The sequence below is a fragment of the Bidens hawaiensis genome, unplaced genomic scaffold, assembly GCF_021521415.1.
Source record: "Bidens hawaiensis isolate Kalapana, Puna unplaced genomic scaffold, B.hawaiensis_p1.1 tig00004595_1, whole genome shotgun sequence".
Taxonomy (NCBI): Eukaryota; Viridiplantae; Streptophyta; class Magnoliopsida; order Asterales; family Asteraceae; genus Bidens; species Bidens hawaiensis.
In genome coordinates this window covers 985,307-1,057,395 of record NW_027491279.1, presented here as the reverse complement: position 1 = coordinate 1,057,395, position 72,089 = coordinate 985,307, and the positions used below count along the sequence as shown (strand labels likewise).

General features: G+C 37.4%; 3 protein-coding genes and 2 pseudogenes across 4 annotated transcripts; 4 read left to right on the top strand and 1 right to left on the bottom strand.

Annotated features, from left to right (window-relative positions):
• The first annotated feature begins 1,162 nt into the window (after positions 1–1,162).
• LOC143627058 (uncharacterized) lies at positions 1,163–4,624 on the top strand. Its single transcript, XM_077096957.1, has 3 exons — positions 1,163–1,454; positions 1,564–2,781; positions 2,961–4,624. Exons 1-3 carry the CDS (start codon positions 1,163–1,165, stop codon positions 4,622–4,624), a joined length of 3,174 nt encoding a protein of 1,057 aa, XP_076953072.1.
• Positions 4,625–4,934: 310 nt separating this feature from the next.
• On the top strand, positions 4,935–6,336 carry LOC143627057 (transcription factor bHLH118 pseudogene; annotated as a pseudogene). Its single transcript, XR_013152531.1, has 3 exons — positions 4,935–5,464; positions 5,743–6,096; positions 6,259–6,336. The product of XR_013152531.1 is annotated as a transcription factor bHLH118 pseudogene (transcript).
• A 25,623-nt stretch (positions 6,337–31,959) lies between these two features.
• Positions 31,960–43,153, top strand: LOC143627029 (uncharacterized). Its single transcript, XM_077096933.1, has 7 exons — positions 31,960–32,044; positions 32,145–32,176; positions 35,571–35,668; positions 35,754–35,836; positions 35,932–36,009; positions 36,082–36,180; positions 42,778–43,153. Exons 1-7 carry the CDS (start codon positions 31,961–31,963, stop codon positions 43,015–43,017), a joined length of 714 nt encoding a protein of 237 aa, XP_076953048.1. The 5' UTR covers position 31,960; the 3' UTR covers positions 43,018–43,153.
• A 5,388-nt stretch (positions 43,154–48,541) lies between these two features.
• On the top strand, positions 48,542–48,637 carry LOC143627099 (U6 spliceosomal RNA; annotated as a pseudogene).
• Positions 48,638–51,269: 2,632 nt separating this feature from the next.
• Positions 51,270–53,740, bottom strand: LOC143627056 (uncharacterized). Its single transcript, XM_077096955.1, has 4 exons — positions 53,632–53,740; positions 52,879–53,437; positions 52,013–52,434; positions 51,270–51,857 (listed from the first exon to the last, which is right to left on the bottom strand). Exons 2-4 carry the CDS (start codon positions 53,435–53,437, stop codon positions 51,270–51,272), a joined length of 1,569 nt encoding a protein of 522 aa, XP_076953070.1. The 5' UTR covers positions 53,632–53,740.
• Positions 53,741–72,089: the final 18,349 nt, after the last annotated feature.

Sequence of the window (72,089 nt, the reverse complement as noted above, 5' to 3'; positions counted from 1 at the left end):
TGATCAGAATCTTATATGTGAATTATGCCATGCAAAATTGTGGAAAAATGAGGGTGGAATAGGAAAAAAAAAGAAGGAAAAACAACTTATTTCCTATGTTGTGGTTACGGTAAGGTCGAGCTACCTGAATTTAAAGATGCTCCGCCAGCTTACAAAGATCTATTTAGCAATGTTGGTCCTAAAAGCAAGTTTTTCTTAAAGAACATTAGACGCTACAATTCTATGTTCGCGTTTACATCAATGGGCGGAAAGGTTGATTCCTCCATTAATAGAGGTAACGCTCCATTCGTGTTTAGGATTAGCGGTCAGAATTATCATTCTATTGGAAGTCTTTTGCCAGAGAATGGATCAAAACCAAAGTTTTCGCAACGATACATATATGACACGGAAAATGAAGTCTCAAATAGACAATGCTTATTTAGGTATGTATTAACTCAATTAATTCACTATTTTTACACATTTGACCTTATGTCATTTTTTTAAATAATGACAAACGAATATTCTTATTCCTACCAGTCAATCAAAAAAACAATCTACAAGAGGTTCCAACTTGCTAGATCTTGAGATAATAAAGGATCTACAGCGTATGTTAGATTCTCATAATGAGCTGGTGAAATCTTATAGGATGGCAAGAGATCGTTTTCAAGAAAATCCTCATGCTAACCTTAAGTTGCGTCTTATTGGAAGAAGACAACAAGATGGAAGAACATACAACTTGCCGAGTTCTTCTGAAGTTGCTGCGCTGATTGTTGGTGATATTGGTAATATTGAGCCTCGAGACATTATTGTTGAAACTAAAACGGGAAGTCTAAAGCATATAAGTGAATTGCATCCTTCATACGTTCCTCTTCAATATCCACTTTTCTATATTTATGGTGATGATTGTTACAGGGTTGACATCCCTCATAGAGATTTTAGAAGCTTACAAAAAAGTAAACGGCCAAACTGCACCATGAGAGAATTTTTTGCGTACAGAATTCAAGATAGGCCAAATATTTTCTCATTGCCTCTGAATGGAAGAAGACTTTTTCAACAACAGTTAGTTGATATATACACAATGATTGAAACCGAAAGACTCAACTACATACGTAAAAAACAAAAGGTTCTTAGATGTGAGTCATATGAGAATATTCATAACTTAAAAAACACCAAAAACTAAGACATGTCCCGCGTTGGTCAACGTGTGATATTACCTTCATCTTTTACCGGAGGTTCTCGGTACATGATGCAAAACTACCTAGATGTCATGGCTATTTGTAGGTGGTATGGATATCCAGATTTTTTCATAACTATAACATGCAATCCTAAATGGCCTGAAGTTAAAAGATTCCTGAATAGTACCACCATTAATCCTGAAGACAGGCCTGACATCATGTGTAGATTATTTAAAGTTAAGCTTGATGCAATAATCAAAGACTTAAAAAAAGACGAAATTCTGGGAAAGGTTCAAGCAGGTGATTTACTTTATTATTTACTTAATATAATAGTATTTCTTAAACATAGTCTTCTTTTTAGCAACTTTCAATTTATATCGAACATTAATAATATTCATTTTTTATGTAGTTGTTTATACCGTAGAGTTTCAAAAGCGTGGGTTGCCTCATGCCCATATATGTTTATTCATGCATGCTGATCACAAGCTTCCTATCGTTGATCATATTGACCCGTTTATTTCGGCCGAGATTCCAGACAAGAAGGAAGATCATGAATTATATTCCCTTGTGAGTGAATTCATGATGCATGGTCCTTGTGGTTATGATAACATGAACTGTTCATGCATGATTAATATAAGGTGTTCTAAAAAGTTCCCTAAAAAGTTTACACCTCACAATTCTATTGATTCAAATGGTTATCCTATATACAGAAGAAGAGATTCTGGATGCACAGTTAAAAAGTCTGCTATAGACTTAGACAACAGAAGTGTCGTGACATATAATAAAACGCTTCTGAAAAGATATCAAGCACATATTAACGTTGAGTGGTGTAATCAGGCTGCATCCATAAAGTATTTATTCAAATACATTAACAAAGGTCCTGACAGGGCTACAGTTGCTGTTGTAGACGCTGACAATCAAGATGATCAAGATAAAGCAAGAGATGAAATTAGAGAATATTATGATTGTCGATACCTTTCTGCGTGTGAAGCAGCATGGAGGATATTTGCATTTGAAGTACATTACAACTCGCCTTCAGTAATTAGACTTCCTTTCCATCTCCCTGGTCAACAACAGGTTACGTACGGGCCCGATGATGATATTGATGATGTCCTTAACAAACCATCAGTTTCTTCATCAATGTTTTCAGCTTGGATGTTGTGTAACCAAATTAATGACGAAGCACGAAACCTTACTTATGTTGAATTTCCTACTAAGTTTGTTTGGAAACTTGAACAACGAAAGTGGGAACGACGAAAGCAGGGTTTTTCAATTGGAAGAATTCATCAAGTTTCTCCGTCTCTCGGTGAGGCGTATTTCTTAAGAATTCTTCTAAACAAAGTCAAAGGACCAAAATCTTTTGATGATATTCGAACGGTAGATGGCCAGACATATCCTACATTTAGAGATGCTTGCTATGCACGTGGACTACTCGATGATGACATGGAATATATCGAAGCAATTAAGGAGGCGAGTGCATCCGGTTCTTGTTATTATCTTCGTGCTTTATTTGGATCAATGTTATTGTCCAGCTCTCTTTCTAGACCTGATTTTGTGTGGGAAAAAACATGGGAATATCTATCAGATGGCATTATTTACACACAACAAAGAATATTGAATATTCCAGGTACTCCAATTCGTTATTCAGTACTAAAATATATGAACCATATTATACTTTCAAATGAAGATTAATTATAAATTTTCAATTTTTACCATCCTTAATGAATTTGGTTTTCCGTTTTTATGTTTTGTTCATATACGTACTTCATATAATATTGTTTATATTTTATTAATACAATTTTGCAGATTTATCACTTCCAGAAACTCAAATTAAGAACTTAACTTTGTGTGAGATTGAGAAGTACCTACTTCGAAATAACTCAAGCCTACGTAGATTTCAAACTATGCCGTATCCTGATCACGATTCTATAGCTTCTTCAAACAATCGTTTAATTGTTGACGAACTCTCTTATGACACAATCACTTTACAAAATGAGTCTCACAGCCTTATAAGTTCATTAACAGATGAACAACGAAAAGTGTTTGACGAAATCATGAACGCAGTTGAAGCTAACAAAGGAGGTGTATTTTTTCTTTACGGCTATGGTGGAACAGGAAAGACATTTTTGTGGAAGAAATTATCTGTGGCAATACGATCTAAAGGTCAAATTGTATTGAATGTTGCTTCAAGTGGTATTGCATCATTGCTGTTGTCAGGAGGTAGAACAGCACACTCCAGATTTCATATTCCTATAAATCTTAACGAGGACTCAACTTGCAGCATAAAACCAGGAAGTGATGATGCGCATTTACTAAAGGAAACAAAATTGATTATATGGGATGAAGCCCCAATGATACATAAACATGCATTTGAAGCTCTTGATAGAACAATGACGGACGTATTAACTCCTAATACTTCTATCAATTCGGGAATCCCATTTGGAGGTAAAGTTATTGTTTTTGGTGGTGATTTTAGGCAAGTTCTTCCTGTTATTACAAACGGAAGCAGACAACAGATTGTGAATGCATCTTTATGTTCTTCCTATATTTGGGGTAAATGCAAACTTCTTAGGTTAACAAAAAACATGCGGTTAACCATCGGAGCTCAAGCATCTGATATTGAGCAGACAAACCAGTTTGCTAAATGGCTGTTGGATATAGGCGAGGGAAATGTCGGTGGTTCAAATGATGGTGAAGCAACAATAGACATGCCTCATGATCTTTTGATCAATGACTCGTATGATCCGATTCAAAGTTTAATTGATTTTGTTTATCCTTCAATTCTACAAAATATCAAAAATATTGAATTCTTTCGTGAAAGAGCAATACTTGCACCTACCAATGAAGATGTCCAAGACATTAATGATCTATTGATCTCACTTTTTCCCAGAGATGAAAAGGAGTACCTTAGCTCAGATAGTATCTGTCCAACAAAAGACTTCGTTGATCCATTGCAAGCAAATTTATACTCGCCCGACATGTTAAACGGTCTTAAAATTTCCGGATTGCCAAATCATAGATTGGTCTTAAAGGTGGGTGTTCCTGTTATGTTACTCCAAAACATTGACCATCAAATTGGTTTGTGTAATGGTACTAGGTTGCGAGTCATATCTCTTAAAAAACATGTCGTAGTAGCTGAAATAATATCTGGAGGTAATATTGGTACTTGCACATATATTCACAGAGTAAATATGATACCTACAGATAACAAGATTCCTTTCAAGTTTCAAAGAAGACAATTTCCAATTTCAGTATGTTTTGCAATGACGATTAACAAAAGCCAAGGACAGTCACTATCAAAAGTTGGTTTGTATTTAAAGCATCCGGTTTTCAGCCATGGACAGTTGTATGTGGCACTATCAAGAGTGAAGAGTAGAGACGGAGTCAAATTATTAATATTCGACGCAGATGGCAAACTTACAAATAAGACATCTAATGTTGTTTACAAAGAGATATTTCGAGATTTGTAATTTATGTTTCACTTTGTCAAATTTGATTGTAACTTACTTTCTTCCTTAGTTTCAACAATTTATCAGTTTTTGTGTCTTTTCTCACTTTACATGAATAAATCTATCATTTATGTTACCATTTATATTGTGTCCAACCATATAATATTTAAGATTAATGTGTTAGTAAATTTAACATATGCTTCTACCTTTAATATTTAATACCACATTGTTTCTTCAAATATTTCAAATGTTTTTAGAATTATAAAATAAAATTTCTTAAACCCGTGTTCTACACGGGCAACTAACCTAGTAATAAATACATAAAAGATTACAAGAAATCTTGTTATCCGATCATAGTCCCTACCGTTGAAGATCTCCTAGACAGACATATCCCAATAATCACTATTTAACATATGTATTTTATACTAGTATTAGTATATATCCCCTAGATATAGTGGTTGATCAAATCTTGGTGGGCATAACCTAATATCAACATCCTATATTATGTTCTCTTTCCAGCACACTGATGACCTGGTTTTTCACCAGATTCCCTTAATATCCTTCCAACAACAGGCAACAAATCAACAAGATCTGGTAGTTAAGGTTCATGATCATGTTCCTATGGAGGGTGGTACAAATAATAATATTGATCCAGTCAGTACTAAAGCCAGGAAACTTCAAGGAGGTCAGTCACCCTCTTCTAAACCTAATTCAGCAACTACTGATCAAGGGGTAGAAGATAGTAAAGATGAATATACACAACGGAAACTCGCGCATCGAGAGATCGAAAGACAACGAAGACGCGATATGGCCGAGCTTTATGCTTCACTTAGGGGTCTACTTCCCCTCGAATTCGTTAAGGTGAGTTAATCTTGATAATTAATTAATTAACCACAATGAATTGAAATTGGATGTAGCAGTATTTACTTCCCATATCATTCAGTAAAGGGTAGTGTTTACATCGAAATAGAAGGCAAACGGCCGGGCAACAATCTGCGCTGCTAGCCCTTTCTGAATAAAAAAATTAAGTCGTTTAAAAATTACATTCATAAGTATTCATAGATCTTGGGGTCATAACATTACTAATATTACTAAGTAGAATATCTATTTATTATTTGAGACGTATTTTTTGTGTTTAGGGAAAGCGATCTACATCGGATCATATGCATCAGGCAGTGAATTACATCAAACACATGCAAGAGAATATTAAAATGTTGAGTGCCAAGAGAGATAGTATCAAGAAATTTGTGGAGGCTGGTGTTCCTGGTCCAGTGACAAATACTAAGAAAGAAAACACAACAGATTTGCTTCCTAATACTATCTCAATCAGCTCTTGTGATGGAGGAGTTCAGATTGTGGTCAATAGTTGTTTAATCGAAGACGGTTTCCCTCTTTCAAGAGTTCTAAAAGCGATTTCGGATGAAGGTTATAATGTTATAAGCTGCAGTTGTGCTAAAGTAAAGCAAAGGTTGATTCACTCTATCCAATCTGAGGTAAACTTGTTTGTAACATAATTCCAGTTGTATATACTAACATGTTTATATGAAATCTGACATATTATTACAATATTTATTACTATAGGGTTTTCGATTTTCTGGTTATTACAAACATCATATGATCTAGTGCTCAACCAGAAGATTATTAATGTTTTTCAGGTGACCGATAATAATCCAGTGTCAACCAATCTGTTGGTGTTGCAACAAAGATTATCCGCTGTGGCTAATAACTACTGAATTCAAGATAACTGTTGAACTAATTATCAAGGTAATTTAATTGATTGCATGAGGTCAATATGGAGATGTGTCATTGTGTGCCACCAATATCCATCTTGTTTTCGTGTTCAAACAAAGATCTTTAAGGTGAGCTTTTGTTAAGCTGGTTTTGAGAAGTTAATGTACCATACATTGGTTGTTGACTGCTTGTTTATTGTTTGTTTTAATCCTTTATGTACTATGTAAGTGCAAGTACTTCCTAGATACTTTTTACATTGGTACAATGTTGTTTTGTCCATATATATATTATCATTTTAGCATGCATTCAGTATAAGCTTATTTTCTAGGTGGAGTATATATATGTCTTTCGTTTCTGCTCAGTAAAATATTTATTCTTGTCTTATGACATATATAACTATATGAAAGGTTGATAAATATCATGAAAATTACTATGAATAAATCAAATAGTTCGATCGATCTTTCGAGTGTTAGTTACTGCATAACTAAAACAATAGCCCATGCAAGATTCTGTGCTACTTTGCCCCAAGTGTTTCCTTGTGCATAACACATTCATGTATATATTTTTGGCAAGATTCACACTTGATATTTCATATTTGTGAATGGCTATCAAATGCGTTTGATTGATCATGAAGTGCATTTGAACTATGAATCCAATTGAAGATAATATTTATTTTGGATATCATTGTTCCTTCTTATCATGTGCATTACAATTAATTTCTTACAAAGTAATTAAACTACAATAGCAGATAGATTGATATACATTATACATATGCATGCAATTTATGTGTGGGTGTCTACCATATTTTTCTGATACATAATTGTATATGCATGCTATATATTTCTTATTCAGTACTTCAAACACACTGTTAAATGAACCACACACACACATCCACATCTTATTTTCTATAGAATTTCATCCTTGGAGTATATGCAACTCATACAACTCATTAACTTGATAAGACTTCTCTCATTTTACTGTTTATGTCTTTAGAGCATGTGCAATTAATTGGGGGGGGGGGGGGGGGATTCTTGAGCTTAAGGGTGTATGTCTAGCTTGAGAAGCTTGGAGAGTGATGAGAGAATGTGAAACTTCCTTGCAAATGGGGTCCACCAGCTGAGTAGGCTCCTTCTTGAGCCAAGTGTATTATTGGTGCTCAAAAATTTATATTTTATATTATTATATTATATTATATATTTAAAGTAGTTTACTTATATAATACTAAATTTGACGAAAAATAAACATAATATCAAAAAGTTTATAAACATTGACAAACATAAAATAAAGTTTATAAACATTGACAAACATAAAATAAAGTTTACAAAACTTAAAGAAATTTACAAATTTGAAACATTAAAAGGGTTAACAAATTTCGTTGCATATAACCTTAAGTTTATATATATACAGGGAAAATATTCAAAACAATAATACATTAACGTACAATAGGTATGCGAATTCATTTTTCCACGAAATCACATTCCAACATTTCGGAATTGTCAATATGTATCCAATTAATCGTTGGTTCACCGAAAAAAAACAGTTTGGGATGGTTAATCGATCAATTTTTCACTTTTTTTCACGAAAACCGGTTTTGAGTGTTTTGGGTTTTTGGCTGAACGTTCTAGGGTTTGGTTGAGCGTTTTAATACTTTTGCCTTTGTTTTTTGTCTTTTAGCGCATCGCGTACCTATCATACGTTAAGACATAATTGTACAGTATCTTTACCATATATACATATAACTAAATATATATTTTAAAAAGGAGAAAGTGAATACGGTGTTGTCACACGCCCAAGCATAGACGGAAAACTCCTCAAAACTACGTCGTTTTGATTAAAATCATTAAAAAAACAAACATATCATTTTATTTCGGTATTAAGGACATCAATTCCACCAATTACATTTCATCTTTCTCCAAATCCATTTGCAAGTAACTTTTGTTTGCTATTTCATTTTAACTACCTAAATCTGAAACGAATTCACAAAAAATAAATTAAAAATATTTTTTTATTTGTTTTTATTGTTGGAGGTGAACTTGTGGTAGTTCTGTAAATTTCCCCTTCTTCAGGTATTATCTTTTCATCATCCTTTCATCTACATCTGCAATATCCTCTTCTTTCACTTATTTTTTGTTTTAAATTCGTTTAAGTTTGATTAAATTTAAAGTTCGAAAAACATGTATTTGAGTAAAATTATTTTGTATGTTCTTAGAAATAAGGGGTTAAATATAAAGAAAACAAACTTAAATAAAAAAGTATTTTTGTTTTACACTTTTAGGGCTCTTAAATATAAAGGGATTAATAATACATAAATGAGTAAATCAATTTGCAAGAAGCTGCTACTGTTCAATTGAATCCGTAAAAATCAATTCTGATGTTGCCAATATTATCAGTTGCGTGAAAATGGATTTGTAGAATGATTAATGAATGTAACTTGCAAATTTAATGGAGACGATACCTAATTAAAAGGAAGGATTTATTTGGGCTTTAATTGTATTTAATCAAAACTACGTAGTTTTGAGAAGTTTTCCGTCTAAACTTAAACGTGTGACAGCACCGTATTCACTTTTCCCTTTTAAAAATTCCTAACAAAACATTTCCTGACAAAAAGGAAGTGAGGGTCACACCTACCACTACAATCAGTTGTTCATCTTCACATGGACTGTTCATTGAGAGATCACACATCTTCATTTTTATGTCACTTGGAAGTGGGCTCTCAAGCTATACCATCCTCACACAATGCTTCTTCATAATTGCCATCCTCTCTGTGTCCTCTGAGAAATAGATAACTTTTATCATGTAGTAACTTTTATCACTAGCTCCTTGGTACCTGTACTTGTCCAATGTCCAGTTGTATGCATGGGTTGAGGGTTCTTGATTTTTCTTTTGGGACTTGCTCATTATTTTATGTGTATAGTTTGATCTGGTTTCTACACATATATATATATAGTATGAGTATCATTAGAGAACCCTTAAATTATATATATATATATATATATATATATATATATATATATATATATATATATGTAAGGGTGTTTGGGGTGATTTGGTTACCTCTTCGGTTTGGGTTGGTATCGACGGGTAGCACCTCTATCAAATCTCCAAAGAAATTCTCAAACCCATTTCGGTTTCAAGAACCCGAAGGGGGAGAGAAAATGTGAGGGACCATGCAATGATTGGTGTGTTGTGATTGGTCCAACTTTAATGTTTTACATTAAACAAAAATAAATAATAATTCTTCATAATCTTGATCTCCATACACCCCTAATTTTTAATGCAAGTTACATGACTTTTGCTGCTTGTCTATTGATTGTGTACACGACTTGTTGGTGTTTGTGGAAATACAAGAATGATATGGTTTTCGACAGGTTCAAGAAGTCGGCATAAGGGATGGTTTTTGGTGCAGTCTATTTGTTTTGTACATGTAATCTTCTCAACTCCTTGTTGAGTTATGTTTAGTTTAATCTTTTTTGCTGCAGTCAAAAAGGAAATCGTGTATCATTCTACATAATTTTAAGTGTCAGAACATACTGCATGCAGAATCAAGTGATTTCCAGTACTATTTCTTGATGAGGTGTATTCATCAACTACCTAGTCTATACACATCACCTAACTTGTATACGGGTTTGAAATTTTATAGTGTTGCATGAGAAATGAATGTTTTTAAATGATGCTAGAAATATGTTGTTGTAGCTAATGTGACTGTAATTTGTAGAGGTTTTGCGTTGTGAATCCTCTTATGTGACCACATTTTCGTCTTTCCAAATATAATAATAATAATAACACCCCTTAAGTAACTATGTGAGAAAATTATGAAAGTTGCTTCTCTAGACACATAATAGGAAATTCACATCAATAGTAATTAGGGTAATTACTATGATGTCAGTTCTATAACTGTTTGGCCTAATTGGGCATTTTATATAAATTTTACCTTTTGAAAAAAAAACAACAATAGTAAGAACATACGACTCCTAGTCATTGCGCTATGGTCATATTCACGTCTCTCCCTTTTATTGATGAGATCGATATGTATAATATGTTCATATGATTTTAGGCTTTGTTACTCATTTTCTTCCATCTTCTATCTATTGCTCAAACACAAAGAAATGGATAATCGATGCAAACATATATAGTGTAAAACCTCTTTAATAACTCAACCATTAAATATGAATTAGTTTTATTAGTCATAATGTTAACATTATGTGCAAATTCTTTTAGCAAACTTTTCTTATTTTACATAATACACTATAAACCGAATTCATAACTTAACAACTAGCTAGTTATCCCATTATATGTCACCAAAGTCTTCAGCTCACTTGATAACATAATCGTAAGTTCACTTAATAACGTTATTCCGTTTATAAATTATATAATACACTTATTGTTTATTTGATGGCTTAGCCCGCCCATGGCCATCCAACCAAAGTCTTCCGTTTAGTGTTCCAAGTTCATGTTTCATTAGCAACATTTTTTTTATTCTATATTCGTTAAACATATAAATCAATCTCATAACATACGCGGGGTCCACTTTTTTTACGATGTCATTTGTTAATATGTTCGAAGATAGCAGCTACACATATATAATTCATAAAAACAAGCTTTACATATCATAGAACACAACTTTTTACCGGTGTAAAGTGTAAACCAAGTAGATCGCGTGTATTTACCAGTTTTGTGTTAATTTAGGCCATAATTTAGTTGTATAGAACTGATTTTTAGTTGAAAAAATGACTAAATTTAGGGCTTGTTTATTTCATCATATATTGGCAACCTGCATGTTCTTTTTTTTTCCTTTAAATTTATATTTGAAACCTAGCTTTTTATTTGCTTATATTCTAGTTTTTCACAATGGAATTGACATTACTATTTAATAACAAGTTCCCCGAAATTGTAATATATAAATTAAGCACGTTTTCAAAAAGTCACATGCTTGCTCATTCCACCTGTTACCAATTACTTTTTTTGTTTTTTCTAATGCTAGTAAAATATTATTGAGTTAAACTTCAACTATTAAAGATAAGACTACGAAATAGAATGATTGCTTATTCTAACTTATACACTTAATTTATTTTATTCATAAACCTGATCAATAAAATTATTAAAACCATTAAAAGCTTCTAAAGATATTCTAGGTTGGACGGCGGTCCAGTAGTCCGTGTGAATACAGATAGCTGTTCAAAACTACAGTAATAACGAAATTAAATATTGAAAACCATCAATTAAATAATTAATATTTGCGGTTGGTTTTCTGGTCAAATGACACATGGTGATGGTTATGACTTGAGTCGTGAGATCATAAGGTTCTAAGTTTGAAATCTGATTTAAGTGGGTTTTTCCATACTGATGGGTTTCTCCCTTAATGGTATTCTCGGATAAGTTAAGTATATAACGTCAAAATCAGTACGGACGTTTTACATCCCGTTTAAGAAGACTAGCTCACTCAGGTATTGAGGGTGATAACTAATTAATATTTAATACCCTTGAAAAAAAGGAGAAAAAAAATATTTGGCTGGTGATCATGCTCTTGATTATTAAAATGTTTATCCAAAAAGATATTAATATTATATAAATTTAAAATTAGTTCATTTGAGGAACTTCCAAGAAACCTTGTTTTAATATTGACTAATTATTGTCAGTTCCTACCTTTGAAGATCTCATAAAATCATGCAATACTAACCCTAGGAGACAACAAGACATATCTTTAATTCTTTAAAAGTAGTTGATACGACCAAATACTAAACTTAATCAAATCCAGGTGGGATTATAGTATAAGATTAGCATCATATAATATGATTTCTTTACAACAAAGTGGTGAGTTAATATATCATGAGATTCCTTCTTCAAGTTCACTAAGAAATAATCAACAAGATCTTATAGTGAATCTTCATGATCATGTTAACATGGATGGGATCAATCAAAATCTTGAAGCCAGCAAGGCCTGGAAAAGGCGAAGAGATCGGGCGACAGCTAAGTGTAATCCGGCTGAAGATCTTAAAAGTGAAAATATGGATACAAAAATGGTACATAGAGAGACTGAAAAGAAACGCAGGGAGGATATATCCAAGCTTTATGCTTCACTTGGTGGTCTACTTCCCCACAATGTAGTCAAGGTGGTTTATTAATTCTTTCTTTTTGTTTTAGTTCAAAAGTTACAAATCTATTTCTACCAAGAAGCAAAAAAAACTTTGATTTATGATTATAAATATATTTCTAAAACACTTCTTATATCAAGTATGAATTACATGAAAACCTACATAATTGGAACTTTTTTAGTAGGGGATATATTTAGAGAAATTTAAATTGTTTTTAGGTGAGCAAAAAATTTCTTAGTACATTTAGGTAGACCGCTGCCTCAAGTATATCGAACTTCAACTAACTTTTGTTAAGGTGACAAGTCTGCTTTTTGAAGTAGCGGACTCGAGAGAAGAATGGTCTTTCAGAAATTTATTTGCTTCCCAAGGCACTTCAAACTGATTTTTTTTGTATTCTTTCTTCGATTCCGTTATGTTAATAAGCAGATTTGTCATCTCACCAAAAGTTATTTGAAGTCCGCTACTTGAGGTAACGGAATATATAGATGTACTCGAAAATTTGTTGTCTGCCTAAAGATACTCTAAATTTCTCTAAATCCCCTAAAAAATCTATATAATTGCGTAGATATGATTAAAAGAAAAAATTCTTGATGTTAGTTTGTGTATGAGTTTTTGAGCAAAATGATGGATCATTGGATTGTAAATTGAGGTGCCATTAGGAAAATAACTATATAACTTATAATTGTCTGATTTGGTGTTTTTAAGGTAGACGTTCAATGTCAGATTGCATTGATCAGGCAGTGAATTACAAAAGAGATAAGATCAAGAAAATGAGGGACAAGAGTCATGTTAAAGAAAGCTTATTAAATTTTGTCTCCATTAACTCTAGCAATGGAGGGTCATTTGAGACTCAGATCAATAGTTGCTCCATAGAAGATGGTTTTTCTCTTTCAGAAATACTTAAAGCCCTACTTGATGAAGGACTTGATGTTATAAACTGTACTTCGAAAAAAATAAACAAAAGATTACTCCACTCTATTCAATCTGAGGTAAATTTCTTAAATAAATACTATATTACATAGTAGGGGTGAGCATGGTTCGGTTCGGTTATTGGGTGAAACCCAAACCGAAACCGCAGTTATCGGTTATTTTAGAATGGGAAAAGTTAAGGTACAAATGAAATTAACGTGCTAAACGTGAGAATCAAGTAGAGTAATTATATATACAAATAGAGTAATTATGTAATTACTATATGATAATTACTATATGATTTAATTACATAATTACTCTACTTGTATATATAATTACTCTACTTGAATTTCACGTCTAGCACGTTAATTTCATTTGTATTTGATCCAAACCCTTTTAGAATACCAACCGCTGGTTTTTGGTTATTCGGTTTTCGGTTATTTTTGTTTTTTTTTTAATTGTGAGTAGACATCACCAAAAAAAAATAAAAGAATTCATAAAATAGAGTACCTCATATATATTGAACTCAAAATACAAAAATAGGCATGTGTTACGTAGAACCAAACATATACAAAGTTGTTTGAATAGTAGATTTTAAAATAGTTCTTAATAAAAAATACACTAAAAGTTTAGTCTGAATCTTCATTCATTATCTTATTCATCTTCAAAGTTTAGACTTAATCTTCATCATCTTCATAATCTTCATCACCGTTAATGATAAATTCTTTTGGTGTTTTGTTTCCGGTCATAACATTTAAAAATACATGTAGAAAACATAGGTTTGATTAATCGGTTCGGTTCGGTTTTTTTTTGGATTTTTTAAATGGATTAACCGAACCTAAACCCAAAAATCGGTTTTCCGAAAAACTAAAAAAATTAACCGTAGGTTAATGCTTCGGTTCGGTTTTTTTTGTTCGGTTTTTTCGGTTATTCGGTTTTGGTTCGGTTAATTCAGTTTTCTGCTCACCTATATTACATAGAGAACATTAAATATATAAAGTCTAGCTACACTCTCTGGATTGTTTTTGCAGGCTACTGATACAACATTCACTGATCTCTCCATGATGCAACAAAGATTAACGGCCATAGCTAATAACAGGCGTGGGTTTATCTAAGAAAACTCAAGTGAAGAAGTTTTCAATCATGCATCCTTCGGTTTCAGTTTCGGTTTTTATGTTCAAGCGAAAATCTGAATGCATGATCGATTGGTAGTATATTGTTGTTCTTTCACGTGTGATATTACATGTTACTAGAGAAATAAAAACTATGAACATAAGTTTTTAGTTTATTTTGATGCAACCCATAGTCCACGTAGAGTAATGATTCAAATAAGAAGAGACATGAATATTACTTGTGTTTAAGTCATCGATCTGTGGATGGAAGTTGGATGGAAGTGACGAGATTCATTTTGATCGGCGTCTGAACTAATACTCGAGCTAGGACGCATTCATAAATGTTAGGTGATGTATTAGAAAACGCTACTTGTAAGAAAACAGGCCCTAAAGTTGACTTCTCATTTATGTGATAGATAATTTAACAATTTTACCACTAAGCTTTGTCTTTCAAAAGCCCAAAACACATAATAATAAACATGTTATTAGGATGAGTCACATAAAACACAAATGAAATTTTTTTTTTCTATAAAAATTAGAACACTAATTGTGTAATTGTGGCAACTGATGACCCGTGACCTTTGTTTTCATTGTAGAAAACTATTCATTCAACCAAAGAGTCATTTTATAAACTTATATGTTTTTTTTTAAACTTCACTATAAATAACAACAGCGAACTACGCCCAGAGGCTAAAAGGACCAAAGAGACATTACACCAAATTGAGAAAGAACACCAATCTAACCACAAGACTGATTTTAACCGAGGCCTATTTCTATACCAAAAGAACCCCAAAGCCTTAATGTCACTAACAATATCTACAATCCTTACCGGAATATTAGAGAACACAAGATCGTTTCTAGCTTTCCATAGCCTCCAACAAATCGTTATCACTAAACCTTGAACAGCCTCCTCCTTACCTTGGGGTGAACGTGCCGTCAAATGCAATCTGGAAAGCTCGAACACACTACCGCAAACCCCCGAAGAAACCGAGGTCCATGATTCGAGCCAACTCCCGAAGAAACTGAGGTCCATAATTGGTTACTGTGTGAAATACGGTAAAAAAATTTGTTTACATTGTACGAAATACGCTAAAAAAAATTTAACCGTTACACCTGAGATTTTGGACTAGATCCGCTCCAACACCTTGAAAGGGTTTCTTGTTTCGGGCTTTCCAAATACACCAACAAACGGTAATAGTAATTTTATGAAAAACTTCCTTCTCCCTCTTACCTATACCCACGTGGTTATGGACTTTAAAAAGGAAAAGAACCGAGAAATCAAAGAAAGACGTGGAATTACACCACGCAATCAAAGCATCCCAAATAGCACCCGGTCACCGTGCATCCAGTGTAGATGTGCTCGGCAGATTCTTGTTCATAGTCACAAAGCCCATATATAGAATCCAGGATATGAGAAAAGTAATTTACCAACTTAATATGAGAAAACTAATCAACCACTTATTATTTAAACAGTGAAAAGAAATTTATACTCCAATATGCTATTTCTTTTCCGTTGTATTGTAAGGTTTAGTGTTTTAGGTGCATATCTTGCGAGCCCGTTTGAATGAATTTACCTGTTACAAAAAAATTATACAATGATTAAATTTAGTAAGCAAGTAACATATATCATTGTTATTATTTTAAAAAGTAAAGTACTCATAAAAGTTTTGACAGCCCACCTGACATTTATTGTTGTATACCATATTAGGAAAGTTGCATTAAATAAAAATATAATGTATTAAAACACTACTAATTGTTAACTTTATTCTCATCATACTCTATGTAAGTTCATGAGATGTACTCTAACATATTCTAACTTCACATAACCTCTACATCACTGATTTTTTCTCTTTCACTCCATGTCATCTAAAGAAAATGGTTTAACTCATTTAACTTCATCTCTCTCCTTAATATTTAATTTAAAATCAAACATTTAGTTTAATTACCAAAATAAATAATAACTAAACAGTTAGTAATTAATACATATTTAATGCATATTGTTCATTTTAACCCGTTAGAAGCATAATCCATGGGCCATTTTAACACACTTAATACAAGTGGGGAGTGGTTTAATCCATCTTTAAAGTGCCATGTCATGTTAAACCATGTAGAGGTTAGAGTATACCCCATGGCCTAATAATCACTTTATAAGTCATCACTAATCTGATGGTTGATCAAGAGTTTCACTTTAGATAAAGGGTTTTTTTTGTTTGGCGTCGCGGATTCGAATCTCGCTTATATGCCATATTCTGGGTTTAAGCCTAGGTGAAGTACCGCTATGTGGATTATGCCTCACGACCAGTGGCGAAGCTTGAACTAAGACACGGGGGGGGGGGGGGGTCTCAAAATGTATACCTAATTTCATAAACGGAGGGGGCCGAGCTCAAATTTTCAGCCGAAAACGGCTTAATTTACACTACATATAAAAATTTTCAGATGAAAACGGGTAAATTTACACTACTACGCAAAAAAAACCGGGGAGGGCGGGGCCACCCGACCCTAACTAAGCTTCGCCAGTGCTCACGACATCGGACCCAGCTTATAGCTTTTCAAAGATATAGCTAAGTGTTAGTCGCTCAAGAAAATATATCCTAGTTATAAGTTTAACCTCCCTCTAGATTTAAACCTTAAAACATATTTATGAAAACTATTTAGGTTATCATAAGTAGTATAGTTTTAACAGTCTGACGGGGAGATCTCATTCGTTTCTTAAAAGACAATCAGAAAACTTCATTTAAAATGATGTAAGTTGGTGGTGTACCGATAGATCCAGATACTTGATTAAGTATAGACATGTTTTATATGATCGATGTATGTCATTTGTACATTTGTTGTCGTTATACATTCTCTTGTCTTTACATCGAAATGTTTTCTTTTTACTGTGAGAACCCATTACATGTTAGAGGAGAATTTAAGTGTTTTGGCATTTTAAGAGTTTTTGATAAATGAAGATAAGTGGGAACTTATATAATGAAGATTGATTAACTTAACCTCATAATTAAGCTACATATTTTAATGTCATAAAGAATTATTATGACTAATAATGAGCCACGCTATTGTGAAATATCAATGAATTTAAAATACCTTAAATAATTGATTTCATATTGGATAACACCATGTGCAAAATTCTTTGACCCCACTGCTGAATAAAAAAAGACATGTTTCATCAGGAAAGTTGAAATTATCAACTATTGTTCCAAAAACCTGGTCAAACATTTGCAAGTTTGTGAGCATGTATGCTTTTTAATTTACTCACGTTTCATTCTTTACTGTTTATTTAACTATAAGTTCTTTATAATGAGAAAATTCTTTAAATGATACTTTTAAAAAGAGAAATAAAAAATAACCCACAAATTTTCAATATTTTAGATTTGTCCCGGTGAATTTGGGCGGGACGTCACTTTGAAAAACGTTCCGCCGGGATCTATCCTCCAATAAAAAATTGAAACGTGTAAGTTTTATGACGAAACCGATCAAAAAGAGATCAAATTTGTCGGACCCTTCCTTGTTCCATTCTTAAAGTTTCTGGTCAAAGGCAGTCGACCCCGGATGTTTTTATTTGGTTTCTACCGGTTCCAGCAAAATTCCCAACTTTTCGATATTTGTGTCATATTAAAACCTTCGGGGAAGACGCATTTCAGATCAATTTCGTCATAGGCGACGACTTTCATTTCTTTTCTATCTGAAGATTGGAATATGTCCACACCGGTAGGTTTTAAGGTGAATTCGTCTACACAAACATGTATTAATGTGAATCCGTCTACACCGACAGATTTTAATTTGTATTCGTCTACACTAGTGTCTTTCACCACTAAATATTTAATTTTATTTAATAATTAAATATCCAAACTTCTCAGATTTCTATCCAAATATCCATTACACATGGACTATGATAGCGTTGTAGTGTGTTATGATGATAAATGGTAAAACAATAACGGAAGAAGATGGTTCGAACATAAAAAGTTGATATTTTCAAGTTTTAGATGGTAAATGGTAAAACAATAAAGTTTTAGGTGCCGTTTTAGAATGTTATGTGCATTATAAAAACATAAAAAGTTGATATTTTCATTTGATTGTGTCGATAAAAAAGGTAAGAGCATGTTTGGAATTGAGTTTAGAAAAATGCTTATTAGTTTATTCATGTTTTTAAAAAACCTATAAGTTAAAATGTGTCTGGCAATCTCAAAAATCCATTTTTTATCTCAACTTTTTGAAATGGTTAAAAAGCAGTTTTCTAAAATTCTCAAAATACTAGCTTTTTAAAATGGCTTTTTGAAAATGACAAATAAATTGGTTGTGGCTCAATGGTAGAGCACTCACTTTACAAGTGAGAGATAGGGGGTTCAAACCTCACTATCACCAATTTATATGGTAGATATGAGGGATGACCCTGGCTTGCCAGGGTTCCAGTCCTGATCTCACCCGGTTTTACCGGCCCCTCGTTGTCGTGCCATTTGGCGGGCGTGGGGGTCGGGTTTTATACGGTGAATCCCTCAATAGGTGGACCGCTAGGTGCTCCGTCTGTCCGGACTAGTGGCCGGCTCGAGCTACCTTTAGCCAATGGGGGCCGAAAACGGAGTACCCGGCGTTATTTAGTTAGTCGTTCAAAAAAAAAGAAAATGACAATAAAGATTTTTCAAATTCAACCCCAAACATGCTCTAAAAATATATAATTTTGAAGATAAGTACAAAGGAAATGTCTAAACATGTGTCAAATATTTTAAACATATACCTTCTTTCAAACTCTTTTATTAGAACTCATGTATTACATATTTTAAACTATGTTAGCTACACGGGTTAGAATAAATAAATTTATTTAAATAATAATACAATGTAAAATAAAAAAATATATGTTCAAAAGATATAAATATAAATTATATGATAGAATAAATTACACATTACAAAATATAAAAATAAAAAGTTGTTAGAAATTCATAAATCTTTAAATATTTGTTTGTACACAATACTTGTAGTTTTATTTGTAAGTTTATTTTTTATATAAAAACTTAGTAGTTTTACATCGTTTCTGTTTATAACTCTAAATAATGCAGCACATAACTATCATGAGTTAAAATAAACTGTCTCAAAAACAAACCAACCATCTTTATTGATTGACCTTAGCTTTTATTAATCTTTAATGCAAAACAAAAATAAAGTGAAAATTTCATACTTTGAAATTAATTATTTTATCTAAAGGTATATGATTTTTTCTAAAAATAAAAATGTGTGTTCTAGTATTACTTTCGTATATGATTTCGGCTTCTATAACACGATTATCATATTGTATTTTCACATACAGTTTAGTTTCATTGCATATACCAATTTTCTTGTTAATATTTTAAGCAACATTACTTCAACGTCGACTTTTACGACTAATCTATAACTTGACAACCTTATATTTTAAGGTCCTTTAAAACATAAGGAAACTAATACTTTCTTGTAACATATCATTTTATGACTGATAGAACATGGATAGCGAACACTTGCTAGTTTCTTGAGCGACCTCATTTTTCGGTGCAAGTATAAATCGCTCACCAAAGAAACTGTATTTTTAAAATCTTCAATAATAGAAGAATATACAAAGTCAAATTATCATATGATTAATAGTGTGCTAATGTCTAACATGTGTATTCCAAAGATAAGTTGTTTTATCCACCTGAAAAACCAAAATATGTAGTCTAGTGTATATATTTTTGTGGATTTTAAGATTATGAACTTAACATAAATGATGGGTTGATTAAATAGTTAACTAAACAGAAGTTGTAAATGACTACTTTTTTAAACCAACCCGTGGAACGAAACTCATTTTAATCATAAACTGTTTTGACTTGAACCATGTTTGATATTTTAACCTGTTAAAGAAACCCGCTCGTTTAAGTTAACATAAACACTAAGAATACTTCAATAGTGAATTTGTATTTTCAGGGTTTGAAAGAAAAAGACTTGTAATTTATTAAATAATTATATATATTTAATAAGTTAAAGTTTATTGAAATTTAATTTTAAAATTAATGTTGCCTCTTCATCTAATAATACCATTTCTTATAAAACCTTAGTTAATATAATATATTTAAAACCTTAATTTTTGGAATCAGTATTCAATATCAACGTAAAAATTGGTTACTTAGGGTAAAGTTAAAATACTAAGGACTACAAAAATGAGAAGGGTGAGAAGGAATCCAGTCCATTGATCTTGTATTTGAATGGCTGAGATTATTTTAATAAATAAAAATTGATGGAAAGGGCATGAAGGTAATAACACACCTTTGTTGACTTTCTCTCTCCACATGCCAATTCCTCTATCATTTTAAAATGTCCATAACTTTTTCATACGACATTATTCTTTTAAAAAAAATTCACCATAATAATAAGCGTTTTTTATCTTTAATATGAGTATCATATTGTAATATATAAAAATAAAAAAAAATTAATGGGTTTTTTAATTGTGTTTTTTTGTTGTTCATTGTGTCATTGTGTAATATGTTGTTTTCCATTGTGTTTTACGTTTCAAGTCATTATATTCACCATTGCGTCTTACGCTTTAGGCCATTGTGTTATACGTAGTCACCATTGTGTCTTTCATTTTAGGTCATTGTGTTATACGTATTCATCATTTTTTTTACGTTTTAGGTCATTGTGTTATACGTATTCACCATTGTGTTTTACTTCAAGTTAAAGACACAATGGTGTGCGAAAAGACCCAATGACGAAAAAAGACATAATGATAAGCGAAAAGACACAATGACGAAAAAAGACACAATGGCCAAAAAAAGATACAATGATAAGCGAAAAGACACAATGGTGTGCGAAAAGACACAACGGTGTGCGAAAAGACACAATAACGAAAAAGACACAATGATAAGCGAAAAGACACAATGGTGTGCGAAAAACATAATGACGAAAAAAGACACAATGATAAACGAAAAGACACAATGGTGTGCGAAAAGACACAATGGTTTGCGAAAAGACACAATGACGAAAAAAGACACAAATCCAACTTTCATACAAGACGATTTTATAAAACTAAGTTGACAACCACAAAAACATCCATCTTAAAAAGTTAGAACACTTGATAAGAACACAACAAGAGCATATATAACATCACACTTAAATTATCTTTTATAAAAGAAAAAAAAAACAGTTTTAGGGGTGTTTGAATAACACATCTATCATGAGAGTTTAAACATTGTGATCTTTTATAAAAAGAGTATATAACAAAACAACTGAGTGTGGCGTAATTCGTATACAACTAACCAGGCCCAACAACAACTAGACTGGGCCCAATTGCTGCAGCCCTATTTAGTATTTACATCCAAAAAGAACACTCAAATTTAGGGCTGTTCACGAGCCGAGCCGAGCCGAGCCGAACTGAGAGAAGTCTTGCTCGTTGCTTGGCTCATTAACAATCGAACTGCTGAAATTTGAACCGAGCGAAAACCGAAACGAGCCAAAATCGAATCGAGCATTTTTCGATCGAAAATCGAGCGATTTCGAGCTTTATTTTTGTTTTCACTTTAAAATTTTCTTTAAGAAACAAATTTGAATGTTGTAAATAATATATTTTATAAATTAATTAGCAGTTTTTAGACAAGCGTGCAACCTACAGCGTTAGAAGCATTTGTGATTTATTCTACATTTTCTTCACCCCTCAAATATCAAAGGTATAATCTTGCATTTAACTGTTTCTTGAATTTTACATGAATTTACAAATTTACATTGCCCCGTTTCTTCTTGAAGATCACTTAATTTCAATTGTTAGGATAACTTAACCCTCATTAACGTAATCAAAATTAAAGTTCAATAGTTAATCCTAGTGTTTTCAATACATATGGAAGGAAAACAAACTGTACGGACTTCAAAGTTAGCACGGACGGTGGGCATCCCGTCTCTAAAAGACTCGCCAAGTATCGGTGACAATTCCAAACGTTGTTCAAGAAAAGTATAATCGAGCGTAGAGGTGCACAAACCGGTTTAAAACTCAAAACCCGTTTGGTTTGGTCAACAAAAGTCAACCCGATTATGATCGGTTTCGGTTCGGATTAAAACCAGTTTCTTGACCAGGTTACAATCGGTTTTGGTTCGGGTTTTGACAAGTCTCGGGTCGATTAGCAGGTTCTGTTGAAGAAAATTACAAACCGGTTCTGAACCTACGGTTACAATCGGTTTCTATATAATTGGTTTTAAACCAGTTCGGTTAATCGAGTAACCTAAGATAAACAACGTCCAATGATAAAATTTTGAGAAAATTACCTAAATAGCCATTTTTAAGAGAGAGAAGTTGAAAACTAGCCCGTGAGATTTCATTTTCTCAAAATAGACCACCAAATCCAACTTTCACTTGACATTGGAATATTCCCCGTGAGTTTTCGTAAACCAATCAAGATCTGCCATGTGTTATCTATTCCCACCTACCACGCTAGTATTCATCCCAAATGTGTCTGAAGCGTTACTTTTGACATCAAATATAACCTGAAGAAAACCAACTTTAACGTGATCTTTCAACCTTTTTTTCATCTCCAACGTGAGTTTTCAAAAAAGTTGATTTTTGTGTTTTTTTTGAAATTCATCTCCAAAGATGAATTCAAAATTGTAAGGCCCGTTACCGGTAACCCTACTTTCGTGTTGGATTTACTCATAAACACAGTTCTAACTATCAGAGTTGATTAAAACATTTACGCGGAAAATAAAACTTTCATAAAACATTACAATATTTCACAACTTGTCCCAAAACATCCCTTGTCTTCCACATTAAAACATTAAAATTAAAACATCGTAAGTCTTCAGATGCCAGACTCCTGTTCAGTGCCATGTGTCTCCTCAAGCGAGCTGCCTCATCCTACTCACCTGCGTGCATACTAAAAGTCAGCTACGCTGAGTGAGTTCTAGTTAATCACATAATCATACAATACCTTCTTACATTTCATACTTAATCTCTTAACTTTCTTTCATATACACCTAAGTGCTCTTACCTTCATTTTTACTTTCTTACTTTCTTTACATACATAATCATACGTTCATTTTTTTGCCTTCATACTTTACTTACATACATAATCATATTTTTTTAAAGAGCATTTCGCCCTATAACCTCACAGATATTATAAGGGTCTGGTCCCTTGTTTTCGAATATTAGAAGGGTTCGATTCCCTAACATCACAGATATTATAAGGGTCTGGTCCCTATCATCACAGATATTATAAGGGTCTGGTCCCTAGTTTTCGAATATTAGAAGGGTTCGATTCCCTAACATCACAGATATTATAAGGGTCTGGTCCCTATCATCACAGATATTATAAGGGTCTGGTCCCTAGTTTTCGAATATTAGAAGGGTTCGATTCCCTAACATCACAGATATTATAAGGGTCTGGTCCCTATCATCACAGATATTATAAGGGTCTGGTCCCTAGTTTTCGAATATTAGAAGGGTTCGATTCCCACTTCGTTACCATACAACCATACATCATACCTCAAGTATTATTAGGGCTCGGTACCCTTTTCGTAACCATACAACCATACATTATCATTTCTTTCTTCTATTATCACTACCATGCTCATATACATAACATACATAACATTCTTACCTATACCTAGCGTTACAACCTGATAGTACGTGCAATATCCGAAGATCGTTCACGTACCATCAAGCAATCATTCTTACATAACACATATATCACATAGGGCATACACTTATCACTTAGGATAAATGTATTAACAACACATCAAGTATGCACACAGCCCCGAAAACACAACAAGGAATGGGGCTAGAAACTCACCTGAACACGGTTACGTTCACCGTTAATCGTAATTCCTTTCTTCAGTTGTGCACGGCTGACTGTATAACAAGTATACGTATCAATTAACTATCACTTCTCATAATGTATTTCTATCTTTATATGACCCACAACGAACGGGGGTCCGGGGGCAGCGCCCCTGGCAGCGGGGTCTAGGGGCGGCAGCCCCTAGCAGGGTTCAAGGGGCAGAGCCCCTGGCTGGGGTCGAGCTGCCAGATCAGCTTGGAAAAATTTTATTTCCATTAACTGTCTTAACACATTTTTCATTTGATTTTTAATTTATTTTCTAAACGAACTTGGCTTTAGGCGAAGTTAAACCTCAGGCGAACTTGTCATCAGGCGAAGTTAAACCTCAGGCGAACTTGGCTTTATGCGAAGTTAAACCTCAGGCGAACTTAGCTTTAGGCGAAGTTAAACCTCAGGCGAACTTGTCATCAGGCGAACTTAAACCTCAGGCGAACTTGTCATCAGGCGAACTTAGCTTGCAGGCGAAGTTCATCAGGCGAACTTAGCTTGCAGGCGAAGTTCATCGCTTGAAGGCGAAGTTGCCCAGATGAAGGCGAAGTTGCCCAGATGAAGGCGAAGTTGCCCAGACAGCCTGCTGTTTGGTTTCTGTCCAACATTTCGAGCGATTTTAACACCCCCGCTATGGTTCAATATCACCCACTACGCTTCCCGACCATTTCCGGTCACTTAACACTAAAAAGCTTGGATCTTTAAACTTCAAAATTCAAGAATCTTACCTTTTTGAGCTTGTTGGATCTTGTTTCCTTGCTTAATCACAACCAACCGCTCTCTCTTCTCTCTCGGATCTTGGTCTCTCTCTCTACGGCTCTCAGCCTCTCTCTCTCTCCTCGGATCTCGGCCGCCGGTCGGCTTGTGTATGGGGTGTGTGTGTGTTTTGGAAGTGTGAAGGAATAGATGTAAATGAAGATATTTTTGGGTTTAGGGGATATTTATATCCCTTAAATCCCATTCTCATCTAACCCATCTCAATTAATCCAAGTCCCTGATCCGCTCCTACCCGATAATAATAATTAAAAACGCGAAATCACTAACATAACTTTCTTTATTCAACATTATAAATTTTAGGATGTTACAAAAATGAATTTTCGTCTTTTAAAAAAAAATCATATTCTTCATCTTCTTCATCAAACTCCTACCATTTTCTCCGCCCCACCACAACCACCCACCACCACCATATCGACACTCTCAAATCATTTTCATTACAATCAATCCTCAAAATTGAAACATAAACAACATTAATAAGGTCAGATGTCAGAATATAGTAGAGTGCATGTATGCATACCGAGCTATATGTTCTTGAATCACTCCTAAAAGCTGAATTATCTCCTTCCACCCTACAAAGTCCTTCAGGAACCTTTGAAGCCCCATTCCTTTCACTGATGTAGTCACCTTCCATGGCTACTATTCTTTTCATACATCTCTGATCTCTCCCTCATCACCAACCAAACCCATGTCTGAACCCAACAACTTCTCCGACGTTTAACCACCACCAATGTTTTTATTTTCTAGAATTTAATATTTGCAATTTGGTGGGTGGTTGAATGATGGTGGTGGTATCTGGTAGTATTAGGTGGCGGAGGAAATGGTGGGAGTTTGATGAAGAAGATGACGAATATGATTTTTTTTAAAAGACGAAATTCATTTGAAATTCATCTCTGGAGATGAAATTTCAAAAAAAACTTTAAAAACCATAAATTTGAAAACTCACGTTGCCGATTAAAACAGCTTGAAATATCACGTTAAAGTTGGTTTTCTTCAGGTTATATTTGATGTAAAAAATAACGCTTCAGACAGATTTGGGATGAATACTAGCGTGGTAGGTGGGAATGGAAAACACATGGCAGATCTTGATTAGTCCACGAAAACTTACGGATAATATTCCAATGTCACGTGGAAGTTGGATTTGGTGAGCTATTTTGGGAAAATGAAATCTCACGGGCTAGTTTTCAATTTCTCTGTTATAAAGGGCTATTTATATAATTTTCTCTAAAATTTTCCAAAGTAAAATTGCTCGACAAGCACTCAAAGCATCCATGTGACTTTGATTGTAAATTTGTAACTAACAAATTCACACGCTTCTTATGCAGTTATGCTTACGTCACCACTCGGATTTAGTTAGTTTGTTAGTTTTACACTTCAAACCCCTTTCTAAACCATCTTCTTCTTCTTCTAAATCCATATTCAATAATAATAATAATATAGATCCGATCTACAATGGCGATCAATCCTTCACTGGCTACGGAGATTGGACCTGACGGCCTCGTTCGCGAATCGCCTGTCATCGCTCACACCGAACGAGTACGTATTCATTTGCTGTATATATATATATTAATTATATATGTATGTATAAGTTTTGTGCTCTTCGGGTGTTACTCCTCTTGGTGATGCTACTATGAAAGCGTTGCTTGATAAACATCTCATCTTGCCCCCGCCCGCCTTGCCTGATGCCTTACTCTCGGTGGCCCCTTTGGTTGTGGACGTTGAAAGTGTCCTAGGGTGTATTAAATCGTTTCCTATGGGACTTCCTGTGGTAGATATGGGCTTAGGGCCCAACATATTTTGGATGCCCTATGTGGGGAAGGATCCGCGATTGCCGTGGGGTTGCTTAAGGTTATCACTGAGGTGGTTAACTTGTGGTTAGGGGGGAGATGCCCTGTTTTTTTGGCGGAGTTTGTGGCTTCGGCCCCTCTAACATCACTGCTTAAGCCCGACAATGGGGTTAGGCCTATTGCCGTTGGCGCGATTTGGAGAAGACTTGTATCCAAAGTGGCTATGAGGGGTGTTGGGAAAGAGATGGCAAAATACCTTGGTGATTTTCAATTCGGGGTGGGGATCCCGAGTGGAGCGGAGGCGGTGTTTCATAGCGCGAATAGATTTCTTAATATGTTCCACTCGGATGGGTCGATGGCTTTGCTTACAGTAGATTTTTCTAATGCCTTCAACCTGGTGGATAGGACCACACTCCTGCAGGAAGTTCGTGCCAAATGCCCATCTATTTCCCTATGGGTTAATTTTCTTTACGGGAAACCGGCTAGGCTATATGTAGGGAACGATTGTATCCAGTCAACTACTGGGGTTCAACAAGGCGATCCTTTAGGACCCCTTCTCTTTGCATTAGCTTTACACCCCCTCATTCATCAAGTACGAGATGGTTGCAAGTTACTTTTCCATGCATGGTACTTAGATGATGTCACGATTATAGGAGACGCCACTGAATTGGCTAAAGCCTTAGATTTAATTAGATCTAAGGGGCTAAGTTTGGGGCTTGAGCTTAATATTAAAAAGACAGAAGTATACTGGCCGTCGTGCAATGGGGTAAAGGAAAAAAGCAGGTTTATTTCCTATCGGTATTGGGAGACCGGAGCTAGGGGTAAAACTCCTTGGAGGTGCGGTTAGCCCGGATGCTGGGTTTATTAGTAGTTTGGCCATTACCAGAGCTTCAAGAGCCGTGGAACTAATGAGATGTCTTACTCATCTGTGTGTCCCTCAATGTGAGCTTCTCTTGCTTCTCTCATGTATGGGGGTGGCTAAATTGTTGTTCGGACTCCGAACATGTCAGCCTATGTTTGTTAAGGAAGCTGTCTCTGTTGTTGACATAGGGCTTCGAGCGGTGATTGAGGATATTGTGGTGTGTGGGGGTCCGTTTTTTGTGGATTTTCAATGGAGACTAGCCTCTCTCCCTATCCATTTCGGTGGTTTAGGGTTATATTCAGCTGAGGATGTTTCCACCTATGCTTTCGTCGCCTCGAGAGCACAATCTTGGAAGTAACAGGACCACATTTTGCGTGATTGTGGTGGTGATGGGTTAGATACCGATTTTGGGTGTGCGATGGATTATTTGCACAACTCTATTCCCGATTTTGATCTTGGCGGGTTCGCTAATAAGGACACCGCCCCCCCTAAAGCCCAAAATGCTTTGGCGAGTGCCCTTTATAGTAAAACCGTCCAAAGTTTGGGAGAAAAGTTTGTCATGTCCTCTCGTCAAAGAGCGGTATTAGAATGTCTTCAGGCTCCTCATGCTCAAGACTTTTTGACTGTCACCCCAATCGAAGGGTTAGGCCAACACATGTCAGCAGTGGAGTACCGAGCCATTCTTAAATATCGTTTAATGATCCCCCCTGTTCCCAGTTGATGAGCCATGCCCGGTCTGCCGTAAGGTTTGTTTAGATAATTTTGGTGAACACGCGGTTCATTGCAAAGAACTCCTCGGGTTTAAATATAGACATGATTTGGTCAGGGATGTCCTTTGTGATGTGTTAAAACGGGCGGGAATCTCGGCAAGAAAAGAGGCTCCTGTGAATTTCTTGTCGGATCCGCGTGAAGGAAGGTCTACTCTCCGACCAGCGGACATTCTTGTGTTTGGGTGGGCGGGGGGAAAGCATGCTTGTGTGGACCTTACTGGGGTGTCCCCTCTTGTCGGGCTTAGGGACACCAGGTTTGTTGCTAGGCATGCCGTGCTAAAGGCAAAAGCAGGAAAAATTGCTAAGCACGAGAAGGCATGTGTGGAGAATCAACACGCCTTCATTCCTTTTGCTTTTGACACATTTGGGTCTCTTGCCCCCGATGCTGCTACGTTTCTAAAAAGAGTTCAGCGGGTCGTGCACAGTAACTCATCGACGCCGAAGAACGATAACTTTATTTTTAGTAGGATCGGTTTTGCTATTCAAAGGGGGGTGGCGGCATTGGTTTAAAAAAGCGTGAGGCTAACAAAAGCGAAGAGGTCCTAAGCCGAGGCGAAAAGAGAAAAGCGCAAAAGTGAACGCTCTTTAAACACAAAGCGACCTTATTTAAAAAAATATTTAATTATTTATAAGCCACATATTATATACAAACCAAATTATAATATATATTAAACGTCTAAAACATCAACATATATATATCATAAAATTCCAAAAGTAGCGTAGAACAATTTTTCGAGTACTATATTACTCGCCCGAAATATCAAAGTCGCATAAAAACAAGTTATCGAGTAACAAATTACTCGAAAGTGTTTCCAAAAGAACACTACTCAAAAGTGTTTCAACTTTCAAAAGTTTATTACTACATGTGAAAAGTCTAGAAATGACTAGTTATAAAGGTTAAGTTGAAAATGGGTTAATCGGTCGCTTTTTGTAAATAAAACCTTCGCCTCCTCGCTTTTTCGCTCCACACAAAAGCGCAAAAAACGCTCGCTTTTTTAACAGGCTTCGCCTTGGGTAGGCAAAAAGCGTTGAGGTGCTCGCCTTGGGTCGCTTCTCGCCTCACCTCGCCTTGAGCGCGCTTTTTTAAACCAAGGTGGCGGCGCAGCATGTTGCCCGCTTACCTGCCTCTTTATTGTAACTGGATCCTTTTATATTTAATATTACGAAGTTAAAAGTAACTGGTCATTAATTATGATATTTGCGTGCTGTTGTTTTTAAATGTTTTCAGGTGATTGAAGAAGAACAACTTCAATTGAGAAAGTAAGTTAGTTTCATCCTAAGGGGTTGTTTATAGTTCGAAATGTTCTGTTTAAGCTAATTGATGTTCAATTTTGGTCGAATCTTGTCGTGATGAAAAGATGTGGAAACTAGTCTTGAGTCATGATGAAAAACTTAAGCTTATTTTCGGTTTAAACTAGTTTTCTTAAAAAAATGTATTAAATCAACTAAATGTTCGTTGATGGTGTATTATATATCAAAATGAAGATCTACGGGTCTATTTTACTCAGATTTGTGGTTCGAGTCTAAATACCCACTGTCATAAACATGAAATTGGTACTGCTGCGCGGACTAGTGATAACTAGAAAATAGGTTGTTTTAAAAAATTGTAGTAAATCAACAGAAGATTCATTCAGCCTGTATTTTATACCGTTTTGAAGCTTTATGAGTCTATGTTACTTAGATTTTTAGTTTCGGGCCAGAAACCAATTGTAAGTGGAAAAAAATCGATAAAAAGCTACAGCTGCGCAGACCGTTTCTAAAGTATAAACTTTGTTGTATTTATCCAAACTATGGGGGATTAACCGAATACTCGTTTGTGGTGACTTTCATATAGTTGAAACTGTTAATGTGGCTACTTTGTTGCACTTGCATCTGATCCAAAATAGTATATGTAAACCAGGTAAAGGTCTTCTTTGTTAGATGTTAATATTTGCGCAGGAAATTGTCAAGTATGTTATAAAAGGGTTTTATTAATCAAAACTTTGAATTGATGCAAGAAGTAAGGAATATGACATTATGGAGGGATTCGTCAAATTTGTCTCATAGGCCCGTTAGTGCTACATCATACAAATTTGTCAAACTAAATTAAAAAAAAAATTCTTGCAGATGCAGCCGAAAGACCAAAAATGTAGGACCTGACCCAACACTTCAAGCCTTTTGGGAACACCCTTTCTAATAAGGTAAGTTTGTGCTAAATAATATGCTAATTGATGTTAAGTTTGTGCTAAATAATGTTTATTCAAATTGTTTTGTGATATGATACGTTGTCAACAACAGTTTGCCTCATTTATATTGATGTGTATAAAGTCAAATTCCAGATACATGCTTGAAGGACAATGTTTCAGTTCTGTATGTGGTCAGTTACATCTTGAATCTTGAATTCATCGTTCTAATAATTTATTTATGATTGGCTAATTAACCGCAAAGGATGAAACTTTGCAGATTATGACACTTAAAAATAGAGATGCAGCAGAACTAATCAACCTCAACATAGAAGAAATAGAAGGATGAAACAATAATGTTACTTAATTATGTGGTCTTTTTTTATAAAGAAATGAGAGTTGTAGAAAATGTATTTTGTCCATTTTGTAACAAATTTTGTGTTTGGTAGTAACTTGATTTGGCTACTGTATTTTGTCCATTTTGAAACAAATGTTGTGTTTGGTAGTAACTTGACGTGCCCCTGTATATTGATAGCTTTTGTAAGTAGTTTATGATTAACAAAGTATGTAAACGTGTTGCGCCGCTTCGCTTGGTTACAAAAACTTGTTTGTTGTATGATCTATTTTAGTTGTAATGAATGTTTGGTCATTCTTTACAGTTATTAAGAGCTCTGACTAAACATATATATTCAATTCAGCACGAAATAATTCAGAGGGGTAAAATCGTCATTCTGCCCAGTCATTCAGATGTCCAACCAAACATCACTAACTGATTCAGCACTTGTTCATTCAGAGTCTCTTAATCATTCAGACCTCTTATTGGTTCACCACTTAATGGTTCAGTCATTGCCAAACAGCCCCTAATTCTACTAATCAATGAATTTGTGTGTGTTTAGATCTGATTAGTTTTATTAATTGTGTTTAGCATTGTAAGTTTCGCCCGTTAATAATAATTTACATAGTAATTATGGAGCTTATTTGATTATGCTATAACAGGAACATTTTAAGAAAATTACAAACCGGTTCTGAACCTACGATTACTATCGGTTTTCATATAATCGGTTTCAAACCAGTTCAGTTTTCGGATTAGTTCGGTTAATCGAATGTCCTAAAGATAAACAACGTCCAATGATAAAATTTTCCAAAGTAAAATTGCTCAACAAGCACTCAAAGCATCCATGTGACTTTGATTGTATTTGTATTTGTAACTAACAAATTCACACGCTTCTTATGCAGTTATGCTTACGTCACCACTCAGATTTAGTTAGTTTTACACTCCAAACCCCTTTCTAAACCATCTTCTTCTTCTAAATCCATATTCAATAATAATAATAATAATATAGATCCGATCTACAATGGCGATCAATCCTTCACTGGCTACGGAGATTGGACCTGACGGCCTCGTTCGCGAATCACCTGTCATCGCTCACACCGAGCGAGTACGTATTCATTTGCTGTATATATATATGTATGTATAGGTTTTAATTATATATCAATTAGTTATGATATTTGCGTGTTGTTGTTTATAAATGATTGCAGATGATTGAAGAAGAACAACTTCAATTGAGAAAGTAAGTTAGTTTCATTCTAATTCTACTAATCAATGAAATCAATTTAGCATTGTATATTTGACCTATTGATTATTAATTACATAGTAATTAGGAGTAGTATTTAGTAAACTGATTATTATTTAAGGTTTATAGACAGACAGAGCTTATTTGATATTAATTCTGATTAGTTGACCATCATATTCTGTCGAGGCCTCGGATCTCAATGTTATTATCAGTTGCTTGATCTTTGCATTATCACCTTTGCTAGATAGATGCCTTGCTCTGTGTGGCCATTGTTTTGAGAAGTTGTAATGACCGTAAACGTGCCTCTAGTTCGCTCGTTTTTCCGGTGGTCCAATTGTTGTGGTATCATAGTGTGTACGGCTCGCTCTTTTGGGACAAAACTGTGGTTTGTGCTTATAGTTGATGTTATTGTAGATTCTTTGGTGTAGTCTTTAATATTCATTGATTGATGTCATTTACAAAGTCAACTCTTGGCTTCGTCTTGTGCATATACCGGTTTTTCATAGCGCCTCTTATTTGATTGATGTTGTTGTTATATTAAGAATAAGTTAAGTGCTCAATGTTGGCCTCAATTGCTTGATATTTGCATGTTCCACCTTTCTGGTGTCCTCTTTTCGGTCTATTATAATTGAGACACAACCGTGTTTGGTGATTACCGTTGCAAGTAAAACATTTGGTTATTGGATGAGACGGCTTGCAGTTGATGTTGTTTTACAGTCCTTGGTGTTGCAGTGTCCTTTTAAGTACATTGTATCCGTTTTGATTTTAATCGTGTCATCTCCCATAGGAAGTCGCGGCAACCCTTGCCTCACGTTTTCCCATGAACAGAGTTGGTTTTGGCACTTGCGTTTTGACATGCAGAGCAAAAGCGTTAACGTGGCCACTTACTCTTATGATGGCCTTGCTGCACCCATTCACTTTCACTTTTCATCCAATGGTGTGCTTCTATGCAGGTTGTGGGATGCATCTGCGACCCCCACTTCGTCACTTGATGATTTCTTCCCTGATCATCACTCTTACTTTCCTGCAGAATACTTCGATGGCAGCCTTCAAGTTATCCCTTAGATTCACAAAATTAGTTTTCAACTCATCGAATTGTTGGAGTTAATATGTGACTTGAGTTCCTAGTGTGTTGACTGGCGTTTCAACGTATTTAACCCTTTTTTCTAAGGATCCAAGTTCTATCATAGTGGCGTTGATTTCCCAAAAACATTTCTTCAAAGACCTGTTCTTTGATGTCACATGAGCTTTATTGGCTCCTTGTCGAGACCTTTCTCGACCATGGTTCTCTTTCTCATGTGGGATGCTCTCAACGTTCATTGCAGCAATCTTGCTTATCTTGGTCGCCATATCCCAATGAATCGATGTGCTCTGATAGTAATTGTCACAGAGTGATTCGTTCAGCGAGCCATGTGGCTCTTAGATTTGTTCTAAGATAGGCTTTTAACACCAACTTAGTAGCGATTTAAAGCGACCAGATGCAGAATGCAAGACACGTATATACGTAATCAGGGGAAGTGCTTTGTTGATGAGAAAGAGAACACTACTAAGAAGGTTTATAAGGTATACTTGCTGAATTTGGAGATGACCAGTGAGGAGCTTAAATGAGTAGCCTTCATCTATCATCATTGCCCGACTTACTAGGCTAATCTAGAATCTACCTATCTAAAGTAATCCTTAAAAAGATCTTGCGTAATTCACATGATAAATCTAGGCTTTCCCATGGAATAATGTGGCTAGAGCCTTGAAGCCTCATAATAATCTTGAATTTTACCATAATCAATTAATCATAATGCCTCAAGAAAGCTCTAGAAGTTCAGTAATCCTGACATTGAGGTGTTTTCCTGTAGCTTTTTAAGTGATTGATCAATATTTTTTGTTTGACAAGTTGCATTAACAGCTTCTCTCCACATGTGAGGTTTGAGACTTGCTTCACTTGGCAATGATCCAACAGCCACAATTACGGTTCAATTTCTTCTTTTACAACACCATTTTGTTATGGAGTTCTAGAAGCAGAAATTGTTTGAGAATCGTTAAATACCCTTTTCACATAAAGTTCTTTTCTTAGTTGTTTTGGCCAATTTTTCATTTAATGGTTTGTAGTGTTGCTTACTTGTAGCTCTCATCATCTAAATAAAGTTTATGATTTTTTGAGCAGCCTTAGTCTTTAGTTTGATGAAAAACACCCATGTATATAAATCGTTAGTAATATCCGGTACAAACTTCTAGACCAAACAAATACATGTGAAGTAGGTGAATTGGATTGCTAATTGAAAAACAAAGCTTAAATGTAAAATGTAAAATGTAATGCTTATTTTTGCTGTTATCCTTTTACAAACGCTGGACTCTAGAGTATGAAATTTCAGGGAGTATTAGCAAAAGGCATATCATTTACATATATATCCTTGCATTTTTTGGCTGTTTGTAGATGGTGTGAACAAATTTTCTGAAAGTGTCTCTTTTGGCATCACACAGTTGAGATATGCTAATATAAGATTGTATTGAAGTTCTTTAACATATGCCAGTTACAGTGTTTCTTAGCATCACAATATCCCTTTGTTTGTTCCTTGTTATCACTAAATGAAGATAATAGATGTTTGGACCTTTTACCTTTAATATGAAGATTATAGATATTTTCAATCAGACTCAGTCATATGTTTTCAGCGGCCACTGTCAATTATCAATATATCACTTTTGACATTAGCTCCCTTTAAATAAGATTTGAATGAAATTTCATTTGTTTTGGTCATCAAACAAACGTTTACATCTTCTGAGGAAGTGCATTTCTTCAGAGCCAATTAGCCTTTTAGATCTGCAATCAACCATTGCTCTTACAATTGAAACATTCTGCTTCTAACACTCACTTAGATCTGAATTTTCTTCATGTGGACACATTGTTGAATTTTCCTTGGAGAATATCTTTCTGGCCATCAGGGCAATCTTGTCATTAAGAACACAACTTTTAAGGATTTCTCTGATTTTACATGCTACAGTAATGGGAAAAAGCACTATTTTGGTATTCATATTGAAAAAACTACATGTTCAGACTGCATGCATTTAGATTGCTGTATAAATACCTATTAATTATATCTTGAAACATCTTTTTAGGGCATCTTAGATACATACATCATAGCTCGTGCACCCTCATTATTCATTCCAATACTGTGCCAAGCTTGGCAGCTTGCAAATGACTGGATTGTTTGTTTGTTTTTATTTTTTATTTTTTTATATATGTTCATTAGGATTAATCATCATCACCATGTATTTAGCATAATACGGATCACCCTGAGATGGATGGTATAATATCTTGCATACTAATAGTACCTGATCATATATCTATACAACTTGTTCCATTATTAATTGTTTCTACCGATTTTCTTGAAACTTTTAGATATATCGACGAGAATTATTCAAAAATCCGTGATGTTGAGCGAGAGCTTTCCAATCTCACAATGGAGATGAAACTCACAGCAGGACCAAAGAAAGCTGGTTGGTCCGCTCTCTATTTTCCCATTTTGCCTCTTTTTAGTTCTTATTTGTGTATGCTAAGTTTTACTCTATTTACATATTGTAGCACTTGAACACATGAGGAAGAAAATTGAACTATCAACTGAAAGGATTCGTTTTGCAAGGTTGAAGGAAGAAGAAGCAAAGAAGGTTTGTGTCTTTCAATTAATATTAATATTAGAAATAGTTTCATATGTAATCGACTAATCTTAGCCTATGGTCGAATAAACAATTCTTTGTTTCAGGCTTGGGAAGCTGCAGCGAAGGCTGTGAAAGACGAAGAAGCAGTCAAGCAGAAACTATGTGAAGATTTGAATAATCTGGTACTTTACAGTTACAACTATTTTCCTGTTTCAGTTTATAAGTGTTGTTGCATACTCACATATCTTTCATAGGTCCAAGAAAGCAGCAACTCTCAGTTTGCTAGACTAGAGGAACTTAAAAGGCGGTTAGAGGCTTTGAATCCAAGAAAATCAACCGCACTTGTAGGAACCGTAAGTCTTCTTTCCATTTCATATTTAGCCATAAGAGCTTATGCAATGCAGATTCTCACAAACGCCCACAAGCGTGCCTAGGGGTGGCAATCTTGACCCAAACCCTTTCAAATGGGTCAATTTGAGTTGTTTTAAATAAAATAAATGGGTTGGTTTGGGTAAAAGATTTTAACTAAATGGGTCAAAATGAGTCATTTGAAATTCCATCTTTTTATTTTCGGGTCAAAATGGGTCGACAAGTTCAAAGAAATGGGTCGATGTGGGTTAGTGTCCAAAGGAAATGTGGCAGGTTTCGGATCAGAACGGGTTTTCGTACAAGACAGGATTCGACACGAAACGGGTTTCAGATTGGAACAAGTTCGGTTCAGGTTTCAAGCCAACACGAGTTTTCACACGGGACGGGTTGGGGTTTGGTTTCTTTTATTTCTTTTTGGTCGACTCCTGACTCGTTTTTGTCCGATTTTCAGTTTCGTTTTTGTTCGGTTTGAATTCTTTTAGTTGCGTTTTGATTGATTTTTTCGATTTCAATTGATGTGGTTCGGTTTTGGCTTTTTGTTTCATTTTCGTCGATTTTTTCAGGTTCGGTTCGATTCTTAATGTTTTTTTACGGAATGAGGGCAACGTATGAATCATTTTAGTGTTTTTACTTTTTTTTATGATTTATATTTTGAGTTACGATTTTTTTATTATTATTTTTGAATATTTTTTTGAGGGTTTTTGATCTTAATAGAAAACCCCTCAAAAAAAAAAATAAGTAAATCATAACTTAAAATATAAATAAAAAACAAAAAATTTTAAAAAACTAAAATGTTTCCGCCGTTATTCTCGTTAAAAAAAAAACCCATAAAACCTGATTCGACCCTAACCTATTCCGACCCAAACCAAAACAACCTTTTTTTTAATTGACCCGTTCTGACCCAAACTCGTTTTGACCCATGACTCGTTTCAACCCATGTCTCGTTCGACCCAACCCAACCCATTTTCCACCTCTAAGCATGCCCATCTTTCAAAAACATTGATTTTCACATTATCACCACCTTCACAAACGTCCTTATTTCCACATCATCACCACCTTTTGTTGGGCGATGTGGTATCCCCGGACCCACATTTAGACAACTGCATATTAAAGGAGTTAGGGAGGTTATTTTTTTGGCCGGCCCTAACCCTATTGGGCCCAATTGGGTTCTAGCTTGTTTAGCAAGGGAGTAGCCCTAATATGCGGTCTATAAATAGTCTCTTGTACTTGTTATTATATATCACCAAAATAATACAAACCTAATTACCCCGTGGACGTAGGTTGTACACCGCAACCGAACCACGTAAAATTCTCGTGTTCTTTATCGCTTTGATTTCTTGTTCGTGTGTGCCTTTTGTTCCTAACAACTGGTATCAGAGCAAGGATCACACTATAAACCCCAGCCGCCAGTCGCCACCAAACCCTAATCAGAAACCCTAGCCGCCGCTACAGTACCGCCGCCGCTACAATGTTTCCGGCGTGTGAACAGTGCGCGCTACAGTACAATCTGTCTTTTGACCAGAAGAGGTCAAACAGTTCTGATCAGTATTGCAGGTTGCTTCCGTTAGAAACTCGGTAAAGATAATGACTGAGGACGGTAAGATCAGAATCGAGAAGTTTGATGGGCAGGATTTTGGATGGTGGAAGATGCAAGTCGAGGACTTGTTATGCCAGAAAGATTTGCTTCCATGTTTGAGAGGTCAAAAACCCGAGAATATGAAGGATGAAGAATGGGCCGATCTAGACAGGAAAGCCCTAGCAGTCATCAGATGCACGTTGGCTAAGAACGTTGCTTTCAATATAGTGAATGAGACCACTGCTAAGGGTTTGATGACCGCGTTGTCAAACATGTACGAGAAACCTTCCGCGTCTAATAAGGTATTCTTAATTAGACAATTGGTGAATACGCGTATGCGGGAAGGTGCGTCTGTTACCTCTCATATAAATGAGTTCAATTCTATCATATCCCGGTTATTATCTGTTGATATTAAATTTGATGATGAAGTGCAAGCTTTGCTATTATTGTCCTCGTTACCTGAAAGTTGGTCAGGAACAGTCACTGCCGTTAGTGGTTCAGCCGGAACCACCAAACTCACGTTCGAGGGTATTCGTGACTTGATCCTAGGAGAGGATATCAGGAGAAAGAATGCAGGTGAATCATCCAGTACTTTGCTAAGTACTGAGGGAAGAGGTAGAAAGAAAGATAAGAGGGTAAGTAACAGGGGAAGATCAAAATCAAGAGACAGAAAGGGGAGTTCAAAAACAAGAAACGACATAAAGTGTTGGAACTGTAATGAGAATGGTCATTTCAGAAGTCAATGTACAGAACCACCCAGAGACAAGAAAGAAGTGAATGTTGCCTCCTCAACAGCATCAGATTCTGATGATGCATTGATCTGCTGTATTGAGGATATAGTCGAGTCCTGGATTATGGACTCAGGTGCGTCGTTTCATGCTATCTCAAGCTCGAGAAAGATGAAGAATTTCAGACGGGGCAATTTTGGTACTGTAAGTCTTGCTAATAACCAAATCTTGGAAATTACTGGGTTGGGAGATATTGACTTGAAAACAAGTTTTGGAACAATTTGGACATTGAAAGATGTCAGGGTAATTCCAAAATTGAAAAAAATGTTAATTTCCATTGGGCAATTAGACGACCAGGGTTATGATGTAACATTCGGGGGAGGACAATGGAAGGTCGTCAAGGGTAGCATGGTAATTGCCAAGGGAAAGAAACGGGGTACTTTGTATATGGTTGAGGTTTCTGCAGGTAGTGCTAATGCAGTAACGAGTGGACCGAGTCTATCAAAGTTGTGGCATCAACGACTCGGCCACATGAGTGAGAAGGGCATGAAGATGCTTGTCGCCAGAGGAAAGCTTCCAGATCTTAAAAGGGTTGAATCTGAATTCTGTGAACCATGTGTTTTTGGAAAAAAGAAGAGGGTATCTTTTGTGAAGACAGGGAAAGCACCTAAAGCTCAGAAATTAGAGCTTATCCATTCAGATGTTTTCGGACCAACACGTGTTGAATCCTTGGGAGGCTCGAGATTCTATGTGACTTTCATAGACGACGCCACACGCAAGGTATGGGTTTACTTTCTTAAAAATAAATTTGAAGTATTTGATGTTTTTAAGAAATGGAAAACTGCTGTTGAACTTGAATCTGATCTGAAGGTAAAGTGCTTGAAGTCAGACAATGGAGGGGAGTACATTAGCTCAGAGTTCACTAGCTTTTGTGCTGAGCATGGCATTCGGATGATAAATACAGTTCCAGGTACTCCTCAGCAAAATGGAGTCGCAGAAAGGATGAATAGAACGTTAAATGAAAGAGCCAGAAGTATGAGGATAAATGCAGGGCTCCCTAAAATGTTCTGGGCAGACGCTGTTAAAACTGCTGCCTATCTTATCAACCGAGGTCTATCAGTTCCGTTGGGTTACAAAACACCTCAAGAAGAATGGAAGGGGAAAGCGGTTAATTATGAGCACTTAAAGGTTTTTGGGTGCAGTGCATATGACCTAGATCCGAATGCTGACAAGATAGATTCAAAAGCCAAGAAGTATGTTTTCATTGGTTACGGGTCAGACAAGATGGGCTACAAGCTTTGGGACTCGAAAAGCAGAAAAGTAGTCCGCAGCAAACATGCTACATTTAATGAGGCTGAGTTGTACAAAGATGTGATAAATCCAAACTCTAGGGTTCAGAAGCAACAGGTTGAATTCAAAATTGAAAACCAGAGATCTGAACCGATCCCCGAACCGGTTCAGGAACCCGCTACAGAAACTGAAGTCGACACAGTTCCTGAGTTTGAAGCTGGTGGAAATAATGAGTCAGAAGAAACTTCTGACAGTGGGAGTTCAGAGTCTGAAGACGAGGAGATCCCACAACAGCCTGACCAGACTGAAAATTGGGTCAGGAGATCCACCAGAGTTACTAAACAGCCAGAAAGGTATAGTCCCGGTCATTCCAATCCTTCAGTTAACTATATTCTTTTGACAGAAAACGGTGAACCCGAAAGCTACTCTGAAGCAGTCAAGATGAAGGATTCTCGCCAGTGGGAGAATGCTATGAAGGATGAAATGAGCTCTCTAGAAAAGAACAAGACATGGGACTTAGTCAAGCTTCCGCAGGATAAGAGAGCGTTGCAAAATAAATGGGTCTTCAGGGTCAAAGAAGAACATGATGGGTCTAAACGATATAAAGCCCGTTTAGTGGTCAAGGGTTTTCAACAAAAGAGAGGAGTTGATTATGATGAAATCTTCTCTCCCGTGGTGAAAATGACTACCATCAGACTTGTTTTAAGTCTTGTAGCAGCAGAAGATTTACATCTAGAGCAACTAGATGTGAAAACGGCATTTCTACACGGTGATCTTGAAGAAGACATTTATATGATGCAACCTGAAGGGTTTCGGGTTGTGGGGAAAGAAAATTGGGTCTGCAAACTAAAGAAGAGCTTGTATGGTCTGAAACAGGCACCTAGACAGTGGTACATGAAGTTTGATAATTTCATGGAGAGGTCGGGGTTTAAAAGATGCCAGATGGATCATTGTTGTTATCTGAAGAAATTCAACAACTCTTATATCATATTACTGTTGTATGTTGATGATATGTTGATTGCAGGATCTGATATGAAGGAAATAAGCAAGTTGAAGAAACAGATGTCCCAAGAGTTTGAAATGAAAGACTTGGGTGCAGCAAAACAGATACTGGGAATGAACATCACTAGAAACAAGAAGGCAGGTACTCTAACACTATCCCAGGAAAAATACATAGGGAAAGTGTTAGAAAGGTTCAAGATGAATGATGAAAGAACCAAGCCTAGGAATACTCCATTGGGAAGTCATTTGAAGCTCACCAAAGATCAGTCTCCTAAAACTGAAGAAGAAAGATCGAAGATGACCAAAGTCCCATATGCATCAGCAGTCGGGAGTCTAATGTATGCAATGGTTTGCACTCGACCAGATGTTGCTCATGCCGTTGGGGTTGTTAGTCGGTTTATGTCAGATCCAGGAGAAAAACATTGGGAGGCTGTCAAATGGATACTTAGATACTTGAAGGGTACTCAGAAGATGGGGTTATGTTTCAGAAAAAAGGATGCCATACTCAGAGGTTACACAGATGCTGATCTGGGTGGTTGTAAAGGGACGTTCAAGAGCACTACCGGGTATGTTTTCACAGTGGGAGGGACAGCAGTTAGCTGGATGTCTAGACTTCAGAAAAGTGTGGCTCTGTCAACTACAGAAGCAGAATACATGGCTGTTGCAGAGGCCAGCAAAGAACTAGTTTGGTTGAAGACTTTTCTTGAAGAATTAGGAAAACAACAACCCGACTACTCATTGTACTGTGACAATGAGAGTGCAGTTAAACTTGCAAAGAATCCAGTGTATCACGGAATGACAAAGCATATAGGGATGAGATATCACTTCGTGAGGGGGTTGATCAGTGAAGGAACAATCAGTCTGAAGAACATCCCAGGTGCTAAAAATCCAGCTGATATGTTTACCAAGTGTGTGGTGCTGGATAAGCTGAAGCTTTGCATAGCTTCCGCTGGTCTCCAGGAATAATGTTGAGGAGACAAGGGTAATTAGGATGGTTTGAAGATCAGGAGGGATTTTCATTTACAGAAGTACAGAAGAGATGGTGCATTTCTAGGTCCGAAGACACCAAGTGGGAGATTGTTGGGCGATGTGGTATCCCCGGACCCACATTTAGACAACTGCATATTAAAGGAGTTAGGGAGGTTATTTTTTTGGCCGGCCCTAACCCTATTGGGCCCAATTGGGTTCTAGCTTGTTTAGCAAGGGAGTAGCCCTAATATGCGGTCTATAAATAGTCTCTTGTACTTGTTATTATATATCACCAAAATAATACAAACCTAATTACCCCGTGGACGTAGGTTGTACACCGCAACCGAACCACGTAAAATTCTCGTGTTCTTTATCGCTTTGATTTCTTGTTCGTGTGTGCCTTTTGTTCCTAACACCTTTTACATTTGTATTTCATAACCGAATTATTTGTTTTAAACTATTTAGTTTTTAATATCGTACTTGTAAGTTTAATAATGTTTAAATATTACTAAGTGAAGTTAAAGTTAGTAATAGTGTAGTTAAAATATAAATATAATAAGTTATATTTAATTGTTTAATAAGTTGTATATTTATATATCTTATCAGTTTTTTTACAAATTATTAAAATCTATATAAATTGGTATTATAAAAGTTTTTTTAGTTGATATTATTATAACTTGTGTAAACTCCTAAACCTTGTTAAAAGTTTTTATTTAATGAGTTCCTTTCAAAAAATGTTTAACAATATGAAAGTTATAAGTTCTTAAGTTAATAAGTTTACAGATCTATAAATTTGTTATATAAATTTTGATAGTATATAATGTATATGTACTATTTTCATAATGTGAAGTTAATGAAAAAAGGTTTGTGATCACAAAATTGAAGCCAAAAAACACCTCACAAGGAGCCACGCAATTAGGCGCTTGCGTGAAGGACGTCACTTATGAGTTCGTGAAGTCACCGACTAATGGTATTTCATACATGTTGAAACTATAATAATATTCTACCCAAACCAGGCTGAGAGTCAACCGGGACCCACATCAACCACCACAAGTTCAAATGCATCAGTTCCTAATGTTGTGGAACCACCTACTGAATCAACCAAGAGTGATGTGGAAACTAATAATAAAAAGACAGCCGGAGATGTAGAAGGAAGAGGGAAGAAGAAAACCGCAATGCAAGGTAGAGGAGCTAAAGGAATCGGAGCAGTCCCCAAGAATCGAGGATCCAGCTGGACCGGTGCCGGGTTTGACTAACATGGTTGACTCTATGTGATTGGCTGATTGCTCAAACTACTAGGTATGTAATTTGGTAGATACCTTATACATACATTTTGTTATATGCTTTTGTTGCTGTTAGATTTGTAAAAGGTCACAAGAAAAAGTTAGGATTATTAAATGCATCTTTTTTGCTTTCATTAAAGTCATTCCATTTTTTAAAAAATAATTAATATGTGTCAGAAAGTGTACTAGATTCCTTGCCTGCTATTGCAAAAACCATCTTAAAGTTTTCACCAAAAACTGAAAACTTTATTATATCTTGTGGGCTTGTCATTCATAAATTAAATCAAAATAGTAAGGCAAGGGGAAAATGGTTTTGGTAGTCAAGGTAAAATGGTAAATGCACTATCAAACATTGATACAAGACATTTCATGTATTTGTGACATTACAATGGCAATAATTGGTAGAGGTACATGAGACATTGCCAGAATTTTATGTACCTTGTTACTGTTTTTCATATTATTTGTGTATACATGTCTTTTTGAAATACTTGTTTTTATTAGTAAGGAAAAGATTGATGTTACAAGTTACAACGTCACATCACTATAATAATGACAGTACTAATACTATTGGGTTTCTGTACGGGACATCGTGATACTAGACGAAATCTCTAAAGGGTGTCTAGTGTATGCACATCGGCGTTTCAACTTATGAACGAACGTTTAGGATTTGATCATTCCATTATAATGCTCGTATAGCCCTGTGCAAGGCCATTTAAATAGGCGTTTAGATATGACGATTCGTGGTGAACAATCTAGGCGGTTGATTAGAGGCCTAGCGGGTGTTTCTTTAGCTTCTCCTATCATAATACATTATCTCCGAGCAGTCACGACTCAATTTTTGGAGGCCCTAAGCAAAGTCTAAAAATGAAGGTTTTTTTGCGCACACAAAAATATCATTGTACTTACAATGATTATAATGACTTACCAATATCATTGAGTTTATGTAACCGGTACCTTGTAGAAGTCAAAAAAACCCACTCCACGCAGTCGCATCCGGTTACTACATTGACCTAGAGGTGCACAAATCGGGTTTTTTTTAATACCCGGGTTCGGGTATGGAACCGGTTTCGGGTATGATCGGGTATTGAGATAAATCGGGTAGGGTTCGGGTAGGGTATTGAGGAGAAACACTCAACCCTATGTACCTGGGTAGGGTATGATCGGGTTCGGGTATTGGAACCGAGTACGACCAGGTATTAATACCCGGTTTTGAATTTGTAATTTTTTTATACATTTTTAATTTGTTTAAAATTTAAATTTGTTTTGTAATGTATAAAATAATTAAACTATATTACAAAAATCATAAATCCACTTAATTACAAATTATTTACTTGGTAATATGCATTTTACAAAAACTAAACATAAAAGTTGTGAAGTACATATAAAAATATACTATAAAAACTCATGTATTATTTCGGGTATTAGAAAATTGGTATCGGGTATCGGGTATAGGGTATGACTGGGTCCGGGTATTTACGGGTATAAATCGGGTATGGTTCCGGGTACGGGTATTGATCTCAAAATGCATACCCTATCCATACTCTACGGGTAAGGTCGGTTCCGGTTTCTGGTATAGAATACCCGGGTATAAAAAAAACAGGTTCCGGGTATTTTTTTTGGGTCCGGTTCCGGGTACGGGTTTTTTTGTCACCTCTACATTGACCCTCTTCGAACCACTAAACCACGCATCATTAGAATCATGAAGATACAAATTGTGAATGTATTTTTGGCAGCTGAGTGATGAGTATAATAACAGTATTTAGGCTGGTTGTTGTGGTGGGTAAAGCGTCACGTCACCATCACATAAGCAGTGGGGGCTTTAATTAACCCATTTGTTAACTAGGGTGTTTTGGGTTAACAATCTAGTTAATTATGGTGGAGAAAATAAAGAAAAAGAAACAAAAAAAAAATGATTTATTGCTTGTTAGACCACCCGTACTCGTGGCGTTATGCTAGCGTTTTTTGAACGAAAACGCCGGGAGCCGGGGGGGGGGGGCGTTATTGGTGTGAATCTTGGAATAGGCGTTTTGTATAAAACGCTTGAATGAGCACGATTTTTGAAAAATGTTACCGTTTGTGTTAACTAAAACCCAATAACGCTGTCCTAAGTGTGATTCAACTGGTAGTTGTACAAATGATATACACGTCAGAGCTCTGTCTTTCATATGTATCTTCTTTCATCAGCTTTTCACTTGCTATTTTGGTTTTCTTCGATCTATGTTTATATTATATCCAAAAGTACAAAATAGTACATATTTAGAAATGATTGAAGCTATAAATTTAAATATATGGAGAGTTTTGTTAAGAACAAAAGCAATATTTAGTAGCGAACTGTAAATGCACAATACATGTATATATATACATCATATATAATGAATAGAGAGTGGTGTAAACTATTCCATAACCGTCTTATGTATTAATAGTGTGCGTATATGTTTATAGATTTTAAAACAGAAAATAAGTTTGTTTAGCAAGCATCCCGCTTAAATATTCACGTGTTTCTAGCCTTCCAAATCCACGAGCTCACCTTGTAAACACAAAAGATTATATGGCGCTTATTTCCTGCTGTAAAAACTACAAACATATACACATGTGTAATATGTAAGACAGTTATATAGCTTAAACCATTCTCTTACTAATATTCATTATATATGAGGTACATATGTATTGTGCGAGTTTAAATGGATTAAATTTCGGGCTTAGAAAGATACTTGGTTTGGTTACATTGGTGTCCATCTTGTTTATTTTACATGTTTTGTTAATATGTTTACTGCTAGTGCCTTGTTATGTTTTCATTTTTATCTTTTGTTACATATTGCCTAGTTTAAAATAATACTGTGTAATGGCATAAATGCATGATGTCATAAGAAAACAGATGCACATATGAATTGACTTCAACTTGAATTAGATTTCACATATGACGCATGATTCACGGGTCATAATTAATGCACTATATACCTCTTCTTGATTCCACTCAATTTTAAGTTTGAAATGCTTGAAAATATTATAAATTCTCTTTTTCAACGGCCGACAAAAATTTTATTAACCACCAAACGGTATTAATATTGTTTGTTTGTTTTAGTTTTATGTTGTAATTAGTAGGATGGGGTTACTGTACAATAATTGCTTAACATACGATAGGTGCGAGAGACGCTCAAAGGCAAAAACATAAATGCTCAAGGGCAAAAATTCTAAAACGCACAGCCAAAAAACTAAAACGCTCAAAAAATGTTTTCATGAAAAAAAGTAAAATATTGATTGATTAACGATCAAAAACTGTCGGTGAACGAATGATTAATTTAATATGTATTGACGATTCCGAGATGTTGGGATGTGATTTCATGGATCGATTTCGTGAATATAGGGTATTCACGTGCCTATTGTACGTTAAGGTATTATTGTATTCCATCTTTTCTCGTAATTAATATATGTAAAGTATAAAGTAATTTTCTAGTGATCAAAATGGAAAATAAATACGGTCTTAAAAAAACTAGTTTGAGATTCATGTATCACATAAGTTTTTCAATAAATAATAACAATACGCTAGTTTTTTATGAAGTCGTTTTTTGTATATCGACTCAAGGATCTCTTTGTTTTTTCTTTTTAAAAAAAACTACATAAAATTTTGACATTAAATCATCTTTTAACCAAATTTGATATATTTATCTAAGTACGAATTGAAGTACATATTTATTATTAAAAATTAAAAATAAAACTAGAAGAGTAATAATATCTTTTTACACGACCAACAAAATTGACATGAGTGTTAGAAATTTAGAATGTACATGCTCATTGGACGAGGTAACATAAAAATAGAAAATAACGCAAATATGTTTTCATGTCGAATTGTTGGTTAATATTATATACTTGAAAAACTAAGACCCAATAAGGATGTGTGCTTGGGAGTAACGTACATGAAGATGTAGATCATGAAAGCAATGGAAAAGAGTGTTTCAAAAAGATTAAAATGTCCGGTGATGATAATGTCTTTTTTTAAGTTGTTTTATATTATATATAATAATAATATGTTTGTTTATTATATTTTAAACGACGAATTTTATAATTTCATAAAATTATAAATACAAAGTACATACTACATTTCATTACGCCAATAAAAATCTTGATTTGTATTACATGACATGTAACATAAGTTTTTGATATCTTGATGTTATATATACATGAAAAGATTTAAAACTAGAATAATGTCGGTTTAAGAGGTTTAAAAGCTTTATAAAGATTATTTTGTGTCGTTCTCATTTTAGTGAGGTCGTAAGCTGGTTTGAGTGTTGAACAGGAGGTTAACAGTTTAATCCTTGTAGTGTAGCATTTACCCGTTCAATAATAATAATAATAATAATAATAATAATAATAATAATAATAATAATAATAAATTTTATTTCGTAATGAATGCCATATCCATTACTGTTTGGTTTTTTTCGAACACATGTTGGAAAACAAAGGAGTGGTTGACACTATGCAAGATCTGGTAGTTGGGTCCATGTCTTTATGAGAACATTTTTGGTGTATGGTTTTAATTACTTAAACATAGTGTGTAAATTTTTTTAAAACACTATTTATAAAAACAATTTTAAACACTAGTGTTTTAAAACAATGAAACTAATTCCTCGTGCACAACATTTTTTACTTAGGAAAATGTATGTGAAAGTTAAAAAAAATTAAGCAGGAAGATTCAAATATGGATGGAGAAAACGTTTATATGGAGAAGTTTTAAACAGAGCGTATAGTCAATCCACGATATGACCACAAGCTAGTCGATTATCGTCCAGAACAATTTTGGTTTTTTATAAGAACTAACATTACATGACTAAAGAAAGATGGGTTGACAAATATAAATCAAGAAGTTTTTGTCAATTTATTTGAATGAATACCTTTTTTTTTCTAACTATTTTTAATCAAAACAATACTTCATTACATTAAATTATTTTGAATCATGTGTCTTAGTTTATGAAATATCATATTTTTAAGCAGTCTAATTATGTATTGATTTAAATTGATTGAATACTCAATTAACATATACAAATATAATTTATTCTTGAATTTGATACGTCTTGAATATCCAAGACCAAGGATGCGTTCGTGTGTCATTCGTTTGAGTTATGTATCAACCATCTTGAACTAGTTCACATAATCCTTGTCAATCTTTCAAAAGTAAACTATATGTTCAAACTTAATCTAAACTACATGCTTGCTTTATAGTCATTTGTATGTTTTACGCAGAGGCAAAGTATAATGAGAGGGCCCCGGCCCCCTGTTTTTTCGCGCGTTAGTGTAAATTTAGCCGTTTTTCGTCCGAAATATTTTATGCGTAGTGTAAATTTACCTGTTTTCGACCAAAAATTTAAGCCCCCCCCCCCTTTATGAAAATTTTTATACAATTTGAGTTCGGCCCCCTCGGCGTTCACATCCAAGCTTCGCCACTGGTTTTACGTGTTTCCTACGATTCCAGGAAGAAGAAGTTACTTTTCAGTGTATACATGTCTCTTTGTGGACATCCGATAAAATTGGAATGATACAGTGAAGATGAGCATAGCTCCTGTGTAAAGATGACACGCGCAAACTTATTAATATATTTGGTGTCTTTGAAGAAAATGAATAAAAAAAAATAGTTAAAACATCTAAAAGACCATAGGCCTAGCTTGGAATCTTGGATGTTACCTCATAAACTGTTGTGGTGGTCAAATGTAATTAACACTAGGCCACATTCCACCAGTTTTTTCTGCAATCATAATGGCCATATGAACCAACATGTCAAAACATCATTATAACTTCAGAATAATCACACATTTTTAAAAGAAACATTGAATTCCAATGGTTAGAAATTAATAAGTTGGTGTACCTTTACTATTATAATTATTCCCCACATGCAATTAAAATAATCAAGTTATAGTTCAACTATTTATTACTAATTGTATTTCATGGGTTCAGGGTTTATAGTAATATGAATAATAGTAAGTATTATGATACTAACTTTGTGTGAATGTTTTTAAACCCCTATGTTGGTTGTTAGATGTTTTTAAGTGATATATGAAGATCCAAATCTTTACTGAAGAAACGCGGTTTCAAACCTAATTGAGCGACTGTTTCCTCAGGGGTTAGCCTCTCTACGCGTCATGTGTAAGCATAAAGACTATATGGTTTGAGATGGAGTGATGGAATGTTTTACAGCTAGATAGGACCTTACACTTATAGTCGAATGTGTACGGTGATGGAAATCAGCTGTTGGGCACATGTTGAGCATACATTGGGTTGTCTCTTCTACAACCGTCTAGTGGAGATCGTGAATGCCATTTCGCGTAGGGCCACCTCTTGGTACTACTATCTCTTTTACGGGTGTGCGTAAGTGGTTCCACGCATACTGGCTTCACAGGTGGCCTCACCCCGTTTATGCCTTTTCCAGCACGATTCTGGCGTTCGTATTGGTCCTAGCTTTTACCTTTTGTTCCTCGGTGTTTTGGACATATCCGCTTTGAGGGTGCACATTCGAAAAAAGTTGTCCCCTTTTGGCGTTTTCTCCATTTGTTTTGATTCAGATCCGAGTTTGATCCGGTTCAAGACCATATCCCTTCATTCACCTAAATCAACTTACAAACATATTTTTTGAATGGAATATTATAACAATTTAAGGAACTAAATATGTGTCGTTTCAACCCGACTATGTTAGTAGTTTAGTGAGTATAAAAATACAGCATTTAATTTATTTTGAGGTTAAACACTAACTAGATACGATCATATTAAAATTATCCGATTTAGCTGTTAAATAACTCATCAATTACTTTAATCTAAAACTAATCATACCATTAAGAAAAATTATCTTATAAGAATTAACCTACAAAATATTCTTCTAATACCGGCCTCATGGCCATTAAATATACAAATATGAAAACATTTTACTCGGTTATATGTTTTAAACGGTCAACATGTCACTACATGTGACAGTTAAAAATATAAACATGAATATTATTTTAAGGATAAAAAACATCAAAAAGAATCTAAGTAAAAAATGGAACGTGTCACTTGGTTCATATGTTTGGTAGTGCTACCTTCACGGAAATTCATGGAAGATACCTCCTCGGTAAATTCACCCTTCAAACTTTATCTTATTCATCGTCTTTCTAATTTAAAATTTTTTTAACGACAAACTAACAGGTAATTGTCTAGATACATTATCAGCTGGTCTAACATAGACATACGAAGGTCTACTGATGATAAAACTCAAATATTCTTAGAAACGGACCGGATATCACAAAGATCCTTATCGTTCTTATTTTAATAATTAATAATTTTTATAATTAAGATGAATATCGGTGGGGCCGTAAACAAAAAACTGTTCGACTAATAAATGAAATGACACGAGCAAAGAATTCCGTTCAGTTGATTAATTAAACGAATAAATATAAATAAAGACCATGTTCGTTCAATTGCGCTCGTGAACATTCGATAATGTGTTTGTTTACTTCCGTTTACGTTCAGTAATGTTTGTTGATTAAAAGATTTTTAATTTTTTAATAACTCTTCTAATCGTTTCATACAGATTTAAACGAGAAATGATGTTCAGTTAGATCTTTGTGAACCATTTGTTTATCTGATATAGCTTAACGGACAAAATAAACAGTGTCTTGTTCAGTTTGATTCGATTCGTCTATGGCCTTAGTTATAGTAAAAATTAAAAAAATAACAGTTGTAAAAGATATATTCAAAAAGTTGAAACATTCATATTCATATACTATCCATAATAGTAAAAAAGAATATAATAATATATTAAAAGAACAGTTAGCTGATATTTAAATAACTGATACAACTAGATGTTTACAAACAGAAAGAAACAGGCTTAAACATGAATCTTTTGTTAACCTTGTAAAGCTGCTAATATGCCCCCACTTCTTTTTAGCCATTCTTCTTATTGAGCTGCCAAATATATATATATATATATATATATATATATATATATATATATATATATATATATATATATATTCTCTTTTTTCTTTTTACTACTTTTTGACCTCTCACGTGCACCCCTTAACAAATGGCATCTGATCACAACCATGTTACCTCAGTCAGAAACTGCTTCCACATCCAACATGCAATATGTTTTTTTTTTTTTTTCAAAAACATAATTATCTACATCTACTATATGTTATTATCTATTACATAATTTGAACCCATAAAATATATTTTTTTATGTCATCAGACACCAGATATTATTAGATCAAATGCTCGGTATCCGCCACCAGCTTCTCCGCCTCATCCGCAAACGCGGTCTCTCCAAGCACCCGTGTGCTGTTTCTCATATCCCCTTCAATCAACCCATCAATATCTTCCAAAACTTGACAATTCGCCGCGGGAAAACCACCGATTTTTTCGCATAATATTCCAATAAGCTCCGAACCATACATCCGATGCGAATTTGGTCCACCCACCCCCACCCATGGTTTTAAACTTATGTAGGGCTTCAAAATATCCACTAGAAGCTCGTCCACCACCGCGAATATTAGTTTCCGGTCGGTCGCACCCACGGCGGTTGGGTGGCATTTTTTTTCAATTTGTTGAAATATTGATGGGTGGAGAGGGTGTGAAGGGGAGTACCAATGTGAAATTGAGATGAGTGTTGTGTTTTCAATTCCGGTGTGATTAAGAATTTTTGAAATGTAGTTGAAGTAATCCGAATTTGAACGTTCGATGGTGGTGGTGGCAATAGCGGCAATACAGTCACTGTTTTTACTGTTACTGATACTGTTACCGTTAGTGCTGACTTGGTCTTGAAATGTGAGCTTGTGGGTGTCTTTAATATTCTGAAAACATTGTTAAAATATTAAGAATAAATAAATTAATTAATAAAAAGGATAAAATATAAAAATGTGAAAAATATTAAGAAAGTGAAAAGGATAATGACAATGTTGTTGTGTCATGTTGTGTTGGTACTAGGTAACTAAGGTTAGACAAGTACTTGTTTTTGAGGTAATGTTGATGTTGATGATGATGTAGATGACGCCATGTCTTTCTTGAAAGACATAAACTTTGTTGTGTTAATATTGTTGACCCTAACAAGATGGTTTGATAATGGAGTTGACTTCTTGTTGCATTTCTTCATACATGCTTCTTGATCTTGTTGGTGCATTTTTTTCAATCTCAAATCATATTTTTCACTTGCAATTTTCTTGCATTTTTGCATTTTTATTATTGGCTTCTCTTGCTTCACATCATCTTTCATCAATAGTGGTGATTTGATGGCTTCTGAATTTGATGATAATGGAGAACTTCTTAAATTAGAATTTGGTTTGTTGAGATTGTTCTTAATCTCCATTAATCTTATTCTTGTTGAGCTTGAAAGGGGTGTTGGTTCATAATTTTCTTTTCCAAGTCCATGCCCTGAAATTATTAAAAATATATAGATATAAAAGAATTTTCATTTTTTTTTTTTTGAAATTTTATCATGACACACACTCAAAAACCGTAAAACCATCCAAACTCAACATATTTAGTTTAGTTGAACCAAATATTGTATTCGCACACAAAATCAGTCTAACACAGAAACCATTAAACCGCCTTAACAAGCTTGGTTTGATTTAGCTTTTCCAAAATCATATTTACACATAAATTCAGTAAAAATAAAAACCATTAAACCGTCCAAACCAGTTTGGTTCAATGTAGTTTTTCCAAAAACTGTATTTACACATAAATTCAGGCATATCAAAACAGTTAAACCGTCAAAACCAAACCGGTTGAATTTAGTTTTTCTTATTTTTATCATAAATCGTATGTATTTATATAGAACTTCAATCAAAACTAGCTGAACCGAAGTGTACTACATACCTTTATCAAGATTTCTTGATTTGTTGACGGCATTGGCGGTGGACCCCGACGATGGTGTATTCGGTTTAAGCACCACAAGAAACTCATCTCTCCTGTGCTCTTTACTCTTATAACCGGTATTGGTAATATCAGCACCAGCAACTCTCCTACTAATATTCTCCCTAATTTGTTTCGCAATTTGCTTCGCATACTCACTCGAACCCTCATCATATCTCCTCTTGTTCTCCTTATTAATTTGGAGCGAAAGCCGGTGGTGGTAGTCAGCAGCCTCTATGGAGGGCCTAGAACGAATGTCACCCGTTGATAACCTTGGTGTCACGGGCAACGAACGAGTACTATTATTATATTTGTTAGATGACAATTTCAAAAGAGGGTTTGATGGTGTAGCACAAGAAGATGATGATGAAACCCTTGGAGATGAGTTTTCAGGTAGAAGATCAAGTCCCATTAACCTTGCAACAAGTGTTGGTGTTTTTGTACTAGGTGAACTGCGACATTCTGATGATATGTCTTCTGTTAATATTTTTGATCTTTTTGTATTAATTTGAATGTCACGCATCTATTACAAAAGAAAAATATATATAAATATATAAATATTAATGATGGATCCAACGACCATATTCACTGTAAATGATAAATAATAATTATGACCATCATCATGACAACCTTTATGGTTTACATCATTGTTTATTAACTTAAGTAATTAAATGAAAATAATAATAATAATAATAATAATAGATTAATAAAACTTACAGGGATTTTATAGTTTGTTTCTTGTTTAAGTTTTAATGATTATGAACATGGTGATGAAGATGATTCTTGTTCCTCTACTTCCAAACTGTTCCTAGGTGCTTCTGCACCTGTTTTACACAATCGAAAAAATAAATAAAAATAAAAATAAAAATTAAAAATTAAAAAAATTAATACAAAGGTTATGGTATAGCTACACCAATCCTATTTGATTTAACGTCATAAAACGGTCGTCCAGAAAACACCTAGGCGGCCTCTTTGATAACAAAAAAAAAAGAAATCAAATTTTAAAAGTTAGTGGCTAGCTAGAACAATCATTTGAACAATATCTGAAACGTCGTTCCGACAATAGACATTCCAAATATTTTAAAAATTATTGGTTAGGACAGTCGTTTGGTCAGTATCCGGACGGCCAAGACAGACAAATTTAAAAAACTTTTTGTCAAAACAACCGTTCAACCTTGAAGAGGTAGGTCCCAGCAGAGCCCAGTTGGACCCGCAAGACTCACCTTAAACAGGGACGTCTGCGCAATGACCAACTGCTCCAGCAGGACCCACCATGCTCAAAGAACCTTACGCGCAGTACGCCAGCTGTACCCGCAGGGAAAGCCTCTCAATGGTGAAGTACCCCGCCTGTTCCCGCAGCTGCGGATACAAGCCATCAGGGAAGGCTACCCGCACTAACAGCAAGGCTACACGCACAAGGCATTCGTTACTTCAGTTGTCACATGAAGGAATGAGCAAGGCGGGAATACTCCCGCCTAAATGAGCCAGTCCGTATGCTTCTGTAAGGTCTTTCGTACTATACCTAATAAGGTATGGGCGGAACAGACAGTTTGACCAGAGCAGCCCATGAACTAATCACAGGGTGACAGCTCACCGACAACAATACGAGGAGGAGCACCCTCTAGTACTGTTTGTCACTATTAGCCGCTGCCTACTCACCAACCCTTACAATGGGACGTGCGCAGCCTACAGTTGGTGGAACAGTGCGTAGCCGGCAGTAAAGGAACAGTATACAGCCGACCTTATTACTGTTGGCCGTAACCTATCCACCAACCAGCATGGCCTGTGCGTAGTCCACTGTTGGTAGAACAGGAATACTATTCAGCCGGCTGTACCTGCTTGGAAACCTACCTTCGGCTATAAATACTCCAACACCTTGGAATGGTAAGGACATAATCTGATATCTCAATCTTATCTAGCAATCTCTTAATATACACTTATATTCAGAGCAATCTAGTCTGATTCTCACGCCGGAGGGTGGTCACAAGGAGGAACCCCCCCCCCTTCTCAGTGACGAGCTTACGGTGTCTGTTTTGCAGGTCTCCAGAAGAACAACCTTCTCTGCTAGACCTCATCCGTGGGAAACATTACTTAACCCCCAGATTATCTATAATCTGCCTGTGGGTTCACTTAGTGTTTCTTCATTGGCGCCATCCGTGCATAAAAAGCTAGAACTAATTCTTAGTCTTTTCAAAGTTTCTGAAGAAATGGTTAACGTTACTCCGGTCCCAAGACCAGTAAGTGACCAAGAAACCACGGTGACCACAACCCCAGTAACTGGGAACACCGGCGGTTATACAAATCTTACGAACACTACCCCGGCTACCCAAGCCGGGGCAAGTGCAGTAAACATTCCACTGGGGTTCACTGATGCCCAGTTGGAAAAACGAACAAGGGTCCCTCGCCAAACACTAGATCAAGTGAAGGCGTGGGCCGAAGCACGTCAAAGAGAGTTCCAAGCTGAATTGGATGAACGCTTGCGTTCAGTTCAACAGGCTGACGAATTCGGCAATACTCGCCAACACCTAAATATGAACAGTGAGTGCGAGTACTCAGACGACGAGAGGGAAGAATCCGATACCGACGCAAACCCTCGCCATAAGGCGAAAGGGAAGCGTAAGGAAACGGACTTCCAACCAAAAAGGAATTTTGGGGAAGCGTTTAAACCAACAAATGCGGAGAGAAACCCGCGTGACTTCTCCAAAACCTTTAGACCAACTGCTACAAATGCAGGAAAGTCAAAATTCGCAAGGGACATTGCGGAAGCAATCGCCCCAAGAAGTGCCAAACAAATGTCCAACATTGGCACTTATGATGGTCTATCCGACCCAGATGACCATTTGAACAGGTTCATTGCGGGGGCTACCGTCAGCAACTGGACGGAACCCACGTGGTGTTACATGTTCCAGATGACTCTGGTCGGAGCGGCCAGGACATGTTTCGATCGTTTACCGGTCCACCACATATATGACTGGGCGGACTTTCAGAACAAGTTCAGCCAACACTTCAGCCAACAGAGGAAATACACTGAAGAACAGTGGACGATCCTCAACTGCGTTAGAGAGGAGGATGAATCTTTACTAGACTTCATCACCCGCTTCAACTCCAAAAAGCTAAGTCTCGGCAACATAAGTGAAGATCTGGTTCGCGCCGCTTTCATCCAAGGCGCCGAATACCCAGAGCTTATCCGCACATTGACGGGTAAGGATGGCATGCCATCAACATGGGATGCCATCATGACGGCGGCAAAGCGCTTTGCCGAGACAGAAAAGCAACTGGGAAGGGATCTTCCCCAGAGTACACACCTCTACACGCAGAAGACAAGAGAGAACAATGTCCGGATCGCCCGGCAGAACAAAAAGAGGAAGCTAGGTATCTGGCAGTCAAGGGTAAACTTTGACACCTCATCCAGCTCTCAACCTCTTGTTGGCAGAAGAAATCACACGCACCCTCCAAGCCAAAAGCACCGGTGGACGCCACTCACCAAAAGCGTCACGGAGATATTTGCCACTGAAAAGCTACCGTGGCCAAAAGCTCCAATGATCCGGCAGCGACCTAATGCGGATCAGAGCAAATCCTGTGACTTCCACGGGACAAAAGGTCATGACACGGAAGAGTGTACATCCTTGAAGGACATTGTTGAAGCATTCGTCAAGGATGGAAGACTGGCACACCTGGTGGCATCAATCAAGAAGGGAGGACGGACCGACAACCAGTACCGAGGCAACGGAAGGAAGCCCGTTGACATCAGCATCAACATGGTTCATGGTAACGTGAGAGGAAGAAAAAGGCGAACGATAGAACCATGTGCGTGGAAGGAAGCTGAGGTGCGCTTCCCGCGAGTGCCAGGAGGACCCAGCAAAGAAGGCCCTATCATCATCAAGAGCCAGCTGGGGCACTACATCACCTCCCGCACTCTTGCTGACAACGGCGCCTCGTCAACGGTGATGTACAGGCAGTTCTTCGACAAGCTAGATGACGAAGACAAGGAGCGCCTGGAAACGATCTGCGCCTCGATGGAAGGGTTTGATGGCAGCACAAACACCCCCCTGGGTATCCTATCTTTCCCCGTCACTCTTGCGGATGGGAGACACTCCCGCACAGAAGATGTGGACTTTGTCGTGATGAGGAAGCCACACCACACGTACGACATTCTCTTCGGGAGAGACGGGATGGCAAGATTCAACGCCGTGGTATCCTCAGTCCACGGCATGATGGGATGGCCAACAGCTGAGGGTGTAGCGATGATCACCGGCATTCCCCAGGTATGCATCGCATCTGTCTCATCTAAACCCAAACCAAAGATGGCTAAACCAACCATCACCGAACCAGAAAGATGGGCCTTCAACGGCAAGTACCCGGACCAGGCCGTCACCATTGGCCCAACAATTGTTGGTCCCACACGCACCTTACTTAAACGCTTATTACAAAGGAACGCTGACATCTTCGCGTGGACACCAGCTGACATGACTGGTGTACCCCGGAGTAAGGCAGAGCATAAGCTCAAATGCGATCCGGCTGTCACGCCGATCGTACAAAAGCGCAGAGTAATGGGGCCAGAACAAACTAACGCGTGTAGAACCCAAGTCAAGGAACTCCTTGACGCAGGCATCGTACGCGTTAGTAGATATCAAACTTGGGTTGCAAATCCCGTTATGGTACCGAAGAATGACAAACAATGGCGCATGTGCATAGATTTCAAGGATTTGAACAAAGCATGCCCCAAAGATTGTTATCCGTTACCTGAAATTGATCTTAAGGTGGATTCGTTGGCACCATTCCGCCTTAAATGCTTCCTGGACGCGTATAAGGGTTACCATCAAATCCACATGGCCGTTGATGATCAGGACAAAACCGCTTTTCGGACGCCCGATGGCACATTTTGTTATCAAATAATGCCATTCGGACTTAAGAATGCCGGGTCCACATACCAACGCCTGATGGACAAAGAGTTTCATTCCCAAATTGGGAGGAACTTGGAAGTCTACATGGATGACTTGGTCATCAAAAGCCCTGACCCAGAAGCGATGTTGAAAGACATCGAAGAAACTTTCAACACGCTCAGGAAGATAAACATGAAGCTCAACCCGAGCAAGTGTGCCTTTGGAATGGAAGAAGGGAAGTTCTTGGGGGTCATCGTCACTAAAGATGGCTTCAGAGCGAACCCTGAAAAGGTCGAAGCCATTATCAAAATGGAATCACCTACTACCATCAAACAGGCTCAGACACTGAATGGACGACTAGTGGCACTTAATCGCTTTTTGGCAAACCACGCGGATAGGTCGTTTTCATTCGTGTCAACATTGAGAAACTGTTTAAAGAAAACGCACTTCCGCTGGACACCTGAAGCGGAAGCAGCTTTTCAGGAGATTCGGTCACGCTTGATCGAACTCCCAACGCTGACAGCACCAAAAGCGGGAGAGGAATTAATCCTATACCTCTCCGCAACTGATAGAGCAACCGGGGCAGTCCTGCTAGTAGAACGAAAAGGCATCCAGATGCCAATCTACTATGTTAGCCGTGTCCTAACAGATGTAGAAACCCGGTACTCTACCCTAGAAAAATTAGTCTTAGCACTAATACACGCTTCACGCAGGCTAAGACGATATTTCCAGGGTCACCCAATCACCATTCTCTCAAACTTCAAACTTGCAAACGTTCTAGGCAAACCCGAGTTATCGGGACGCCTAGCCAAATGGGCAATTGAGTTGGGGGAATACGCGATAAAGTATAAGCCAAGACCAGCCATAAAAGGCCAGGTTCTGGCCGACTTTAATGCAGAAGTGCCTGCATCGCGGGAAAAAGAGTGCCAGGAAGAGGCTCAACCCTCTCCAGCACAAGACATCAATGATGTCTGGCGACTATACACTGATGGAGCAGCCAGTAACGAGGGTTCAGGCGCAGGGCTAAAGCTAACCAACCCAGCAGGCCAAGAATACACTTACGCTATTCGACTGGATTTTCCAACTACGAATAACGAAGCCGAGTATGAAGCATTCCTGGCTGGGCTGAGAATTGCGCGTAAGATGGGAGTGAAAAACTTGGAAGCCCATGTGGATTCCATGTTAGTAGCTAATCAAATCAACGGGACGTACACGGCCGTGAACGACACAATGGCCCTGTACCTCGCACAAGCAAAATCCCTTATGCGCGATTTCAATGACTGCAAAGTCATACACGTCAAGCGAAGTGAAAACAAATCTGCGGATGCGTTAAGCAAGCTTGCATCATTAGCCTTCACCCACTTAGGAAAGGATATCCGCATTGAACTCCTCGAGACACCATCGGTCCCGCACAAGGAAATTTGTGTCATCCAAACAGGCACGGAAACGTGGATGACACCAATAATAAAATACCTTGCGACAGGTACACTACCGGAGTCCAAAACACAGGCAAGAAAACTACGCTGTAAAGCAATGAATTATCAACTCATTGATGACATCCTTTACAGACGTAACTTTCTTGGCCCACTCTTAAGATGCGTGGACAACCAAGATGCTGACTACCTCCTAAGGGAAGTACACGAAGGCATCTGTGGAGTACACGCAGGTCCCCGCGCTGTTGTTGCCAAGCTAAACAACGCGGGATACTTTTGGCCGGGGATGCATACGGATGCACTGGCATACATCAGAAAATGCAGGTCTTGCCAGCTTTACGCACCCAACACGCACCGCCCGAAGAATGAACTTGTTCCAGTCACTTCTTCATGGCCATTTCAGAAGTGGGCCATCGATGTGACAGGCCCATTTCCTACAGCAGCAGGAAATGTTCAGTTCCTAGTGGTAGCCATCGACTACTTCACCAAGTGGATAGAAGCAAAACCTTTAGCCCAAACAACAGCGAAACACATCAAAAAATTTATTTGGGAATTTATTATTTGTCGTTTTGGACTTCCACAAAATTTGGTGAGCGATAACGGCACCAACTTTGCTGACAAGAAGCTACAACAGTGGCTGAAAGAACTACAAATCACCCACACCTTTACCTCAGTGGCACACCCGCAAGGTAATGGTGAGGTGGAAAGAGCAAATAAGAGCATCGTCGAAGGCATAAAGAAAAGACTATTGGAACACAGATCCGGCTGGGTGGACGAGCTTCCGCACGTCCTTTGGGCAAACAGAACGCTGAAGAAGGCCAGTACGGGAGAAACCCCGTTCAGCCTCACTTATGGCACTGAAGCCATGGTCCCGGTCGAAATTGGTTTACCCTCACCAAGGGTCTTGATTCAGCCAGAAGACAATAATGCGGAAAGATGGTTGGATCTTATGCTAACCGAGGAACGCAGAGACTTAGCCGCAGTGCGTGAAGAGAACTACAAGCGACAAATGCAAAAGTACTACAACACGCGGGTAAAACTCTGCAACTTCAATATAGGAGACTACATACTGCGTAACAACGAGGCTTCGAACCAAGAACGCCCGGGGAAGCTGGCCCCGGTTTGGGAAGGGCCATACATTATCAAAGAAGTCCTGGGAAAGGGCGCATACAGGCTCGAAAGGCTCGATGGCACTCCCATCCCAAGAACATGGAATGGAGCTCAATTACGCAAATGTTATATGTAGATCAATTCCAAAACTTGTAAAGAAAATGCCTAGAGCCACTTCTAATGGAAATGATTCTCCTTTCATAATGTGTTAACTTTACCTTTTATACTTATGAACTTCCCACACTGGTGCCGGTATTCACCGCATAAATGGGGAAGAAGTAAGTCGTTACGTGTGGAAGGCGGCAAAACCCGCATAAACACAACGCTAAAAATAAGGAAAACCTACACGCAGGTCAGATGTAAGTAAAGTTTAGCCATCCTTGTAAGTGCAAGTGACGGTCTTACCCGCACAACCACGAAAGAGGAAGCAAAACTTCACACCTATTATCTACCACGTTCAAAGGTTAACTTATCCTCAAAAGATGAGGAAAACCTACACGCAGGTCAGATGGTAAAGTTTAGCCATCCTACTACGTGCAAGTGACGGTTCTACCCGCACAATCACGGAAGAGGAAGCAAAACTGCACACCTATCTACCACGTTCAAATGTTAACTTATTCTAAAACACTTGGAAAATTGCTAATTTAAACTAAAGTATGCAAGTCATATAACGTTTATAAAGCAAGGAATCCAATGAAAGAAGCGGTCTTAGCCGCACAAAGATTTATATTTCATAAATATTCGTTACAAGAATGGCCGGGTAACTACCCGCCTACAAGTAAGTAAATCTGTACAAACTAAATCTATCCTAGCAGCGGGAAGGGATCTTCAGGATCAGGCTTCAGGGCCACTTCCACTTGGACCAGCGCCGTCAGTTGAGCGTGGCAGTTCAAGGAAAGCCTTAAGGATAGCTAGCCCATCATCAGCAGCAGCGACTTCATTCACCTTCTCCACCACCGGATGCGGGAAGGCGGCATACTGGTTCACTGCTTGGTCATAAGCAGCTTCAGTATCCACATTATACAAAGGGAAGTTGGAAGGCGGGACGCCTTTCTCAACGAACCCTAGACCAAGCAGGAAGCCGGCCCGTTCCCCATCCTCGTGAGAAGCGTTGAGGGCTGCGCTCATAGCATCGTCGTAAGAGGTCTCTGAGAAAACCCGATGCACAACCTACATAAGAAAATATACAAGTGTCAACACCCTTTCTATCTACAAAGAAGAGCGTAAAGACATGAAAGTTTACCTGAGACAACGCTTCTCGAAGAAGCCATTCCTTGGCAGCTAGAGCTTCTTGGAGGGATGCTTGAGTTTCGTTACGGGCGCGTTCAGCTTCACTCTTGTTAAGGTTGGCAAGCAACACTTCTTTAGCCGCAGCCTCTTCGACGCCCTTTAGCTTCCGCTCAGTATGGTCAAGCACCCCCCTCTGGTCCAAGATCTCCTGGAGCTTTTTGGCGTCTTCCATCGCCAAGGCATCATGAGCCTGCTCGAGAGCCTCTAATTTGGCTTTAAGTTCTTCATTCTCCACGCGCAGAGGCTCAGCAATAGCTTCAGCCTTGGTGGCCCTCTCGGTTGCGTTCCTCGCAGTTTCCTTAGCCAGCCGAAGCTGTTCATTAACAGCTTGGGCAGCCTTGGAACGGGCCTCGAGTCGAGCCTGAACTTCAACCTCGAGGGCCTTGAAGGCCTTCTCCTTCTCCGCAGCCACTGCGGCAAGTTTTTGGTTCTCCTCCCGCACAGCCCGCGCCTGAGCTACTTCCTTGAGACGAGCTGCTTTTAACTTGTCGTTTTCACGACAAAGCAGCTCGACGCGCGGCTGCATCCGGACCAGGAGAACCCGAAGCTCATTGGTTAGTCTACCCTCCTGGTAGCTAGCCATGGCTTCCCCCAACGCACCACAGGGAGCAGCGTGACGAGCCCATTCCACGCACTCCACAGGGGTGCGAAGGGTTGTTCCTCGGCGAATGTTCCATCGGGGAACATACACTTCATTGGAATCCGACACTGCAAAAAACACAAAGCAGTTAGGAAAAGATGATAAAATATATATGTATAAAATGGGCCAGAAGAACCCTACGCACCTGTAGGGTCAATAACCGGCCGATAGCCGCCGAACCCATCACCTGAACCCAAAGGAAATCCATCCAAGAGGTCAGGCAGATGGGAAGGTGGCAAAGATTGGCGGGAAGCCCCATGCGTACCTGATGGACCGGCCGTCGTTGCCGATGGCGGGGGCATGGTAGCAGCTGCCGTGGTCGCCGCCGCGGTCGCTGCCGCGGAATCCGCAGCAATAGTAACCGCCGGCTCAGTGAAAGATGCTGTAAAAATCGCACTCACTGCCGGCGGTGACGTCATCTCGACTGGAACAGTCGGCTCAAAGGAGTGAGCAACTGAACCAGCGGAAGCAGGCGCAGGCGCCTGGGTCGACGCCTCAGGTAGGCTGACCAAGCCTACCGTCATTGGCGTGGAGGTACCACTCTGCGCTCCACCCTGGAATGCGTCAACATCCACGCCTGCGTAAAGAAGATAGGTGTTAACGATATTAAGCTATGAAGATAAAAGCAAAAGAAAATGGTACTTACGGGTTTTCTTGAGCCTGAAGGTACGGAGAGGCGGGGACGAACCCGATGGAGCCGGCCTCTTTGCGCCGGTTACCGTCGTCTTCTTGGGCTCTCCGGAGGTGGCAGTCGCAGCCTCCGGAGCAGTGGTCTTATCACCACCGGGATTCCCCGCCACCTCTTCGCTCTCGGTCTCCGAGTCAGACCGAGGCGCTGGATCGGCAGTGGAGGCCTTCTCCTTCCCCTTCCCGCCAGCTGCCTTCTTCTTCCGCACCAACGGAGGACCATCTGTGGATTCCTCATCAGAACAAACGATTAGAGGAATTCCGGCAGAGGTTTCAACACTGAGGGGTCGAGGGTCGAAGAGCGCCTTACCTGGCCGACGGGCGCTAAGGATCTCATGGCCTAGCGGATAGACCTCCACGAACCGATCCGCCGTTTGTTCAAGGATGGGCAACTCGTTCTCATCTAGAGCGCGAGTACCCATCCGTGCGGGACCGTCAGCCTCCCGCGGGTTTAGGAGCGACTGCAGGTCGTTCCCCTCTGAAATAAAAAGGAAAGAAGTTAGAAGAAATTCAAGATCAAGAAAAGGGAAAAAGGCATACCGTAAGGAACAGAGTTCGAACCGTATTCGAGGACGATTGGGATCTTTTGCGCATCGGCAGCCTTCCACACTCGGCTCATCCCCAGCATCACCATCCCGGACTCCGCAAACCGGTAAACCGGAGATTGGACCCGAGATATCTTCGCAAACCATTCTGCCTCCTGGTAGTTGGAGGCGTGAAGGCTCGGAAGTGCTTGCCCGTTCTTGAATTTCATGGCAATGGGGATGGCGCGAGCGGATATGAAGAAAAACTCCCTCTTCCACGAGCGAAGACTGCGCTCGGTCGCGCAGATCTTTAAACCCTTAATCCGGGTTGAAAACGTGTACCACCCCTGGATGCACCTCCAAGTATAGAAGGTCATCAGGCGGTCAACATAGGGCTCAACGCCCAGTATCCGGCACACCCACTCGAAGTGGCGAATCTTGGCGATCGCCATGGGGTGTAACTCGGTCAAATGAACACCGTGCCTCTCAAGGACACGGTAAACAAACTTTGTCAATGGAAACCTAAGATTCCCATAAACAAAGAATGCTGCATAAACCCCGATCTTGCCTCTGGGGGCATCGTACACGGTATGATGGGGTTCGGGAAACTCAGGCTCGAGAGACTCGAGCATGAACTTCCTGACGACATACCGGTACAGATCGCCAGGCAGAGCACACTGGTACTCGCCAGCAGTACTCTTATCATCGGCTGTAGATTCAACATCCCGAGACGACATCTTGTGAAGAAAAGAAGAAAACGATTTCGGGAGAATGCTTGCCTGAAAAGGATGAGTATTCGCCGGAAATCGCTTAAAAGATGAAGAGAAGATTGAAAGTGTGGATTACAAAGAACCCTCTCCCTCTTTATATACTAATCGCAATTAATGCGATGAAATTAATGCGGAGGAGAGAGAAAACAAAGGTGCAATGAAACTGTGACACGTGGCAAAAAGCAAGCTGGCAACAGCTGTTGACAGGACGCATACCATTAATTTCGCGGCCACGCGCCCGAAAAATCGCGCCCACGCGCCTGAAAAAGCGTCTGGAATGACCATGTACTGTCACGTCACCATAACTTCCTGCACGTCCTGACACAGTCAAAAGAAACCGTCGCACGACGTTTCAGATGTTTGGACTGTTCCTATCATTCCACCAACTCTTCGAATTTCGAAATTCAAAATTCAAAAAGATTCAAAAGTGAGCGGGAAAATACCCCTTACCTTGGCAATCAAGTAACCGTAAGACGGATGCGGGTACAGTGTCAAGGCAAAACCCTTCACATACCTAGCACCCGCAGGGAATTGAAGCCAAGAATAACCTGGCAACCAAGTAACCATCAGACGGATGCGGGTACAGTGTCAAGGCAAAACCCTTCACATACTTAGCACATGCAGGGAATTGACGCCAGGAATACCTTGGAAGTAAAGTAACCGTAAGACGAGTGCGAGTACAGTGTCAAGGCAAAACCCTTCACGTACTTGGCACTCTGCAGGGAATTCAAACCAAGAAGGATCTTCTGGGCCATGCTTGCGGAAACGTGAATAACATTCCCGCACGACGGGAACGTTGAGAACTATATTGTTTGAAACTCCAAGATGGAATTGGTGGTTTTAGCATGATTGATCACTATGTCGAAAACCACCAAGACCCCATGGAGAATCCACACAAGTGGGACTCAACGCTCCTGACGTGCGAGGAGGTTACAAACCTACCCGCTTCACACCCAAAGATCAAGCAGAAAAGTCGGGAATTTCTGCGTGACATCAGGAAAACCGCGGGATGAATCACCACGGAAAACCGAAAAACTAAACCCTTTTCAAAACCCCTTGCTAAGTCCAAAAGTTCACCTCACTTATTAATAATTCATGAGAAGAACATTGGACTGGGGGGACTTGAAGAGGTAGGTCCCAGTAGAGCCCAGTTGGACCCGCAAGACTCACCTTAAACAGGGACGTCTGCGCAATGACCAACTGCTCCAGCAGGACCCACCATGCTCAAAGAACCTTACGCGCAGTACGCCAGCTGTACCCGCAGGGAAAGCCTCCCAATGGTGAAGTACCCCGCCTGTTCCCGCAGCTGCGGATACAAGCCATCAGGGAAGGCTACCCGCACTAACAGCAAGGCTACACGCACAAGGCATTCGTTACTTCAGTTGTCACATGAAGGAATGAGCAAGGCGGGAATACTCCCGCCTAAATGAGCCAGTCCGTATGCTTCTAGAAGGTCTTTCGTACTATACCTAATAAGGTATGGGCGGAACAGACAGTTTGACCAGAGCAGCCCATGAACTAATCACAGGGTGACAGCTCACCGACAACAATACGAGGAGGAGCACCCTCTAGTACTGTTTGTCACTATTAGCCGCTGCCTACTCACCAACCCTTACAATGGGACGTGCGCAGCCTACAGTTGGTGGAACAGTGCGTAGCCGGCAGTAAAGGAACAGTATACAGCCGACCTTATTACTGTTGGCCGTAACCTATCCACCAACCAGCATGGCCTGTGCGTAGTCCACTGTTGGTAGAACAGGAATACTATTCAGCCGGCTGTACCTGCTTGGAAACCTACCTTCGGCTATAAATACTCCAACACCTTGGAATGGTAAGGACATAATCTGATATCTCAATCTTATCTAGCAATCTCTTAATATACACTTATATTCAGAGCAATCTAGTCTGATTCTCACGCCGGAGGGTGGTCACAAGGAGGAACCCCCCCTTCTCAGTGACGAGCTTACGGTGTCTGTTTTGCAGGTCTCCAGAAGAACAACCTTCTCTGCTAGACCTCATCCGTGGGAAACATTACTTAACCCCCAGATTATCTATAATCTGCCTGTGGGTTCACTTAGTGTTTCTTCAAACCTCTATCCAAAACATCTGTTTGAAACAAAGACGGTGTGTATAGCTGACCCCTAAATACAAACTAAACCTTGTGTGTGTGTGTGAGAGAGAGAGAGAGAGATACCTTTGAGGATTACGTTTGGTTCTTCATGAACAATATTATTATTAACAGAAGATTGAGAGATCAAAGAAGGTTGATGAAATGGAAGATGATGATAATGATGAATATCAAACATATTAAAAATAGCACTCATGCATCCACCAAATGTAGAAGAAGAAGAAGAAGAAGAAGAAGAAGAAGAAGAAGAAGAAGAAGACGACATATGCTTGTCTCCATGATCTCTCTTTCTTGATTTTCCAGCAGCCTGCTTCTTGTTATTAACATCCTTGTAAAGCAACCATGGTTTCCCCATATTATTATTATTATTCAAAACTTGAGTGTAATAATATTGATGAATAAAAAGATGTATATATTCAGAAGAGTGAGATTGTGGGGAGCGTAAAAGACGGATCCTCCATGGAGAGTAAAGCAGACAGTGTTTCAAGTGTTGGTATCAGTCACAGTGACTGTGACTGTGACTGTATTATATATATATTATAAGTTTATATCACACACTTTCACTCTCACACTAGAATATATATTATTATATATAATGGAGTAAGATGACGAAATGGCCACGCCTACACTTATATTTTTATTCTTGGAGAGGTACCATATGGTTTCATTTTGAATTTTATTCCATGTGTTTAAATTATTACAAACAAATAATCATATATAAGTACACTAGAAGTTTGCATGTAGGATATTATTATTATTATTTACAAAATGTTAATTTTTAGTATTAAAACTTTTGAAATATAGGGTTGAGTTCAAATAAGACGTTTTCATCTGCTGTAATTAAATTTTGATTGGGTAAAATTACCACATGTAGGTAATTTTGGTTCGGTACTAGAAATTTTAGAATTTCCAAAGAAACAAAAGGTATATAAGGAGTTGGATATACTGATTCGGGCTATACTTGCTATCACCTTTTGGTTAATTTGGAAGGCAAGGAACGCGAAGATTTATAAGAATAAATTGTGCTCGGTTCAGTAGACGGTTTGTGATATTAAGATGGTTTCCTTTCTTTGTGTAAAAAATTGAAGCAAACGGGCTAATTTAGAGTGGGACAAGTGGTGTCGTTTTAACTTTAAAAACTTTCCTTTGTAATTTTTATATTTTTGGGTTGTATCTCGTCGTTTTTCTTGTATGTTAGGCATCCTGCTTCTAGCATGAAGTTTCCCTTTTTTATTTTTTTATATATTTGGCCTTTACAAAAAAATAAATTAATATTCATATCTACACTCAACAAGTTCAACATTAATCGTCGTAATAATCCGATAAAAAAATGCTATGTGAGATTGTGAGATATCCTATTTCTTAAATTTTACTTTATATGTATTTTTAAAAATGTTTAGTTTGTATATAGTTTATATATTCTACATTAGACACAAATTGTGTATTGAGAGTACTAGAATTTAAGGGGCCAAGGAGGTTTCAAACACGAGATGATGTGGTACGTTATAAAAGATAAAGCTAAATAAAATCTTGTCCTTCAATTAACATGAGTCTCCCTAACATCGAACCCTTGCTTGAGTTTCCGATTACAAAAGAGCCAAGGACGTCCAACTCAAGTCCCCACCAAACTTAATCTGATGCATAATAATACCTGGATAGATCGCCACAAAGACGGAAACATTAACTAGATATTGACAAGCAATTTGTGAAGACAACTTCAAATTTTAGCTAGACGAATCAAACTAACAAAGCAAAATTTAAAGATTCAAGACTCCACCGAGAGCAAAAGCTTCGTCTCATGAAATAAAACATGAACTGGGAAAAATAAGAAGGATTACCAATTTCTTCATTAAGTCCACATGACCAAATGACCGGAATCAAGCTACATGTTACCCTACAAATAAAGGATGATATTATAAAATGTTGGGGTCAGGACAAGTTTTATACATGTTTTTATTTTTCTGTGTTGTTTACTATATTTGTTTTGTTGATTTATTTTCTCAAGTAGTTTTATTTTATTTAATTTGTGAGTTTTAATATTAAGAAAATGCATTTTCTTTTAAATTACATCTTTATTATTAATACATTTTATTTAAAAATTAATCAAGCTAGGGACGACACCGTTGTTTTGAAAAAGAGAAAGGAAAATTGGATAAGTGATGTGGGAGATGGAATGGATGCCTAATTAGCCACGGAAGTATTGGACGACAATTTCTACCCTCATTACGTGTTTCATGATGGCCTTACGTGAATGATCATGACGTTATTAGCTAACAAGAAGAGTAGGACATCCTATCATAGTATTTAGTTTCACTTATTTGTAAAGTTTTTAATCTATAACGAAATAGTTTAAACATGTTTTCTATATCTAGACATATTCATTTCATTTTTAATTTAACATTGCTAAATGTATATAAAAGTATACTTTTGTTCATGTGATGGCTTCTCCATAAGCTTCTTTTGCTCCATGCATTTGATTAATGTCTTGTAACGTTTGATATTATTATTCATAAATGTATAAATAATAAAATTTGAATATATTGTTTTAAATAGAGGGATGTTAGGTTGTTGAATTTATTAGTTATCTTGGGATCCGTAATAATATGCCCGTTGTGCATTTGATTCAACATTGTACTACTACATGTTAGGCTAAGGGGTGTGGGGGGCTCTAACGGGGGCTCCAGCCAATAATATTATGACGTGTGGCAGAGAGAGAAACTGGATAAGGGGGTGTTGGAGCCCCCGTTGGAGCCCCTGGCCCTGGTGTGGAGGGGCTCCAGCGGATTTTTTTTTTATTTTTTTATAAATGTATTAAAAAAACGTATTATTAAAAAAACTCATAAATTATTTAAAAAAACACACATTAATTAAAAAAACATATTAATATCTAAAAATAAAATAAAAATTAAAGTAATAAAAAAAACATTATTTTTATTCTTCGGCTTGGTCTTCTTCGATCAACCTCTTTCGGATACGTTCCTTTTGCTTTTCCATCAGCATTTGATCGACCGGATTTAGGTTACTGAAGTCTCTTGTAAGGAAGTCCAGATCTCTCATTCGACTTTTTTCCTTTTTGTCATTAGAGACCACCTCCATGGTTTTGACCCGGCGGAAGTGCTATACGCTCCAGACGAACTAGTTTTAGTCCGTTTCGGCCCTACTTCCGCATCAAGGTCCGGCGCCACCAGCTCAACCCACTTGGAACACCTTTTCAACCTCTCCCACAACTTTAAATCGTCCCACGTCTTCACCATCCCATACCTCCGCAAACACTCCTGCCTCCACTCTTCGACCGTGAAATTGTAAACCGCCAAATCATCACTGCCACTTGGTCTCATACGACCGGCGTTCCTGTTGAAAAGATTAGTAAACAAGCCGACAAATTTTCTGATTTCGGACCACCGACCCGAAATCATATCGGTGTTTCGCTCTGTACTCCCAACGAGCGTATAGAACGTCTCCCTAACCTTTGTCCAAAAAATCTTGCTTTTTTGGTAGTCGGCTGCAAAATGAATAATTAAATTAGATTTCCAGTTAACTTTTTTATTTAACTTTTTTATTAAAAATCATTTTTAAAAACGTTAAAACAATTACCGCAACGCCGATCCTCAGAAATGACTATCCAAGCCCGACACAAGGCTTCATTCTCATCCGATGACCACGGAATGGTTTTCCGTTTCGTCCTCGGAGTCGAAGCCGGTCCCGGCCCGTCCGTTGCAAGTTGTTTTTTCCGGTGGACGCGTCTTCTTGCTCCCGTAGCATCACCGTGTGATTCTTGTGTCTCTGGAACAACAAAGTTAGGAGACGGTTGTATGTTGGATGGTTGAAAGCCGGATGTATCTTGCGGCCCCGAATAAAACATCGGTTGGTCTAGTGACGACCATAAATCGTCGTCAATATAATCTGAATCTAGGTTTGGGTACCAATTTCCAGACATTTTTGGGTATTATATAGGAGTTTGGGATATTATATAGGAGTTTGTAAGGTGAAATTGTGTTTTGATATGGTTGAAATGGGAGTAATTTGGGGTATTATATAGAGGTTTTTAAGGTTTTTTTTTTTATTAATTCCGAGCTCAACGGCTCTTTTGGGCATCCACACCAGCTTTTTCTCTCTCTTCTCCCGCGACCACACTCACGCCTGCCTGGGGGCTCGCGCTCGCGCCCTGTTCGCACCCCGGTGGTGTGGGGTTAGCGCCTGGGGGCGCGAGCGGAGGGGCTCTCGCGCCCAGGTTAGCGCCCCACACCCCTCAGCCTTATAAGATCCTCATCTTCACCATAATATATATCTAATCTACTCTAATCCACTTGGATAATTATATTACTCTCCAATCAAATTTTATATTTTTCACTTAAACCTAGTTAGAGTTTTGATAGATCTAGAAATTTGAACTGCCTAATATTAAACTATACTTCAAAAATAAATTACAAATTTCATTCTTTATGTTTACTTCAAATTATAGGTTCAGATTTTTAACTTAATTAGGTTCTTAGTTTTCACTAAGTATCGTTAACTTTTTTTGTTAATGGGGTATTAAATGACCGAACTAGTTATAAAACAAAATAAAAAAATAAAGAATAAATTCACAACCTCACCCTTGAACATATATACCATCTCTCTCTCATCTTTCTTCTTTCAAAACCTCTTATTAAATTCCAGACATCAAAACCGTCGATGCTAGCATCTCCCATCTGGCCGCTAGCCATCTCCCCCTCATCATGTGTTTCTTCGGTTCTTCCCTTTGTTTCAGTTTTAGTTGTGCAATCGTGGATCCATGGTGATTTTGTGGCCCAAAGTGATCAATAGGGATTTGGTCGAAGCTAAAGAAAAAGAAATACATGACACACACACACTAAAACTTTATTCATAAACAAAAACAAAAACAACAAAACTACACAAACTCTATTAGGTATATGTACCGGGCAAATTTGAGCGGCAACAAACATGGTTTTGGGGCAAGAACACCGCCCCTCATGCAACAAATGGGGCGAAACGTGTGGGGGGGGGGTTCTGCATGTCGCCTAGTGTGTTTGTTTTATATTAATTATCATTATAATCTTGTGTGTGATATATATATATATATATATATATATATTTGCCTACAACACCACTACATCCCTAAAACAATAACATATTATTTGCTGACTGGACGCCACATGGCACAAAATGTTCCATTTTGTAGCACATCCACTACACATAGCCCAAAATCTATTACACACACTTTTGTTTGAGAGAGTGTGGACCACCCATGGTGACCGTCGTTTACTCATTGCCACTTAAATACTTAATCCAGACGCACGCACAAACAAGACTGTTATGGTACTCTTACCCTAAATGTAATAACAAAAGTGGATTAGCAATCAAAGATTAACGCTCACATGAAACAATTTATAACGCAAAACGATGACTACTGACATGTTATGGTAATTACCAATAGCAAGTCGTTGATAATGTGGCCGCGACTCGCGAGTGACCTAAACGTTTTAAACATAAACATCAATGGAAAACGGCCCTACTTATTTTATCACATCCTATCCTTTATATATAATTCTTATTTTGTAATACCTTAAAAGGAATTATGTACTTGTCACAGGTCTAAGTCAAATGGTTGGGTTCATGTTCTACATCAATAACCCTTTAAATGAAAGAATTGACTATTGATGGAGCCCATTAGTCATCAGTTAGCAGTGTACGTACTTGGTCCATACTC

Bases quoted from the DNA above. Each gene is read 5' to 3' on its own strand.
- LOC143627058 (XM_077096957.1), top strand. From the start codon at position 1,163: ATGTCCCGCGTTGGTCAACGTGTGATATTACCTTCATCTTTTACCGGA. The intron at 1,455-1,563 runs GTGATTTACTTT...TTTTTTATGTAG, and splicing joins TCTGGGAAAGGTTCAAGCAG to TTGTTTATACCGTAGAGTTT. The intron at 2,782-2,960 runs GTACTCCAATTC...ACAATTTTGCAG, and splicing joins AAGAATATTGAATATTCCAG to ATTTATCACTTCCAGAAACT.
- LOC143627056 (XM_077096955.1), bottom strand. From the start codon at position 53,437: ATGCGTGACATTCAAATTAATACAAAAAGATCAAAAATATTAACAGAA. The intron at 52,435-52,878 runs GTATGTAGTACA...TAATAATTTCAG, and splicing joins ATCAAGAAATCTTGATAAAG to GGCATGGACTTGGAAAAGAA. The intron at 51,858-52,012 runs GTACTTGTCTAA...CAATGTTTTCAG, and splicing joins CAACATTACCTCAAAAACAA to AATATTAAAGACACCCACAA.
- LOC143627029 (XM_077096933.1), top strand. From the start codon at position 31,961: ATGGCGATCAATCCTTCACTGGCTACGGAGATTGGACCTGACGGCCTC. The intron at 32,177-35,570 runs GTAAGTTAGTTT...TGAAACTTTTAG, and splicing joins GAACAACTTCAATTGAGAAA to ATATATCGACGAGAATTATT. The intron at 36,181-42,777 runs GTAAGTCTTCTT...TACCCAAACCAG, and splicing joins CAACCGCACTTGTAGGAACC to GCTGAGAGTCAACCGGGACC.